This window comes from Chinchilla lanigera, unplaced genomic scaffold (assembly GCF_000276665.1).
Source record: "Chinchilla lanigera isolate Chin_1 unplaced genomic scaffold, ChiLan1.0 scaffold00060, whole genome shotgun sequence".
NCBI lineage: Eukaryota > Metazoa > Chordata > Mammalia > Rodentia > Chinchillidae > Chinchilla > Chinchilla lanigera.
The window spans coordinates 7,724,800-7,786,567 of record NW_004955461.1 but is presented as its reverse complement, the minus strand read 5'-3'; the positions used below and the strand labels follow the sequence as shown (position 1 = coordinate 7,786,567).

At 49.5% G+C, this 61,768-nt stretch overlaps 1 protein-coding gene and 1 long non-coding RNA gene across 4 annotated transcripts; one reads left to right on the top strand and one right to left on the bottom strand.

The window, feature by feature from the left end:
* Positions 1–6,208: 6,208 nt before the first annotated feature.
* On the bottom strand, positions 6,209–38,169 carry Wisp1 (WNT1 inducible signaling pathway protein 1). Of its 3 annotated transcripts, XM_005398024.2 has the most exons (6): positions 38,129–38,169; positions 37,107–37,297; positions 21,894–22,173; positions 15,193–15,453; positions 11,824–12,017; positions 6,209–9,584 (listed from the first exon to the last, which is right to left on the bottom strand). In XM_005398024.2, exons 2-6 carry the CDS (start codon positions 37,173–37,175, stop codon positions 9,285–9,287), a joined length of 1,104 nt encoding a protein of 367 aa, XP_005398081.1. In that variant the 5' UTR covers positions 37,176–37,297; positions 38,129–38,169; the 3' UTR covers positions 6,209–9,284. The 3 variants fall into 3 exon arrangements, with proteins under 3 accessions (XP_005398081.1, XP_005398082.1, XP_013376803.1); XM_005398025.2 differs by lacking the exon at positions 38,129–38,169 and having other exon boundaries at positions 11,824–12,014; positions 37,107–37,380; XM_013521349.1 differs by lacking the exons at positions 15,193–15,453; positions 38,129–38,169 and having other exon boundaries at positions 37,107–37,380.
* LOC102015086 lies at positions 29,184–36,311 on the top strand. The gene is made up of 4 exons (XR_001236574.1): positions 29,184–29,291; positions 30,412–30,467; positions 31,189–31,283; positions 36,029–36,311. It is a non-coding gene; the product is annotated as an uncharacterized LOC102015086 (long non-coding RNA).
* Positions 38,170–61,768: the final 23,599 nt, after the last annotated feature.

Below are 61,768 nucleotides of genomic sequence, written 5' to 3'. Positions count from 1 at the left end.
GGTACTTTTATATAATGGAATATTACTCAGCTGTAAAGAAAGATAAACTCGAAGCTTTTATAGGTAAATGGTCACAACTAGAGACCATACTCATTAGTGAAATAAATCAAACATACATGTGCAAGCACTGCATTGTTTCACTAGTGTAAAACCTGAAAGAGTTAATTTAAACCACTGGAATTCTTTGTTTTAAAGCAGCAGCAGCCGCTAGCAATACAACTATCTGCCACATGGACCACCAAATTTGCTAAGTAGCCACATTTAAAAACATAGAAAAAGTGAAATTAATTTTAATAATGCATTCCATTTAACCCAGGATATCCAAAATAATGCCGTTTCTAGAAAATGTATCAGACATTTGACCTTTCTTTCTTTTTCTTTCTTTCTTTCTTTCTTTCTTTCTTTCTTTCTTTCTTTCTTTCTTTCTTTCTTTCTTTCTTCTTCTTTCTTTCTTTCTCTCTTTCTTTCTTTCTCCCCTCCCCCTCCTTCTCCCTCTCCCCTTCCTCCTGTTCCTCCTTCTCCTCCTTTACTCTTCCTCCTCCTTCTTCTTCTTCTCTGTTTTTTAGGGACCTCTTGCTATATAGTGCAGGCTGACCTTGAACTCATTTATGCAGTCCAGGCTGGCCATAGTGATGCTCTTGCCTCAGCCCCCTGAGTGCTGGGATTACAGGTGTGCCCCCCGCCCCTGGCTAACATTCCTACATTCCCTTTTTAAGAAATCCAGTGTGTATTTCATCTTCATAGCACATCATAAGTCCAACCAGCCATATGTCAAGTGCCCAATACCTTGATCAGCACAGTGACAAGAGAATAAAGCCTTTCAATATGAAATTAGAGGGCAATATCTTTTTAAAATTTTATTACAGGAAGATATGAGTGACCACGGCTGTTCTCTTGCCCAGTGACAACCACCGTAGTGTTTGCTTTCAGCTGTACATTTGAAAAATGCGAACAGACTTTAATGTAACTTCCCATTTTATTTTAACTTTTTATTTAAAACCCACTTACGATTTAGGGAGCGATTGCCATGCTAATAACAGAGTCGCGCTATGCCCTGCTGTTTTTCCCTGTTCTCCACATCTTCTGTACAGGGGGCATTTGTCACAGCTCCAGGGACAGCAGTGCAGCTTGCCTGTTGACTGTGCTTCAGATTTTCTTGGGATTTCACTTGTTCTCCCTGAATATCCTTTTGCCGTCCAGGATCCCTTGCAGGAGATCCCAGCAAACCTAGTTCCATGTCTCCATGCTTTCTCAGACTGTTGCATTTTCTCAGATTTCCCTTGCTTCTGGGCTATATTGAGAAGCAATGCCAGGCATTTCAGAGAAGGTTCCTCAGTGAAGGATCAGGTAGGGTTCTTCTCATGGTTCAGCTGGCAAGAGACCCACAGAGGCAAAGCCCTTGTTACGTCTATGGAAGGACATAGTGTTAGCATGATCTATTGCAGGTGAGATTAACCTTGATCATCTCCCGTGTGGTATTTGCTAGTCACTTCACTTTTCCAGCATGTCACTGTCACCACACTCAACACCCCCCATTAGGTAAAGTAAGTTGGTTTTGTTCACCCCTCCTGCCGAGCTGCTTAGCTGTGTGATAAGGTGTAAACACTTCCAAGGTTTGCATCATAGGATAGAGGGTGGATTTGTCACAATCCATGGGCCCTTCCTTCCAGGAAGTAAGTTTGGAATACTCTAGGGTATTGACCCTGCATAGAAGGGTGAGGAGGTGTCCCATACAGAGGTGCCCCGAGGGTGAATGAGCTGTGCATGTGTGAGGAGCCTGCCGTGTAGACCCAAGAGGGTGTCCTGGTATGCTGTGCAGGGCAGGAAGTGAGGCCAGTGAGATGGTCTTGGGGAAGGGCTGGCCCCCCGTAGTACTGGCTCCTGTTTCAGCTGAGTCCGAGTGGGAAGGTACCCTTTTTTGGGCCTCTTTGGTAAGTAGGAGAAGGCTTCTTGCCCCTTTCAAAAGAGTTTTAAATGATTAAGATAAAATCCATAAAATTATCATAAAAAACCAAATCAGTCACATTGCAGTGTAATTACCCAGATGTTAAAATTGTGTGAGGCAGTCGCACATTCTTCCTTGGTAATAAGTTAAATAGAAGGTTGAGGCAGTCCCAACGGGACCGGTATTTCCAAGTAATGGTGAGCGTGATTTGAGACAGTCGCCTCTGCTGTGAGGAGACCCAGGCTGCGATCACAGCTGCCAATGTTGTTGGGGTTTGTTTCCCGTGTTCACAGAGACATGAATGCCAAATTGCAATTGGAGGTTAGTGAAAACAAAGATGCGTTTTTGCCTCATTGGAGGGCAGGGCCATCAGAGTCTGTGCATGGATCCCTGGAGGATGTGAAGAGCCCCCCCTGAGAAGCCCCGCTTCACAGGTTGGGCAGGAGGCACATTGGTTCACAGATAGAAGTGCCCTTCTTCCCTGCTTTGGGTCCCATAGAGGTCCCAATAATCTACCATAGAGGGCAGTGGGCTGTCTTAATCTGCCTTGCAGAATGGGGTGGCACGGAGACCTTTGGATCTGCTAGGTCAGCCTTGGAAATCCAGGAACAGCTTGGGTGCTTGCCAGATTGGATGTTACTGGGGGCTGGGTGCCCAGAGGCTGTTTTCCCAGCTGAGGATCTACTTCTGCTCTAGGTGCTTGCTTTAGTTTTGCATCCCAGACCTTGCCTTTTACTAGCAGTTGGGAGACGAAGCATGCAGTAGGCTCAGCCACAAGTAGGGTCTGAAGAGATATCCAGTCTCCTGTGGCTACTTCCTCATAGCTTCTTCTCAGACACGGCTCACCATGAGTCACTGCATTGGTTCCTAGGTGGAAGTCCATCTGCTCATGTGTTTTTCCTGGACTTCTTAAGCTGCATGGTATCCCCTGTGAACCCATGAGCTGAAGCCCTGGGTTAGAAATGGGGATAGGAAGGGATCAAAGGAAATAGATCAGCATCCTTTCTTGGATCAGATTTCTCTGCACCTCTGAATCATAAAATGTTGTCCCTAACCAATGCACTATCCGACTTTTCAATTCTTGAACCCCAAACCAATCAAAGCTTTGTGTCTTTTGAGGAATGGAATCTTACTGGTCCAGTTTGGCTCAGCTGTCCAATCAGCAATGACTGTATTCAAGTCCTGCCACCCAAACCCCTGTCCTCAGCAGCAGAGGCTCCGAGAACTTGGTGCAGTTGTGGCAGTGGAGTTGATGTGTCCCTCATACACAAACAAATGTCCTTCCAGCTAGGCTGTCTATTGCAGAGCATCACTTCCTCATCCTGGCTCTGAGAAGCATTTCCTGAATGCCCTCTCCTTCCCAGCAGGCAAGAGGAGAAATGATACCTGCAGTGTGCCCAGTCATTTCTAAATTGAATCATATCCCTCACTCCCTGTTAAAAACATTCACTGAGCACACTCATGACTCCTGCCACAACCAGGGGAGAGCTTGGTGAGCTCCCCAGACTAAGATGTGGATGCCCACAAGGTGTTAGCGGCCTGGGATATATCTGTTCCTCCACTGAACAATCTACTCAGATACAGTCACCCTGCTTTTATGATGATTTTCATCTAGTTTTTAGTCTTTCCTCCTTCTTGGCTGGTGGGTTGATACTGCATCAGTGTTGTCCATAACACTTCTTGCAGCTTCCTCTCCCTTTTTATGGAATAGGCTGATAAATCCACATTGTGGGTGTTGTGTAAAAACCAAGAGTAATAAGGCTTAGAGTGGAGATTTAGAGATATTCTGTACAGACTGTTCAGGACAGCATGTGGGTAATATGTCTGCTTTCTCTTCTTCTTACAAATCTCTTTCACTCAGCTCTACATTTAATGAGAACCAGATTCAGATAGAAGTTGGATTCTGACAACAGAAGAAGACTCTACATTCTTGTTTTGTGATGGGAGACAAGGAGAAATACTGACATCTTCACTACATACTTTTTAAAGAGATAGAGTCTCACTATGTTGCCCAGGGTGACCTCAAACCCCTCAGCTCAAAAAATCCTCTTGCCTCAACTTCCTGAGTAGCTGGGACTACAGTTGTGTGCCACTGCATCCAGCAACCACTCTGTACTTTTTATAATAAAATGCGCTGACCATTTCCCCCAAACATCATCCTCCCCAAACTTCAAACACCTGCTATCCTTGGAAATTTCTGAGAATCTACACATTTGTCGTAATCAGAGACACCCACATCAGTCCATGATCCAACTTGCAGTTTTGAAAACAATTACACTTCAGGATGGAAGTTTTCTTGGAAACAGTTCATGAGACAAATTTTGTTACTGGAATCAAGTCTCCCCCGACTTTTATTGTGATATCGTCATGTGTTTTGGGGATAGGAGATGTAGGATCTGGTCCAAAGGGATCAAAAGAGTCATTCATTGCATCTGTCCCAGCCATCTGCACATCTGCTCACATAGCTGAGCACGTGCTCTGTGCTGGGCTGAGTGTGGGGGACACAAAGAAGAGTAGCACGCTCTTTCTGCTTTAAAGAAGCTGGGCTGTAAAGAAAGTAACAGAATAAAGCAAAAACACAAACATATCTACAATCTCCCCTCAAAGTCTCATGTGTTTAGAGGTGGGGCTTTTGGAAGGTACAATGGACTCAACTTACAAATTCACTTCTAAGTGTTGGTTGTAACTCAAATTGTCAATTGAAGGCTCAAGCTCCTCTGTGGACAACCTTCAAGGTCTCTCTCCTATACACAGGCAGACTGCAGTGTCCTATGAGTCCCACCTCTGAACACAGGAGACTTTGAGGAGAGATTCTAGAAATAAACCATACCAGTTACTTTAAAAATGTTTGTATAGGTTAAATGAGAAATCCTGGGCCAAAGTTTCTCTAAGGACACTGAGATCTGCCTGTGTACAGGAGAGAGACACTGGCCCAGGATTTCTCCATTAACCCTATACAGGAAAGGATGTTGTAATGTTCTTTCCAGAACCCTTTAGGCATTAAATCTGTATCTGAGACCATCTGGAAGCACAAACAGCTCGCATTTGGGTCATAATTCAAGACTTTGGTCATAAATTAGAACTAAGCTTCCAGTCATAACCCAAGTTGTTCATACGTCAGACCAGTTGTAACTCAAGGGTCCACTGTAATTGAATTGTGGGAACACTAAACTCATCAGTGGATTGATCTATTGATGAGCTCATGGCTGAATGTGCTATTAAGAGGTGGGGCTTGATTGAAAGATATGTCACTGTGGGTGCCATTGATAGATGTATCTCTTTCCCCAGCTCCCCTCTTCTCTCTCTGCTTCCTAACTATGAGGTGAGGAGCCTTCCTCTGCCAGGCCTTTCCACCATATTTCTGCCTTGGAGCCAGATTACCATGGACTGAACCCCCTGAACAAGGAACCAAATGAAACCTCCGCTCCTTTAAGTCATAGGGATTGGGATTGTGTCCCAGCAATGGGAAAGTTGGCTAATACAGTGAATAAGTGGGTTATGATAAAATAAAAGAGCATTCAACAGAATGTTGTTGATACTTTATATCTACTAAAGGCCAAATAAGTTAAATGTGTAGATACATACATTGATGCAAATTTTTATTATAGCCTGATTGATTAACCCAAGTTTATGATGAGACAGACTCAGCTAGTAAAACTATTGAGGGTAAGATTATTGAGGGTTTTGTATGCTTTGAGTTCTATTTTAAAATTTTTGTACACAATGTACATCTTGCCAAGAGGTAGATATGATCATTTTGTGCGTTTCATGTTGATGATTTAGTAATAAGGTATATTCAAACACCTTGGAGCCCACTGTCAAGCCTCTTTCCTTGTATAGTGGAATTCCCTCCCACTTCCCTGTGCTCTTTGGCTCCTTAGGCAGCTGGGAAAAGAGCCTGCCATACATCCACCCCTGCTTCCTCAGCCACAGAATGTGTCAGGAACTATATTGTGCATCATGGGTCCTGACCCCAAGGTACACTAGACTTGAAAACATTGAATAAATGAATGACTGGATGAATGGTAAACATTGCCTCTTGTATTGAGGAGGTGTCACTGAGCCTGGATACATTGGCAGCTCTGATCACCCTTAGATTCTAGAATTTATATTCCTAAATTCACTTCCAAACTATTAAAACTACTTTTCTCTATATAAAATATCTGAAGCCCATTTCCCCCCTCAAAGCATTGATTGAACGTGTTCAGCGTCCCATCATTCCCTCATAACAACTGAATACACAAGAAAATCCACCTAATCCACTAATTTACACTGCTATGATTTATTGCTTTAAAGAGAAAAGCTGTAAACAAAGAATTTGAGCAATAAAAATCCACGCTGAACAATATGTTCTATGCTACACAAATCATGAGAAAAATGAGGAATACTATAAAACATGACAGATTTCCCAAGAGCTATTTTCCCACTAGTGAGAAATTCTAAGGCATTTCTTCATATGGATCATTTGGTCACTTACAAAAATGGCAGTAGGAATATTTAAATATTAAGTCACATTTTGAAAATAGATATATACATACATATACATACACACATATATGGGTATTTATGGTAGTACCTACTTAATTATATGACCATACATGATTCCCACCTATGCTGGGCTATCATTGCTGTTACTTTACATCACAAGTCCTTAAAAAGCAGTGAAGTCATTCAATATAAGGATCCCAGGATGCATTGCTTCTCCATAATCCTTAAGTATGCATAGGATCATATCAGTGAGAGTGTGGACGATCATACCATTTGCATCTACTTTCTTTAATCACTCTCTGAATCACCTTCGAAACTGAAATTGCAGCTATTGTCAATGAAACATTCCCTGTAAATCTTCCTGAGACTCAGTGGCAGGATAACTAGGTTTAGTCCCAGGAGAGATAGCTCAGGTGTCAGATGGGTTTGCCATCCTGATCTGCTGTTCTCCGGCTGGTAAGACTTTATGCAAATTACTTAACTCTATGAGACACAGCTATCTTATATCAAAGGGCAGTGTTAGTAACGCCACATCTCCTGGGTTCACTGTGAAGGTGAAATGAGATATGGGAGCAAAGCACCTAGCAGCAGGCCTGGCATATGCCAATGGCTCCTCCAACCCTTGTCATAGGGTTTAGCAGGAATCAGTGGTTTGTTGAGTTCAGGTCTCCCTCTCTCACAGCTAAGCACACCAGAGAAATTTGCTGAAGATGTGGCCACGAGCTTTTTTTCCCCTGAAGGTTAAATAACCCATAGTGGGCCTCTCCTTCATCTCAGAACAGGATCCCAAGGGACCAGAGAAGGGACCTCTTTGGTCTTTTTGAAACCTTGCCACTGGAAGTCTCAGAGGAGTCATCCAGGTTCTCCCTGGGGGCCACCCCAAGAGCAAGGTAGAATAAATTAAGCTTGGGTTTGAGTCCCAAATTCCCAGTCCCTTTGAATCTCAAAGTTTCCATATATAAAGTGGAAAAGAAATGTGTAGTCAACATTGCTGGGATAAGTGATGAAATAATGTAAAACAGCATAGTGGTTGGCACCAGGGAAAGACTCAATAAATGGAACAAGTTTCAATGTAATTATTCTTACATCATTGCACCATAATTCTATTAGAAAGAGCTTATTTAAAGAAGGGAATAAGTATCCTTCCACATGACTTAAACTCATTGGTCAAAGCTGTTCTCTTTGGACCTGCGTGGGCCAGGTCTATTTCTCAAAACCAACAGAAACTGAGTGAGACTGGCAATCCCATCCCCCTGTTCCAACATAACCCCCAACTCCTCCAACCAGATTTCCTAGGATTTAGGAAGCCATGCTCAGCTTCCCAATTGGAGCATAAATTCACTTAGAACCTGACTCTTAGATTTCTCCTGAATCTCATATAGCGTACTGTTCTCTAGCCTTATAGGTGGTAGGTATTTCTATTCCAAGAAATTCCAACGTGACACAACAGATATGATTGGTGGAATAAGTTGTTTCATTACATGAGAATTTCTCTACATACACAAATATACATTTCTTTAAAATATTGTTGCTCCTGTGGTGCTTAATATAAGATTTTCATTGATAAAATTAGATTTTTACACGACTGCAAGAAGAGAGCTTCTAAATAACAGTGGAAACATATATACAACTTATTCATCAAATACATATTGAGCACCGCGGTAAGCCTTGTACTGTGCCAGGCCTTTGGGAGGTCACAGTAAGGAGGGCAAATTCCTGATCCTTTTTCCTGTGGAAGAAACCATATGCATGCTGCATGTAATTCCTTCATGAATAACTGCACATTAGCCCAGTGTGCAGCGTCAGGTAAACAGAATCACTTATAAATGCACAACATAAGCTCATTCTTATTTGAAGAAGAGGATGATCTTAGGGAATGCATAGATTTTTGTGCCTCCTACTTTTGGGGATATCTTTAAGGACCTAAATAATCAGGAAATCAGACATTTCTTTGGGGAAAAAAGCTCCAAAGCAAAAAGATGAGAACATGAGGTTGCTTTTTTCACTGTTTGGCTATTCTAGCACATTGGAAAGATGTAGAAACAGGAAAAGTATGGCTTATGAGGTCAGTCCAAATTGGACTTGAATTCCAGTTGCCTCATTTACTAGATGGGTGACTCTGGTCAGGTTTCTCTTGCCTTTCTGAGTTTCCATTTCACATTTGTAAGAATAGAAATGATAATGAGAACTCATCAACATTATCAAGATTCAATAAGCAAGTATACAGAAGACACAGAGAACAAAGTCTAGCACAGAGAAGATACTGAATCAAAGAATATGACAGTAATATATTCTAGTAAGGAAATAAATAAGAGTTGCATTTCCATTTATAACAACCTTCTGTTTCTTTTAGATTCAATTCTTTTTTGGCTTTTAATCCCTATTAAATGTATTTCCATTTCTAAGTAACTGATCAGCTTCTGTCCTCAGACAAGAAAACGGAGTTTAATCCACAGACCCATCCTTCTGTACAGACCTAAGGGCTCCTCGAGTTGGCCACTACAGAGAAAATCTGTGATACTGGGTTATCTAGCTGGTTCCATTCCTTGGGACCTGGGCAAGCCAGGCTGAATCAGGCTGGAGTCTTGTTTAGAACAGCTAGAAACAGGCATTTTCTTTGGTGTGATACACAACACCACCCAAGAGGGGATCCATTGTTTGGGCCTGAGCAGCACCATCATGTGTCATCTGGGTGGTGGAAGACAGGAAGTGAGGTTGAAGGTCCAGACTGGAGTTTTTGAAAGTGGGTAAGAACTAACAAAGGAAGGCTCAATTGTGACGTTATTTGCCTCAGAATGCTGGCGGCTTTACAAGCATTTAGCCAGGTCCCAATCTCATGACTTCTGCCTGACTAGTTGGCGATTTCTGAGATGTCAGGATAGGGTTCCAAGTCAGCAAAGATATCATTAGGATTCCTACAGGTCAGGTTGCAGAAGCAAGCATTAATCCACAGGACCTTGCGGGAGAAGCCAGGCCCCTCGGGACACTGGAAGGAGACATCGATGGTCTTGGACTTGTAGGGGATGCAGCACCTATTGTCCACGCAGGCTCCACAGTACTTGGGTCGGTAGGAGCGGGTGCTGACACAGCCTGCAAGAGTGAAGTTCATGGGCACCTCTGGTTGGAACACAGCCAGACACTTCTTCCCTTCCTGCAGGAAATGAAAGGAGCTCTCAGTTAGGATGTTCCGGGAAACAACCATTGTTTTCTCCCCAGGCCTTCTCACTCATGGTGCACTTTGTCTTACTCTTAGATTTATAGCATCTTTGGGCAAGAAAGAACATTAACAAATAACAGCAAGACTCAATCATGTTAGATAGCAGTAAAATGAGGATCATGAAACAATTGCTTTGCTAAGGCTGGATCTCACAGCCTGCAATCTCCCTTATCTCCGGAATTTTTGCCTTGCCTGTGCCCATTTGTCACAGTTTTGCCAATGTGGGGAACCTTAGCAGCTCTTTCAGGAGATCAAGCTCCCCAGCTAGCCAGTGGCAGGGCTGGCATGAGGACTACACAGTCAGGGACAGGCTTTTCTCAAGCTCGCCCCCTCTGCCTCTCCCAGATCTCCTTGTACACTGACCAGGCAGCCTATTCAACTTCACTGGCATGGTTGAAAGGTGACTCTGTCCTCCTACGGGGCTGTGGACCACTTGGGGATCTTTTAGCCTCCCTATAGTATATAAAGTGTGATTGAAAAATATGGTGACTGTTTAAATTTTCAAAAAACATATTATAGTAAAAGGTACATTGCCATTAATTCTTATCAAAGAACTCCCACAGGCTTAGCACACACTTATCCTATCATTCTTCCTAATTTCTAAAGCAGTTCTGAAAGTCCTCTGTAAAAAGTGCCTTTAGTTCTCCTGTTGTTCTTGTCTTGATGGCCTCAGTTGATCTAAAACGTTGACATTTGGGCTCATTTTGACTTTGAGAAAGAGCTAGAAGTTGCAAGGTGCCAGGTCCAGGGAATAAAATGGATGAGGACACCACCATGTTTTTATGAGCCTGCCTTTCCTTGGATGGCACCTGGTAGCAGCATGCACTGTATATTTTTTTAATTATACCTTACAAAGACATTTATGAAACAGAACTTCCAGAATGGCTTCAGAAGGGGGCAAGAATGACGGGATAAGTGTGTTTGAGATGAGGGGGAGTATTTTGAGAAGGGTTAATGTAATGCGTTTTTTTATTGCAATAATTATTAAAATTTAAACATGCACCGTATATTTTGATCACTCCTTGAATATCATGCCTAGTGCATTTTAGGCACTTACCAAATGAGTGGAAATAATGGTTCTTGGAACCAGCTCTGTACCAGAAATAGCAGACCTGGGGTAAAGCAGATCCAGGCATGAAGCATATATATTCAGGACACATAATCATGGAAACAAAATCAGATGCTGCCATTTCCCTAACTGCTGGTATCTTTCCATTCATGCTCCCAATTCAGACTGTCTACTGAGCATGTGCTGGGCATGGAGCACTGAGCATACACAGGCCAGCACAGCAGGGGAAATAGTCAGAGAGGAAGAAAGAGGAAGCAAAGAGAAGAAAAAGAAGGGAAAACAGGAGGGATGCATCCAGGGGACCAACAAGAGATGACCGGGGATGCTGTTTCCAGGACAAGGACAGAGGTTGGATATTTAAAAAGGACAGCAGGAAGCCGGGCTGCCTTGTCTGCTGGGAAACTCCCTTCAGCACCCTTAAGAAACCACCTGGGCTCTGAAAATGAAGCCAGAGTCGAGCTTTGCTTAGTTTTGCTGTTTTTGCTGACTCCTGGCTAAGGCACGAGTGAGGGGCACTGAATTAAGCAAGCGAGATCCAGGTCTGACTGAGCACCAGAACACAGCCTCTGGGATCCCATGTGTCCCTGATGCTTTATTTTTGTTATCTGAGACTCTCAAAGCTGGAAGAGACTTTAGAAATGAAACATTGTAACAATGGGGGCTGAGGCCTGGCAATGGGAAGCCAGTCATGTATCTACAGTGGCAGAGGGCACCCGACTCCACCTGTCAGAAGCTCAGTTTGGTGTACCTCGGGATACCCCACGTAGCTGTCCTAAGGGCAGGGGCCAAAAGGTGTGGACTGGCTTGGCTGGGAGGACAGGAGTCAGTGAAGGTCGTTCAGAGTCACCAGAGAAGAGCAGTTTGGACGGGTCCCCAGCTCTCTCTGGAGTGGCCTTGATTCTAATAGCATGGTGACCACAAAGCCTTTCATTGAGTGAAATCCACAATGCACCAGGCCAATGATCAAATTACACAGAGAACCTCAGGTGGCTTAATTTTCCCGCTGCACATGTGGCCCCATGCAGAAGTTCAAGAGCTAGCCTCAAAGCCTGCTTGTTTGCTTGTCAGGTCTCAGGCACTCACCTCTGTCCACCCTGGACCTACCTTGATGTGAGGGCGGATGTCCACATCACAGGGCCGCAGGTTGCACAGGCGGCTTTCCTGCTCAGGCCAGCACTGGGCATTGGTGTTGGAGATCCGAGTGGAGATGCCTAGGCCACAGGTAGTGGAGCAGGGGCTCCAAGGGCTGGTGTAGGGTAAGCAGTTCCCGTGCCAGGGTTCCATGTCATTTACAGCTGCTGTACAAAGACACCAGAGTCCCTGTGAGTCTCCAGTCACCACTCACCCCTGACCCTAACCATCACCATAGGAAGGCAGCTGGGTCTTCGCTAACCTTGGAGAGAGAGAGAGCAGCCAGAGACAGAGAGACAGAAAGAGGAACTGCACTGTTCCTTCTCATAAAGGACAAACTGGCTTCTAACCAACACAGACAGCTAGGGACAGAGGGACACATTCTAAGGTCCTTATATTTTTCTGGTCAAGAGAGAAAGCACAGCACATAGAAGAAAAATCATCTTTAGAGACATGTGGACCCAAGTTCAAGTTCAAATCCTTCTCTCCTCCATCCCAAGGAGTGTGATTTTTGGATGCCTCACTCTAGGTCTGTCACCTGGTTAGAAGCATAGCATCTGCCTGAGGCTGGTGGGACCACAGAGTTGGGACTGGATAGTTTTTGTACCAAAACAGGGGCTGCACATGAGAGGTTAGAGAGATGCTGTCTCTGGCCTGCAGAGGTGAAGTTGATTTGGGGAAGTTAGAAGGTGAGGACCCACATTCTGGCACCGAACACTTCACTGTGGTGATACTGAGGGGATGGTGGATCAGGGGACTCCAGGCTTCCATGTCCAACTCCCTGATTCAACTCTCAGCATGGCTGCTTCCAAGCTGTGTAAGTGTGGGAGCTCAATCACACCTCTGTGATCCAAGCCCTTTCTCTGCCAAGAGACTGGCAAAACATGGCCCTCCAGGGCTGGGATCCAAAAAGACTCTCCCTGCCTTTTCACGAGCTCTGAGTCCATGTGAAGAGGAGCAGTACTCTTAGGTAGTTCTGTGGATACCCGAATGCCCAGCATCTGAAACAAGTGACCATTCAGCTGCTATCTGAGAAGTGGACGTTACTGTGCTAGAGACAGACTGAGGCAGATAAGGGCTGACCAGGCAGAGGACTGCATTCAGAAGGAGAAAACACCATCTGGCCACAGGCACAGGACATGAACAAGGAGAAGGAAGGGGCAGGTGGGCAGGGAAGGGATGGAAAGAGATGGAAGGGCAGGGATAAGAGAGGAAAGGAGGAAAGGGTGAGAAGGGGAACAGGGGAAAGAACGAGGAAGGAAAGAGACACAAGAGAGAAGCAGCTAAGTAGGCTCAGGGGAGACAGAGAAGGGAAGTCTGTCCTGTCCTTAACGAGGAAACACACAGACGTGCAGGGCACACTGTGAACAGATGCAGGGATGCAGGGATGAGCAGTGAGAGAGGGAGAGGCTCTTCAGACAGGAGAGCCCAGAGGCACCCAGGATGGGGACGGCGGGGCAGGGCTGAGCTAGGCTGTAGCATCTCGGAGACGGGTGCCCAGGCGTGGAGAGGGATTTGTCTGGAGGATGAAAGGCTTTGGTTTCTGGGTCGCCTCTGAAGCTGCGCGCTGCAGGGACTCCACTTGTGCTAGGTCAGAATGGGGTCACTGGGCCACACACAATGCGCAGACAGCCTCTGCCTCCCCCTCCCCCACCCGGTGACCCTCCTGTGGCCCTGCGGAGGGGGCTGTGATGGGACAGCTGCTCTGCCACCCTGGGCCTGCTGGGAATCAGCTTTCCCCGCCACCTCTTTCCGTCCACAGGAGAATGCTTCTCCACCAGGGCACTTCTGCTCCCGGCACATTCGCCAGTGTCTGGCGCTATTTGGGGTTGTTACACCTTGGAAAGGTCACACCTTGAGGTGGGGTGCTACTGACTGTATGAGTGGGGGCCAGGGTGCTACTAACATCCTTCAGGGTACATCCAGCTGCTGCCACAAAGTCTCAGGTCTTGAGAACTACCAGTGCTAGAGAAATTTGGCTTTGCATAGTCCCTTAATGATCCCACGCACTTCAGAGGGCTTTTAAAATTAGCAATACATGTTGAACTCCCAAACTTTATGCTATTTTTGTGCTACTTGGTACCTACTTGCCTGATAGGAGCTTCCCTCTATAGCAGTGTCCCTGTCCCTGTATTCCAAAGCATCAGCTGCTCCCTATTTTTCCTGACCTTCCTCTCTGTCTCCCCATCATCTCTTCTCCATCTGGGCAGCCATGCCCAAGATCTACCTCAGGCCCCTTCTCGCTCACTATGCGATTCCTAGGCCATCCTACCCTGCCATCAGCAGCTCCAAGAAGGGGATCCCAGAGCTCTCTCCCTGCTTCTCTCTCCACCAATGCTATACCCACTGGATACTCCTCTGTGTGCACCAGGCCTCAAGCTCAACTCTGTCCTGCCATGTAGTTCTCCTTAGCAGGCTCCTCTTACCTTTTCTCCTTGGGAATCATGTGCCACAGCAGGCATCCCCACTCCTGCTTCTATTTCATCCTCTGCATGGGGTGGATACCAACACCTGCAGTCTCACTCCAGCAACGTCTCCTGCATCTTTCCCTTTGTCACCATCTCTACTCTCACTGCCCTAGCTCAGACCCTCATTAGCCCATCCATCAATCAAGCCATTCTTCAATCTACCCACCTTCCATCCATTATCTGTCCATCCATCCATCCACCCATGCAGTTATCTAGCCACCACCCACCTAACCATCCACCCACTAATTTTTCATTCCATCCATCCACCAGTCCATCTACCCATCGGTCCATCCATCTATCTGTTCATCCATCGATTCACTTGCACAAATGACAAACATTAATTGGGTACCTGCACCTAGGTACACTTACCTAACTGTGGCCTGCACTGGGCTAGGCTCTAGTAGGGAGTGAAAAAAGCAAACAAATCTGTCTTTGCCTTTCCTTTTCTGTAAACAGGATTACCTGGGTGGAGCCCAGGTATACCTGCCCACCTATCTTTCACAGCAGGGGAAACCTGGATTAAGCCGTCTTCTCCCTCTCTATGTTGCTTCTGCTTCTCTTGCCTCCCTCTCTAGGAATCTTCCTCCATTCCACCCCCAAACTCTGAAATGGATAATAGTAGAGTGTGGTTGTGGTCTTTGTTCTTTACAAAGTACTTCCTTCTTTTACGCTGGGAGGATTTTATAAAACAGACAGAAGATGGGGAAATTTCCATTTTACAGATGGGAAATGGGCATCCAAGGAGGTGTGACTTTCCCATGCCTGTCCATCTAGTGAGCAGTGGACCGGGTACTGGGCCTCAGGGTCCAAGTTATGCACAGGGGTCATAGTTCCCAGCATTCTGCAATGCTCCAGATTCTGAGCCTGAACCTACCCAGGGCTGTGGTGTCACCCAGCACGGTTTGTCGAGGTCTCCAGGCATCATCTTCACACACCCACTGCTCACAGCACTGGCCTGGCACTCTTACACGTCGGGGCTGGCGGCACCAGAGACGTGGAGGGCGTGCACGGAGGCACAGAGGTGTGCATCCCACCGCGCCGCCAATGCACGTGCAGTTGTACCTGCAGCTGGGCTGGAAAGACTCGCCATTGCTGTAGCGCACTCCATTCAAGACGCAGCCCACACCGACCACCTCTGCAAACACAGGCAGTGCCCATCATTTGGTCAGGCAGCTAAGAAAGGAGAACACCCAGGATAGGGACCCAAGAAGCTTGCTCCCTGGAATGTCCTTGGCACAAAGCCTGATCCTAACACATGCACTCCCAGAGGAATCACGTTTCAAGGGGAACAGGCAAATAAACAAGCCAGAACATCAAAACCCATGTGGCCTTCTCTCAGGGCTTAGTGACCTAGTATATCAGTGCTGGTGATGCAACAGCTCCACCTTTGGAGAGCATGTGGTGGGAGTGGCACACAAAAAGCATCCAAAGGGATTACACAAAGTGTCAGTGGTGTCAGTCGCTAGTAACAGTGACTAGGAAAAGTAGAGCAGGGAAGTGCAGCTGGAAATGGGGGATGGAAACAGGAGGCATCACTGACATGAGGATGCTTCCTTCCCAAAGACCAAGAAAGAGGAAGCAAGCCAGCCAGGTGCTGGGGAAGGGTATCAATCACAGGTGTGAAGATTGCAGGTGGAGGCGGGAGAGGCAGGGGAGAAAAGAGAAGAAAGAGGTGATATAGACGTGGCTTCCTCTAGGCTCAGGGGAAGGTACAAAGCCTAGAACCTTACTAGGCACAAAGCAGGTGCTCAGTAAGTAGTAGTTTGAAAGCAGTGCTTCACAAGAATACTCTTGGTGCTACAGAGGATAGATGGGAGAGGAGCAAGGGGCAGCATCTGGAGGCCACCATAGTATCCAAGCTGGCTGGGAACAGGGAGGGACCCATAGCCATGGATAGAGGTGTTGGGGACTGGGCTGTGTAAGTGTAAAGTTGCTGAGCACAGTGCTCTGAAGACAAGATAAAACCACAGCTGAGGCAGCTGAGGCAGCTGAGCACAGGAGAACACAGGCTCTCACTCCCTGTTCCAAAGCAATAAAATAATATACTGCCAACCTTCAAGATAAGACAGCCCTCCTAATTGGCAAGATTTACTGTCTGCAGAATGTCCTTGTTCTGACTTCTCAAGGTCCTGCTCAGCTTCCCACCTTTACCTCAGCTTTTTCCTTCACTTTCCCTCATTCTCCCACCCTGTACTTGTTTAAAATCCAATAAATAAATACTGGCTGTCCAGAGAAGTCTTTGTTTTAGCTCCAAGAAAGTGCTGACCTTCCTGGACTCCCACAAAATGTATTTGCATTATCTTTTTTTAATCCTTTTCTTTCAGCACCTCTCTAAGATCTGGAGCTTTATCAGCTCCCAATACAGAGGCTTCTGGGTGCATTTAGCAAGAAAGCTGCCAGGCCTTGCAGTGGAGCATGCAGGGGTGAAGGACTCCTGGCTCTGTTAGAAGGGGAGCAATTCTCTGTCACCCTCAGAGGAGCAGAGTTTGGGTTAGGCAGACAAAAGAGTCCATCATTAGCTGTGAGACAGCTGGCTGATATCCACCAAGTGGCCATGTGGGAGTGGCCGTCTAAGCATGGAGTCTCTGGGAGAGTTTGGAGGGTTGCTGGGACCACATGGAACTCTTGATGCCATGTGGTACCTTAACAACAGCATCTGGAGGCACAGAGTCCCTGGGCAGCAAGGTGCCCACCAGAGGAGTGACAATTTAGAATCTGGAATCTAGCTATAGTTCTGTCTTGTCCCCTAGATTTGCCCAGAAAGGTGATTTCTAACTTTCACCCTAGAATCTGCAGGAGCGAAGGTTGTGCCTACTGCATCTCAGAGGCTCCTCTGCATCATTCTTATTGCTTTACTTATCTCATTCCAGACACAAATGTGTTATCCTCTTCATATGCAAAACTGAGGCTCAGCAAGGTGAAATCAAGTGTCCAATGTAACCACAGTGGGCAGCAGACAGTCAGTGGCATGCACCTTGCTGTGGCTATTGTTCATCCTGGAGTGAGGCTACCCCAGGAGCAGATGCAGAAAGGCAGGTCCCAGTGCATACTGACCACCTGGCCTCGTGCCAGGCACCACCTGGTCCATGAGCTCTCACAGGTACCCCGGTGACTTCATCAGGAGAGTTTTATTGTCTTCATTTGGCACACAGGAAAGATCTGAGAGGTTAAGTGATTCATTTGCTCAAGGTCATGACACCAGTAAACGACAGCTGGGACTCCAGCCCAGGGGAGCTGACTCCGCAGCTCCTTTCCTTCCACTATGCATCAGAGGGCAGGGTGGGGGTGAGAGCAAAAGGAAAGAAAGAATTAGGAAGCAAGAGTGAATCACAATGCAGTATGTTTGGAATCATCCCTGACTACAACCTCTTACTAGAGGAGGATGTGTGAGTTTGTGTGTGTGCACACGTGTATGAATGTGTGTTGGTTTATGGGGCAGGAGAAGGAGGGCACAGCCTTGGCTCTGCCCCAGTGTGAGGACACAGGAGGGAAATGGTGTTGGGGACTTGGGACTGGTGACTCAGGATCCTCAGTAGAACTAGCTCAGGAGCTTTTGAAATCGCTGATGCCTGAGCCATGCCCTAGAATATGAGGGTGTTTTCTATTCTCAGTTTTTGTATTTTTCAAATACTGGGGAGGTATCTCCCCAGATGAATCCAGTTTGCAGCTAAGGCTGAGAACCACTGTGTCTAGATGTGGTGGTCTTCTTGACATCTTGGGTAGGGACACAGGGTTGGGGGGTGGTTGCTGCTGGTTGTAGAGAGTCTGCCCTGGATAAGCCAGAGGGCAATAAGATATGTGATGGCCCCACCAGCAGGCTCAGGGTCCCTCTCATTTCCTTTTTTCCTGCCTAAATAAAGGACCAGTTCATGGTGAGGCAGTGAAGCAGCTACTTCCTGCCCATCTGCCTTGCATGTGCAGGTGTGCTAGCTTTCCTCTCGCTGGGGGCTTCCAGGAACTCAAGCTACCTTACCATTCCCTGAGGGCTTTACTCCCTTCAGCTACATCCATGGACAGCCTGTGGGATAGGGCACTGGACAGGCCCTTCTGTAACGCCACCCTGGACTTGGCATTCATCTATGTTCTCTATAGGAATGACTCCACACGCTGATGGATGGATACACATGGGCTGGGGGAGGCTCGATCTTTATTGAGTGCCTACTGTGCACAGGCATTTGGAATCCTAATGACCTAGAAAGGACAGAATATTGTCACACTGTCCTTGATGAGGAAACTGACACTTAAATGGTTGAGTATCTTGTTTTAAGTCATAGTACTGGTTGGCATCAGGAAGGAATTCTAACTCGGGTTGCCTAGAAAACTATGCCTGGATTTACTAGTCCCTGATGTCAGATTGGGGGACTGGGTCTGGACCCAGATTTGTCTTCCCTCTGAGGCTGACCATGGAGAGGGCTGAGATGACTTCTGCAAAGGAAAATTAAAACAAAGAAAATTGTAACCCAGGGCAGTGAGCATATTTTCTGTTTTGTTTCCTTGTTTAGTTGCACTCCCTTGTTTATTGCTTGGTGTCACATGACAGTGGGTTAAGCAGACTCTGTGAGGGACGTGCACACAGTCACGTAGCCAGCAAGCGGCAGAGCCAGGATTTAAAGCCCAAGTCTGTGTGCCTGTAAATGTCACCGTCCTTCAACCAAACCACTGTGCCTCAGATCTGACCCGACTGCATTAAATCTAGTGTTTGTGCTGCAGAAATAGCCAAGCGCCTAAGAGCTTGCTCTCTGTCCTTTGGATGTATTTAGTTTGGCCCACAGATTGTTTTGTAAAACTGTTTCAAATTTATTGCCAACATTTACAAACCATGCACAAGTCTGGCTTGCTGGGTTCTCTTGGAAACTGCGGGTACTAGACAGGAGCAAGCTCACCGTTCTTGGCCACAGAGGCTGGTCCCCAGCAGGGTGGCTTCTGATAGCCTGAGCTTGTAAGTGTCAGCCTGCCACCATGCCTTGTATCTTATCTGAGGTATATTGTCAGAGTTGCAATTTCTCATCCTTATTTCCTGCCTTGTCCTGGCCCAATTACATGCAAATGTTCAAAGACAGATTTAGCTTGTCCTAGGCGCTGCCCATTAGCTGAATAGTCATTCACAGAAAGGTTGTGTGTTAGGGGGACTATGCTGTCTCTTTGATCTCTGGCTCAGAAGTATCTCTATACTTTCACAGGTTCCCTATACTTTCAGACCCTGACCTCTCTTCTTTCTTGCACCAGGGCCTCACAAACTCTGATGCTATATCAGCATTTTTAGGAAAGGTTTCAGTAGAACACAGTTGAATTGTGTGTGTGCATGCACGTGTACAGTATGCATCTGGTGTGTGAGGGTGTGTGTCAAAGTGAGTAAGAATGTACCTGGACAAAAAAGTTTAGTGTTCAAATAAGTGAAATGAGAAAGTCTCGTGATAGGCTCTTTTGGAGCTTGGCAGTGGGTAGATGTGGACACACTGAGCCTCTGAGAAGTTCTGTAACACCTGCTTAACTTTAGTCCACCACAAATTCTATGATCAGGGAGCCATTGGCAGATATGAGACCTCATATGAGCTCATATAGGAGATTCTTGAGACCACAGTGTTTGTTTGTGTGTTTTTCTTAATAAATGTAAATAAATAGAGGCTCATGGTGGGTGAAGAGCTAATAAGCTGTAATGGATGAAGGCAAAACCTGAGTTGCAAAGACACAAGGATGAGAAGATGGGCAAGTGGTTTTCCAAGCCTCTGGTAGAGATGGCAAGTAAGAAAGGCAGTCTCTGGCTCCATGAGAGAACATCTCTAAAGGTGTAATACCTAGTATGTGATGAGATCTTGTATAGATTTAGAGACATAAGCACAGTGAACTGAATTACCATTCAAATGACCTTGAAGAGCAGTTGTCAAATGGGAAAGGAATTATGAGATGGTCTCACATAATGGGAGGGGCTTCTAGCACTGGGAGTGGGGTTGGGCCAGGTGGTCCTACTTGGGCTATGAGAAAGGGTCAGCAACTGACAGTGTGTCTTAGCAGTTGGTGTAGAACTGCTGCATGCATGAGAATCCCCTGGGAACCTCACTGAAGGTGTGGGTTACCAGCTCTGCTTCCAGAGGACATGATGCAGAAAGTCTGGGCCAGGACCTGGGAATGACATTTTGAATCAGCACAGCAGATGATTCTGCACAGGTAATGCTGCAAATTGTCTTTGCACACATTATTTTGTAATAATAGTCTAGTAATTAGTCTATGTAAATAATTGGTCTAAGTAAAAAGGAGAAAAATCGGAAGGATGGGTGAAGCAGGGTGAATACATGTGAAGTCAAGGACACATGACTTGGTCTGAAAGTTGAAGGATGAACCAATGATAAAAGAGAAGAGAATGCTAGAAATTAGTCCTGATGCTCAGACAGGATTGTCTGACTTGGAATTATATTCAGAACCCTCATCAGCAACCTACTTCAGGAAATACATGCTAGCTGAGGATAAGAGACTGTACTGTGTGAATATGTAATGGAGTGTATATGAAAACCCAGTTAGGGGGAATTCTCAATTCAGCACTAGGTAAGAAGGGAATTCTTGATTTTTATGAGTTTGTGGAACTTTTCAGAAGTCAGGCTGCTGTATCATGATGCCTGATTATCTCTCTTTACCATGCTGTAATTTTGGCAATGCTTGGATGATTTGAACTAAGAAAGTACATGTCCAGATAGAAGCAGAGGCCAGAAGGTATTAAAAAGGAGATCTCTCATAACAAAAAAGAGAACAGAATGGTCAGGATGAAGTACTTGAAGAACAAAAAGAGTCCTTCACTCCAAACCCAAAGATACTGTGAAGATAAAGAGCAAAGAAAAAGAAAGCCAATTATAAACTCCAAGGAAAACAAAAAGCATCATAAAAAAAGAAATTGAAACAAATACACTATTTTATACTGCAGTGAATAATATTCACATAGTCACAATATTATAAATACTGATAATTGCAAAACCAAAAATTATGGTGATGACATTTAGAAGATAAAGGAGGTGTTAATAGATTGTCCAAAATTGATATACCAAACCAATTAATATATAGCAGAAGATATGCATAATTTGGTGCTAACTGTACAAATAAAGGACTAAAAAGTGAAAAAATGATTTTAGTAATTAAAAGAACATGATTAGTAGGATGGGATAGCTATAGGTTGCTGGTTTTCATTATTTCAAGGCTACTGGATTTAAAATATTTACATTTATAATACTATTAAAATATTGGAAGTTCTGTAGTGACCCTGTGTCACCTGGGAGGCTGGGGGCATCCATTCAAGGGTTCTACCTGCTAAAAGACTGAAGCCAGACTTAAATCTTTCCTAGTAGAAGCTCCTTCCTCAGGGAATTAGACCTCCAGGACCAAGAAGCAAATAAAAACTGAGGTTCTGGAGCCAGAGGAAGAACATAGGCATCCCTCTCTCCCTAGAAAGCCCCAGCCTGGGACCTGGGATAGGATTTACTCCCTGCCACACTGTGGCCTGACCAGGGGAAGGGCTGCAGGGGTGTAAGGGAGGGGACCTTGGGCAGAGTTGGGCATGGGACTGGTCAGAAGGTAGAGGCTCTCACTTACGTGCACACACTCCTATTGCGTACCTCGGGCGGTCCCTGCTGTAGTCACAGTAGAGGCCCCGGTGGGGGTCGCAGATGGCCGCCTCTGTGCAGTTGTCCCCCAGCTGCTGGGCACATATCTTACAGCATTCACAGCCATCTGTGATTAGGCTGACTCCCAGCGGGCAGAGGGGTGGCGATGGCGGGCATTCACATGGCCACTTGCAGAATTCAAGACGCGAGGCCGTGTCCTCCAGTGGCACTGGAGTGACACCCATGGTCTCGGGGGCTGGAGAGAGAGCCTGGAGGGGAAAGAAGAGGTGAAGAGAGGCTGCTGAGACAGGGAGTTCAGAGCCTGGAGGATCCTAGGTTCACTTTCCTTTTGGTGTTCAAAAGGTTTCATTAAGTTTTCTACCACGGATTCAATAGCCAAACATCTCTTTTCTTTGCAGTAAAACCAATAGGACAGAGGAGCCCAAAGCTCAGAGAAGTTAAGGAAACTGCCGAAGGCTTTCTTCTGGCTCAGTGCTGGGGTCCAAGCTCAACCTCAGCCATGCTTTCCTCCTTCCCTCCCTGCTCATCCCCACAGCTCCATGGCAGGTGAGGTGACTTTGGGTGGCTGGGAGCCTGCTGAGTCCACTGCTCTTGCTCCTTGGCTCCTGCTTTGTTCTGCAGACCCATTCTCTTTCCTCCACTGAGTCCTCCAGACCCGGTCCAACTAGATGGCTCCTTAGCAATCTGGGCTCAGTCAGCTGACCTCCTATGGTCTTTGCTCTGCCTCCCAGCATCAGGAAAGGGCTGGGGAAGGGAGCTGGGTGCTGTTGCCAGCCCTGCATTGAGGAGCTTTCATTCTGCATGAGGGGAACAGATCTCCCCACTTTTCCCACCCAAGCCACTCCTCCTCAACACCCCCTTTTTCATCCCTCAGTCAACAGGTTCATCTTTATTCTGGAAAATTTGCCAGCTGGGAAGGGAAACTGAGGCCCAAATAACTTCCTGGCCCCAAAGAAACAGCAGATGGGGCGCCCATCTGAAGCCACCTGGATGTTGGGGGTCCAGTTACTTTCCTGCCCCTTTGGTTGCCTCTCTGGACCCTATCCAGGCTTCCCACTCTGCACTGGAAGAGACCACATCCAGAGGAGGGAGAGAATCTCCCAAAGACACAGAGAACAAAGGTACATCTGGATTTCACACAAGCTGCTATGATTTAGATCTAGCATGCCCCTCCAAAGTCTCCTGTGTTCAGAGGAGGGGCTTTTGAGAGGCCAGTGGGTCATGAAGACACAATACTCAACAGTAGATTGATCCATTGCTAAGTTTATAGCTAACCCTGATTTCAGGAGGTGGGACCCAGATGGAGGTAGTACACTGGGGGAGTGGCCTCCCTTCTCTGCTTTCTCCATGGTTGGGATGAGCAGCTATATTCCACTATGCACTTTCATCTTGAGGTTTCTGCCTTACAGCCAACCAGCCATGGACCGAATCACCCAAAAATGTGAGCCAAATTAAACTTTTCCTCCTTTAAGTTGGGATTATTGGGTATTTTGTCTCAGAGTCAGGAGTCAGGGAAGTGAGAAACTGACTTGCCCTCCTACTCCCAGGCCATGGAGCATCTGTCTGGGACTTTTCAATGCGATGCGTGAATTTTGAGGTGAGCAAAGGGGAAGCCAGGGTTTCTGTGGGGTTTGGGATAGAACCAGAGGGGCCCAGCTGTGTATGAAATATAAATCTGTATTTCACTCTTGCACCAGGGGTCGAGGCCGAGATATTCAGACAGATGTGTCCTCTCACGCAGAAGAGAGGACTCAGAGAGGCTGACAGACACATCCAGTTTGTGTCCGGGTCTAGATACAAATGAATCTATCATTCTCACTTTGACACCCTTTGTATGTGGCTCCTCTGAGGTCTTCCATTCACTAAACAAATGATATCTGTGCTAGCTCACAGCCTCTCTTCAGTTTTATGCATTTGAAGAAATACTTACAAATTCTCTGGGGAGCTCATGGCTTATGGGAGAGCCGGGTTTATGGGAAAGACATCCTTCCTATGAAGCAACAGCAAAATCCTGGAAAGACAGCAAAGCTGGGGGACCACTGGCTGAAAAGACAGGCATTGGACATGATTTGTTCCCTACAGCGGGAGATACTGAGTACCTGGCAAAGTGCTGGGCATCCCAGAGCAGGCCTGCGAGCTCTCTGAACACCACACAGGAACTGCTGTGCCCGCTGGAACAGAGTACACCCTGGCACGTGTGGCAGGGAGCCCAGAGGTCAGCTGCTGTGTGATCTGATCCCTGGACCTGGCCTGGCACATCATAAGCACAGTGCACGTTGATGCAAAGGATGAAGGACCCTAGAAAGCCAAATCAGCAGATGTTGACTAGGCTTTGGTCACCTCCAGCTTGATTTTGCATCCACTCCCTTCCTTCCTTGAGGTCTTGGCTTTGCGTTTCCCTGAGGCTGAGATGCCCTTCCTGCCTCATCCACTGCGGCCCCTTCTTTGTGAGCCCCATGCTGACCACTGACCAGCTGCCAGCCTGGCTTTCCTTCCACATTCTCTGCACACAAAGCCACCAAGCCTACATGTGCACGTGTGTGGTGCGTGTGTGTGTGTGGGCATGTGTGTGCGGAGGTTAATGTCCATGTGAGCCCTGGGACAGACCTTCCCTGCTCTCAGGTTCCCACCCAGCCCCTGGCATAGTGCCTGTCCTCACTGGGAACACAGGTGGAGCAGACCCCAGGTTGGCTAAGGAGACAAGGACCGCAGCATCTCCAGGGAAAAGGACCTCAGGGCAGGGGATAGAGCTCTATGCTGCTGCTGGGCTCCCTGTCTTCCTGACACTTTCAGGCTGCGACTCCAGAATCTGGGGAGCCTCACAAGCACCACAGGCCATCTCTGATAGGTCCTCGGGCTGTCAGGAAGTGCTCTTGGCGGAGGAAATGAAGAAGCACCCTCCCCCAGAGCTTTCTTGCCTGCTCCTGGTATGTTGGGTGGACATGCTGCCTGCCTGCCAGGAGTGTCTGGTCAGGGGCAGGGCCAGGACTGACTTCTCTCTGTGCCTGAAACACAGTGGAAAGGGGGCCAGGGATGGCTGGCTGAAAAGGGCTTTGCCATCAGTCCCTTGATATTTAGGAGGCCACTACCCTGGCTCTCTCCTCTCAGCGCTAAGTTTGGGGGTCAAGGAAAGAAGGTGGATCCTTTTCCTGTGCCATGGAACAAGCTTCCTGACCTTCCGGAGCCCCAGCACTCCTATTTGCGACGTGAGTTCTGCAACGCCCCCTTCAGGAATGTAAGGGTGAAGGGAAGATGGTGCCGAAGTGCCAGGGCTGGCATAAGACAGATGCTCCCAGCGTGTCTCCTCCTACCCCGGCCTGGCTGTGCAGCTCCCTGACCCCAGTGCCCAGCCCAGGGCTGGTGGCACAGATGCTGCAGTATGCTGCAAGCTGGCAGGTACGCAGTGCGCCTCCACGGTCCCTGTCCAACCCCTTGTGTCCACAGCAAGGTAAAGGTCCCCAGGAAGAAGCACCCTTTCCAAGTGCCAGCCTGGCGGAACGCAGCTGGAGGTGGGAAGCCACAAGAGGGTCTCCCTAGGAGGAAGGAAGTCATGGAGGGATTGTCAGTAGTTGGGCGGGAGAAGGGTGGGCTCTGGGCATCTGCATGGGTTTGAGGCCAGTCCGTGCTGTGTGCGCCATCTAGCGGTGGCAAGGCTCCCAAACAGTTGGGGAGATGCCCCTGGACTAAAGCCACAAAGTAGGGAAACCTCTGGACCCCAGGCCTGAGGCTTCCTGGGTTTGGAATGTGTCCTTCTGATCAGTGTTGAGATGACAGCATTCATTCACTCATTCATTCAGTCACCCACTAATTCATTTAATCACTTATTCCTTTGTTAGTTCTTCTAGTCTCCATTCCATCTGTTCATACAGCATTCCTCCAGTCACCTTTTACTACTTGCTAGGTTGTGCTGCAGAGGCCGAGGACAGTGGAGGACCAAAGGCACCTTCCATGGAAGACAGAAGGGATAGCAATGGGCAGGCTTCCATGGGCTTCCCAGGGTGGTGGTGTGATGTGTGGATCCAGAGCTGTGAGGGAGGAGGGAGGGACCCACAGTGGAAGGCCTGGCAGGTGCAAAGTCACTAAGACAGCACCTTGTGCACTGCCCAGCATGTGAGGAGAAGTGTGTAAGACCTGGTGTAAAGCCCATGGCAGAAATGGGAGCAAGTGGAGGCTGCTCGGGCCCCATGGGACAGCACAGATGAAAGGGGGCCTAGCACACTCCATCTGGGGCTCGGGCCTGCTAGAGGGCTTTGCTCAAGGATTTGAGGAAGGCAGGAATTGTGTGGGCAGATCTTCACTTTAGAAAGGCCTTGTTAGGTCCAGTATATCCCTGGCCATGCTCATATGACTCTGGGACCCCTCTCCACGCCTCAGGTCTCTCCTCTGTCAAATGGCACCCTACTATAGCTTATCTCCAAGAGGAAGTGAGCTAACCATGGCTGTGGCACCTCCAGCTCAGTCCTGCAAGCCATTACTCTGCTGGTCACTTGAGACTAGCCTGGTGCTGATCTCAGCTACTCTGGCTGACTTTACTATGTCTTCCCCACAGTACTCCCATTTTACACATCAGGAAATTGACTTGCTCACTGCCATCCAGAAAGCAGCAGAATTTGACTTTGAATTCAGATCAGTTTTGATTCATGTTTCCCACATTACTGTGTGTGAAGGAGAACTTTCTAATGGAAGACACTGGCTGGAAGGAAATGAGGACACCAACAGGGAAGGGCACCGAGAAGCAACTGGACGATTGTTTGGGCAGGCTGTTACAGAGGGGATCAGGCATCACAAAGCACAAGACGGGTGTTCATAAGCATCTATTGATAGAATGAGTTACGCACATATCCTCAAGGAAGCTGTGGACGCTGAGGGCAGGAACCACATGTCACCCACCTGTTTCCTGCCTGCACAAACTCACAGGTTATGACAATCACTGCAGCCAGTATTTACTGAGCGCTCATAATCTTTAGAGAACTTTGTACGCACGGTAATCTAGTATCATCACCGCAGCACATCACAAGGCAGCCTGCTACTGTTCCCCAGAGCAGTGAGGAGATGGAGGCTCCGAGAGGTTAAGTGACTTGGAGAAGGCCATGCAAGCAGTCAGGGGTGGAACCAAGGTCTGCCTTACCCAGAACTCTGAGCCACTAGCTCATCTGCCCCTATGATCACTGCATAGAGAAGACGCCTCAGCTGGTGTCTCTGGTGCCCAAACAGCCATGTGACTCTTGGGATGCCTGTCCTCAAAATGTAGACAGCTAGGCTGCTCCTGTTGAGTAATAAGTAACACACTGAGCACAGATTGGCCACAACTGGCCAGCGGTGAGATACTGGTGAGATGCAGAACTTGGAGGAGTCTCTTTGTAGACAAACAGTAGAAGAGGGATCCACAGGGCTTACAGGCTTCTTGGGACCTCCCAACTGGTCTTTTCCTTTTGGGGCTGGGGCTCGCTCCTGAGCCCTTGGGACCCTCCTCCCAGGCTCTTGTTTTTATGGGGGCCCAGCTCTGCCTTAGCCCTGTCCCTTCTCCAGAGAACCTCGACTGCCATCCCCAGCACCATGAGCTTGGGGGACCATATCCCACTGGTCTCTGCCAATATGTTGCCAATCTGGCATTGTTAGTCTTAAAAGAGAATGAAGGGGAAAAATCACACAGCAAGAGGAACGTTGTCTAGGGACAGTCAGTAAAAGAAAAACAAAATGCATTGTCCTTCCAAATTGGAGTTGTTCACATAAAAGTTGTTTTATGATGTGCTTCTGGAACCAGACCTCCGCCTATGCCGCTGGTTATGGTGCAGACAAGAAGGACGTGGCCCCTCCAAGATGCTTCCCTGGGGTTGGTCAAGCTGGTCCTGCCCAGTTCCGATGGCTGCTGGCTCTGGATACAGCCAGCCTTGCCCCCTCCCCCTCGGGGCTGACCCCTCCCAGCTCAGTGGATCCCAGCGTGAATCAAACCTCAGAAGAAGTCATCCAGCTTTCCTGCTCTGGAGCTCTAACCACAGTGACACCCGGCCACTTTGCCCTGGAGCCTGGCTCGTGTGGCTCAGGAGGGGCCTGAGCTTTGGGATTTTGCCAGATGGTTCTGAATGCAGCAATGCGTGACTGCCCTTGACTGAATGCAGGGGCCCGGAGCCCGCTTTGAATGTTTAATTTCACTCCTGCCAGGTGGGGCTCAGAGCCTGCCCTTGGCGATTCTTAGGGGAGTAGAAGTTGCTGCCTTAAAACACCAGGCAGCAGGGAAGGACAAGGGTGGGACTCTGGGTCACCCTCCTGTTTTAACTTTTGACTCTTACAAGAGGCATGATTGAAAATTAGGATGAATGTTTAAATTTTTAAAAATGTATTCCCTTAAAAGACACATTGCCATTCCTCCAGCTTCAAAATATTTCCCCTCAGTTCACACACATTCTTGCCACTTTCTGGAAGTCCTCTTTCATGGGTGTCTTTAGTCCTGCTGTTGTGGCTGTCTCAATGCCCTGAAGGGATTCAAAACATTTACTTTTCGTGGTCATTTTGATGCTGGAGAAGAGCCAACAGTTTTATAGTCCGGATCTGGAGAATAAGGTACATGAGGACCCACCAGAATGTTTTCCTGAACCTGTCTTCCCACGGGCTGGCACTCGGCAGCAGCGTTCACTGCACTTCCGATCATATCTTCCAAAGACACTCACAAAAGAAGACTTCCAGAACTGTGTCAGAAAGCGGCAAGAATGGCGGGATAACGGTGTCCAAAGTTTTGACGGGGATTAATACCAATGTGTGTTTTTACTGTAATAAATTCTTAATCTACATTCACTACATTCTTCAACCACACCTTGTACAACCCACATTCATGTGGATGACTCTCCCCCAAAACTGCCCCCCAGGACAGCCACGTGGGGCTGTGGGGTGCACATCACTTTGCGGCTCCTCTGCAGCACCTTGCTCAGTAAGTGGGTCTTGTACAGTTCATGACTCTGCCCTGGAGGCTTGGCTAAAATGCTTGGAGAGCAGAAGAAGAAGGAGCTGCACATGATGACTCCTGAGGTTCATGCACTTCACCCTCTGGACCAAGCATTCTCAGCAGGCAGGGTTAATTAAAGTCAGGAATTGCCCCCTGGGCCTTACTTATTCACATAAATGATGAAAATTCAGCTCCCACCAAAAATTCCCCCTGCGTTTGTAAGATGTCTAAAAGTGAGCGGCAATGGCGGAAGCACGCACAGCCGTACTGTGACGTCAGTGGAGCCGCATAGTTAGAGTGCTTGCAAGGGGCCTGGGAGCAGGGAGTGGGGTCCTGGCCAGGTGGGACGCCCCTCAGTGAGATAGACCGTCTCTCTGCTGCGTGCAAGTGGGTGAGACTCACGGTTGAGCAGGGCACAGGATGAGGGTAAGGGGAGTGTCATGGGCAGTGAGGGACCTGAGTGACAGTCACCACCCTCACACTCCCAGTCCTGTGTCCTGGGCTGTGCTCGCCCTCTCTGAGCTCTTGTCTTCCTTGGTAAAATGATGGCAGCGGTGGCTGCAAACTCCAGCAGTTTTATCACACAGTTACTAGCTACTAGAAACGCCCCCATTTCATAGATGAGGAAACAGGCTCAGAGCTTAAGTGACCTCCTCTAGGAGCTGCATCTGGAAAGTGGCACATCATCCCGCAGTGTCCTCTGAGCTTCGCTGTAGTCTGTCCATCATTTGCTCGTGATCCTTCATGCATTCCTCCACTTGCCTGTCACACATACACTAGGCTTCTCTAGGCATGGGGTGCTCAGGTGGACAGGAAGGCGTCCTCCCTGCAGGAGGGTTGTCATAGAGGGAGCTGAGCCCAAGTTGCCAAGGCAAGGAGAAGCAGACAGCAGGCGTGTGGGGCTGTCTGCGAGGGACTGTCCTTTCCTGCCTCATGGGACGAGAGCCCTGCGAATGAGCAGAGGGCTGGGCTGCCTCCGGCGGGAGGCTATACTTCAAGATTCCGCCAGGGGGCAGGGTTGAGGCAGGAATGGCCAGAACTGATTCCACACATTGTATGGAGGGGTTTTTTAAAGGGTGCCCCGCCTAAAAGTACTTTCTGTTCAGATACTGATCGGGCCTGGGCTCAGGGCTGGGGAATCACCCCTCTGCCCACAGCTTTGTTCTCACATTTTTGGATCCAGTGACTATGTCTGCTGCAGAGCAAAGACCCCTGTCTTCCCAGTGCCTGCCTGCTGATCGTGTACCCCAGGCCTCACTGGGGCTTCCCTTCCCAGCCACCTTTCTGAAGGGTATCTGGGCCAGGCTGGGGGCTCCCCATCTTACCAGCATCATCCTGACCTTCTACATCCCTGGCCGGGTATGACAGGAACCATGGGGTATGGGTGGGGCAACCCTGAAGCTATAGCCCACACAAACCAGAGTGGGTGAAGATTCCACCAGGGAGCTCAGAGGCCTATCAGAGACTCTGCAGGGATAAGAGGCGCTGGGTGCCAGCCCCACGGCGAGATCCGTGGTCTCAACTGTGTCCCCTTTTCCTGAACCAGGACAGGTCCCCACTGCCCTTCTGGCTCTGACAACTGGTCAGCAGGCAGGGCTTCAGGTGAGGTCTTTCACTTCCTGGATCACCCCCCACACCTTCCCTCTTCTAAGGTGTGTGTGTGGGGTCCCTGGCTGCATCAGACTGGAGCAGGTGAGGAAAGTGCCTGCATGCAGATGCAGGGGTGGTTTGAAGTGTGGATGGCCTGGGTGTAAGACTATGCCTCAGTTTCCTCCTCTGTAGAATGGGCATGGTAAAGCCCACTCCATCACAGGGCCCTCCTGAGGATTACTCTGAAGGTCACTCTGAGCCTAGAGCCTGGGCAGTCAAGTGGGGCAGGGGATGTACACCTGTGTGTGTGTGCGTGTGTGTGAGTGTGTGGTTAGGACAAATGTAAATACAAAGGGAGGAACCTTTTGGAGACCCCAAGGGGAGGAAGCATGCTGGGTGCCCTCCATCACAGGGCCCTCCTGAGGATTAAAGGAGACCTGAGGTCAAGCTGAGCAACACTGTAGGTGCTCAACAGATGGCTTTGGGACAATGTCAGAGCTGAAGTTTGTGAGCGCCAAGCCCGGGTCACTCTGAGCCTAGGGCCTGGGCCGTCAAGTGGGGCAGGGGATGTACACCTGTGTGTGTGTGCATGTGTGTGAGTGTGTGGTTAGGACAGATGTAAATACAAAAGGAGGAACCTTTTGGAGACCCCAAGGGGAGGGAGCCCCACAAGGAACACCCAGGACATGGAACACATGTTTTGGGGTACAAAAGCCAACACCGCCCTTACCAGAGAGGCAGCAGTATGGCCCGCTCCCTGTGAGAATGACCTCCCAGACAACGGATGACTGAGTGGACATCAGGACTCTGACTTGGCTCCAGGTGGCGGTAAGCCAAGAGGGCAGGGCCGACCTCCTCAATTTCAAGATGAGCAGATGAGCAGAGACAGGGCGTGGCTTGCCTGGGGTCATACAGCAAGGAGCCCTCTCCTCTGGTCTTTCAGCTCTTCTGCCCAGGATTAGAGTCCCTGTTCTCTTAGACTCCTCCTCCACCCGGGGCTCCTCACAGCATGTGTTCCTTCTCTCCACTCCAGCCCCCTTCTCCTCCTGTGGGCCTGGACTCTCTCCTCTCCCCTTCCCCACCCTCATCAAGGTATGGCACATCCACAGTGCAGGTAGGAGCCTGGATTGTCCATAGCTTGCAGACCTAGTGGGCAGACCCAACCTCATCACATGCCTGGGGGACGTCCATTGTTCACATCTGAGAGTCCAGTTCTGGATTCTCTGTCCCTTTCTGGCTTCCTCCTCCGTCTTGTTTCATGGACAGAAGGGGGCGGAGGAAGAGGGATTTGGCAGTTGATGTGAGGATGGTGGCACTGGAAGAGAGGATAGAATCTGCCCATTCTGCACGTGTTTGAAATCTAGTCCATGTAGGGACTATCAGAAATGAGTTAGCATATTGGTGCCTGAGCTTCTTCCCAAGATTTGGGTCCTCTGAGTCTTCTGGATGCTTCTCTCTGCTAGTATGAAAATCTGTCTCAACACACAAACCTCGTCCAAGGAGGAACAGAGCTGGCATCTCACTGCCAGACCTCGGGGTGAAAAGGAGTGGCTGGGCAAGTGGCAGGGATACTGGGCCCATGGAACCAGAGTGAAGACCATGAAGGCCATAGTCAGGGGTCCTGACTCCAGCCTGAGTGACACAGACTCACCTACAGGAACTTTCACTATCAATGTCATCATCATCATCACCATTGCCATCACCCTTGCTATCATCATTGTCACATCACCATTATCACTATCATTATTATTGTCATCATAATCACCACCACAACTATAATTGCCATCACCATCTCCATCATCACCACCATCATCATCACCACCATTGCCACCACCACTACCGTATCCACCACCACCACCACCATCACTACCGTCATCACCATCACCATCTCCACCGTCACCACCATCATTATCACCACCATTGCCATCACCATCACCACCTCCACCATCACCACTAAAGTCATCACCATCACCATTGCCATTACCACCTCTACCATCGCCATCACCACCACCATCACCACTACAGTCATCACCATCACCATTGCCATCACCACCATTATCACCATCACCATTTCCACCATCACCACCATCACCACCCAACATTATCATCATCACCATCTCCACCATCACCATCATCACCATGACCATCTCCACTATGATCACTACCACCACCATTGCCATCACCATTTCCACCATCACCATCATCATCACCACCACCACCACTACTACCTCCACCATCACCATCTCCACCCTTACCATTACCACAACCAAGACCTTCATCACCACCATCCCCACCAGCACTGCCATCACCATCACCATCACCATCACCATCACCATCACTATTAGTACCTCTCTCCTGTACAATACCCAAGAGCATTCACCAACTGCCCTTTGAGGTGCTGAGGAGCTGGGCAGGCTGTGGAGATGCCCAGCACAGAGCCCAGAACATCAGCCAAGGAGACTGCCCCTCTTCCCCTCCCTACACCCTCAGTGTCCATCATGGATCTTTAGTGCCCCACTTGTGTGCACACGACACCAGTCTGTAGCTGGTGCCTCCACTAGGTGGGGACTTTGTGCCCATTGTGGCACTAGGAGTCTGCTCTCTTAGGTGTGACAGGGGCTTTGTGTGCTTTGTCTCTACCTCCTCTCCACCTCTCCCAACACCTCCAGCCTGGTATGTTTCTAACGCCCTTGGACACACTGCACTCAGTGTGCCCACCAAGGGTCCCCAGCAAGTGGGCAGAGGAGCTGGGATCAGATCTCTCCACATTCCCCCTTTCTCCTAATGTCACTCCTCTGTATCCCCTGCCTAGCTCACCATCATCTAGTAAGATGCAGTGCTAACCACGGTCAGTACTTTACATTTGCTAGTAGCCCTGTTAAAAGTAGATGGAAACAGGTGAAGGTTAGCTCAACAACACATTTGTTCAGCCCAATGTCTATTCCCAAAGTTATCATTTCAATATGGAGCCACTCTAAAACATTAGCAAGACTGTTGCCATCTTGGGGCCCTAGTCTGGCTCTGGAATGTGTGTGTGTAACTCCACAGAGCCCTTTGGCAGGGACTGGCCACACTGCAAGTACCCACTGGCTTCTGCAGCCATGACTGCAGTCTGAGCAATGCTGGTCAGAACCCAGCGCTGTGGTACTCAAGTGTGTTGATATATGGCTGAGAACATGATGCCCAGGGCAGAGAACGTACTGGAGTCATGCTGGCTGCTATTACCTCTCCACCCAGGCTCAGGCACTCTGCAGAACGCTGAGCAAGTGGACAAGTACGTCCAAGCCCTGCCCCAAGACACTGCAGTGACCTTCTCTGACCTGTGTGCCTCTGAGGCTATAGCTCGCATTCTTCCTCCCTTGCCTGGGGCAAGACCCTCTCTAAGACCTCCAGCCATGTGCGGGTTTGCCCAGCCATCAGGTGGCATTTTGCATCCCAAGGAGGAGGATGGGGTGACCCACTCCTGTGCCCCTCTCCCTGTCATACACGTGTGCAGGGGAGGGACCTCTCAGCCCTGCACTCCTGCTTGTACCTTGTACAAGCTGCCTCATCTGTGGACCTGCAGAGACCCTTCAGACCCCTCCAACCTACAGTCTGTTCCCCAGCACCCGCATGCCAGGGATGGGCTCCAGAGAGGGGGTAGAAGACGGTCCTGTGCTCACGCCCAGCAGCAGGGTGGGGTGGAGTTGTTGGCCCCCTGAACAGTGCTAATACTGAGTCGTGGAGAACCTGTCACAGCCAATGGCAGAGCCTGTATCTGTGTCAGAGCCTCTCTGTTCTGCTTGACTCTGCTCTGTCCCTTCTCATCCCCCATGTGTGGGTGGACATCACCAGTCTCACCAGCTCTGGTGTACTGGGGACCACAAACTGTAAATTGACATAGTATCTGTTCTAGGCTCTCCTTACCCTGCCTGCCTTGTGGGCCAGTTTTGGAATATGGAAATACCGCTTCTTCTAGGTCAATGAGATTAGCATCTAGGTGTAGGGATGGATCTTAGCTTGTTTCTCTTCTGATGTCAAACTTACCCATTCCACCACAGCCCCTATACTGTTCCAGGAAGAGCATCCTACATCCTCCCTACACTGGCTAATAAAATGGTGCCTAGCTGGGGATTCTGGGTCTTTTGTTCGTAGACAGCAACCAGTCATCCAGATCCCTGCTATGCTCTCCTCTACTGTGTCTCTTGCTCTTTCTTTCTTTTCCCGCTGTGCACTGTGATCCAGGCAGGAGATTGGAACTCACTGCAGGGGCCTCCAATAACTGCCACCATGGGAAGGGTCTGTGATACTGGTGGAGCAGGGACTGTGTGTGACCCATATGAAGTGCTCAGACCCAGGAAGCAAGAGTTTGCACTGCAGAGGGCTGGACCTGAGCTCAAATGCCAACCCTGAGGATGGCTAGCAAGTCACTTTGCTTCTCTGAGCTCTGAGTTTTGCATCTCCAATGCAGATAGTGGCATCTCCTTAATGACACTGTCATAGAAATTTAATAATTGTCAGTCCACGCTGGAGGCACGCAGGCAGGGCACTTGGTGCCTGACGCTGCTCACCAATTGTACCCTTTTCTCCCAACAAATCTTCAAACAGTAAAGAGATTAAAAATAAGTCATATCTATAGTACACGTTTTTCATAGGTTAAATTCCCAAACACACATGTCACAGCGTCTGCTGTCACTACCCGTCCCCACTGGGGCCCATCGTTCCCTGGTGGGTGCCTCTTTCCCTCCTTGCCAGCCCCTTTGTGACACTGTGTGCATCTGGCGAGGAAGTTTCCTCAGAGTGCTCTTGGTGATTCTCACATCCTTGCCTTCCATATGGATGTTTAGAATCAGTTTTTCCATTGACATCCCCCTGGGGCCCTGGTCGGCTCGCGTTCCTTCTGTGTGTTAATGTGTGGTGTTCTGCAAGGAGTCCGCTAGAAAGAGAGGCTCTGGTTTCTGTGCAAAGCCTGGGTCTTCACCATTTGGGGCATTGTGTTCCCAGATGGGGGCTCTAAGGAGGCTGGGACTCACTTGCCTAGCCTTTGTCGTGGGAGCCCGGGAGCCTGTGACAAGGATGGGCAGGTAGTCTGTTGATGGAGTAGAGCGACCTGCTTTGCTAGCAGCCTCCCCTCCAGCCACTACGTTGGTCCCTCTGGACTCTCGGCTCCTCTGCCTTTGCTATGGGCCTCCCCTGGCAGAGCCTCAGCTCTGCCCCCTGGTTGTCCCCAGCACTGTCTGCTCTGGGGAGGTGACCAGGTACTAGCACGCTTGCATCCATTGCAAATTTCTCCTTTTCTGCTCTTGGCTCCGACTCCAGCAACCTGAGATGCTCACCTCTCCCCCATGCACGCCTAGCCCTCCCATACACTGTGACCTGCGGGCCTGTCCCCAAGGAAAAGCACTGATGTCCCAGAGTGTGAGACAGAGGCTGCTCCAGGATGGCCACTAATTGCTAACCTAAGATGGGCATGTTTACCATCAAAGACCCGAGTGTGACCCTGTTGCTTGCTCCCCATGAGACTTGGGCAGAGCTCTCCTTGCTCCGGACTCCATTTCTTCCCTCTGTGAATGTGGCCAATGTCTCTTCTATAGGGTGGTTGAGCACTGGCTTTCAGCAGGCCCCACAGAAGGGCAGGAGGACCGAGCAGAACAGGACACTCTCCGTGTGATGCAGCCATGAGAGCACCCAGATGTTTGTCTTCCAACCCACCGAGGGCAGCTCTCGGCCTCAGATGCACAGTAATTAGACCCACACTCTCTGAGCCCAAGGGGCAAATAGTGTGGCCAAGCCTCAGTTTCCCCATCCATGAGTGGGCACACTGATCCCCGAGGAAGCCGTGGGCGGGAGGCAGAAACAATGGCCCTTTTGCCGTCACTCACTGGCTCTGACAGCAGACTCAGTGCCCGGTCTGGGGTGGGGTCTTGCGTTCAGCAGCTGCCCAGTTCCCACCGCTGCCTGCTCCTCCAGCCTCACCTGTGCCCTGTACCCATGCCACTTGCAGGCTGGGTTTGTGCTGCCACGTGTCCTGCTCCCTGACTCTCCCTGGGCAGAGCAGACCTTTGTCCCTCCCCTGCTGCGCCCTTGGACACAGGTGGGAGAGACTCCTGCGGCTTCTCTGGGAAGTTCCGTCTAAGCACACTACAGCCTTCTGACTTTAGAATGGGACCTGAGTGAGCTTCCACCACCAACTGCAGCCCTTGGGCGGCAGCGGGTGAGAGGTGTTTGCTCAAAGGAGCAGTTTTGGTGAAAGCTGGCACTCTCTTTTCCAACTTTCCTTGGCATTGCCTGTAGTATCTCCAGGGAAACAAGTCTCAGAGTTTTCAACTTAGAGCTTCTAGGAGCCCCCCAAAACGACCACACTTGGTGTTGCTCTGAAAGGGTGCGTGACCAAGCCAAGGTCACACAGCTAGTGTGGCAAAGCTGATGCCCCCTTCTGTCTAGCAGCCCTTCTCTTTGACTTTTTGGAAAGGGGAGGAATGCAGGACCTGCTTGGTTTGTCCCCAAGGAAACCCTTCTTCCTCCCCGCCGGGCTGACTGACCCTGGCAGCCCTGCTATTGCCTTGGTCCACAAGCGGGCACCATTTCCACCCTTCTCATCCTGTTCCTGGCTCCAAGGCAGGGCAGAGGGAAGGGAGCGCCGGGCTCTGGGCCCCTCCAGCTGGGACTCACCATGGCCAGGACGCTGCCCGCGGAGGCTGCTGTCACTGCTGCCAGCGCCCAGGGGAGGAACCACCGCATGCCTGGGAGTCGGTGGCACAGGCATCCACTGAGGAGAGCAGAGGATCCGGCTGCCTCTCCGGGGAGCTGGGCCCAGACTAGCCCGGCCCATCGGGAGCCACAGATATTCCTCCTCCGCAGCCCTGAGGGGTTTTGTTAAAGGAGATCTGACGTCAGAGGGAAGGACAAACCCTGCATTTTGCTGTGAAAAAACTTTTCCTGCCTCCCTCTCTTTTTTTCCCTTTCTTCCCTGGTCCCCACCTCCAGCTTGGCCACAACCCCGTGCTGACAGTTCTTAAAGGGAAAGCTACAAGGCTAAGGTTTCACATGGGCTGAGATTAGGCCGAGACAGTTCAGGAAGGTGCGGAAGGGACAGGCAGGGCTTGCGGGGGCTGCAGACACACAGGAGGGCAGAGCTCAGGCTGTCAGAGGGTCCCCCAGGACACGTGCACCCTCCTGTGCCCGGGCTGCTCCCACCTCAGAGCCTTGCTCCCCTCTCCTGGCTGCAGGGAGAGGAAGGGTTTCCAGCTTTGGGGCCCCTGAGAAATGAGAGGAATTCACATAAGAACGCGGCCTGGGAGCAGATGTCACCACCCTCATACTGCAGCCCTGGGAAGAGTCCCCTGCCCTGCTACCTGAAGCAGAGTCCCTGTGCTGTGGCTCTGGGCACTTGTCATCCCTGAGGACCTCCTGCTTGAGGGGAAAAGAGGCAGGTGGGTGAGGAACCTTCTCCTGGGTCAGCCCAGCCCCAGGTCTCCTCTGGACCCCGCCCCAACCTCCTGACACAACAGCCTCCCTCCACCCTCTCCTGTTCACAAGTCTCAGAGCCACCAGCTCCACCAGAACCAGCATCACGACAGTCACCCTCACTTCCTGGGCCCAACGTTCAAAGCCTGCCTGCAGCTCTGCATGTAGAATCCAACCCGGTCTACTTCCTGTGGCCACGTCCCTCCACGCACACTTCTCTCACTCACCCCTCACTGACAGTGTGCTGCTGTGACAGCTGACCTTCTCACACCCCTGAGCCTGCTAGGGCTCCCTTTCATGGTAACTTATCAACAAGGGGATGTACAACACTTGTGGCTTTATGATCAGCACAGCCGTGATCCAACAAATGGTGATTCTGATGATTTTTCCGTTTGGTAACCTGGAGTGGGTCTCCAATCCAATCCTAGCCAACGATACATAAAGGGAAATTTATCAGCAGTGCCTGTAAAGGATTTTCTTCCTCAAGTAAGGAAAAAACAACTCTATTCATCTTATTCCTTTCTGTAAAAGTGATGGCTGGACATGCAACAGCCATTCTGGTGTGTGTGGCACAAGCTTGAGACTAAAACACGAATACACTAAGGGTGTCAAAGCAGAAGAAAAAAAAAAAAAGATCCAGATGCTTGTTACTTTGTGTTAGTGAACCCCAATCTGGAACTATCACTTCCAGACTTATTACAGAGTGTAATCTAATTACTTATTAAGCCATACATAGAAAGTTATATTTTTTTGTTCTTTGAAGTCAAATTCATATTAATCTATATACAAGGATTTACTGAAATAGTACAGGTGAAGTGGAAGGCAATGGTGTTGGGGCCACAAAGACCCTGGAATGAAGTCAGTCTTCAATTTCTTCTCATGAACCAATTTAATGCTCATAAAAACAAATTCTCATTGGCCACCACTGTCCACAAGGTGACAGGAATTACCCAAGTGCTCCGGGCCAATCCAGGCTCAACAGCCTTCTGACAAACACCAAGCATAGCCAGGTTCTGTGCCAGGAAGGATCTCAGCACTGAGGATAACTGTGTCATATCCCAGCTGTGGTGAATGCAGGACAGGGCTTAAGAACGCTGGCTGATTTCAAGGCGCTGGTTCCTGGCTGAAACTAGGGGGCCTGAACTCCACAAGGCACTTGGGAGGTCAGGACCAGTCATTTCCAGACCAACCGGAGCTTCCACTGTCTCCTGGTATCCCTTCCACTGTCTCCCGGTATCCTGCCACATGAGCCTGCCAGGGTGGAACTAGAGAACCTGGTTGTACAATTCAGAAAATGTAATTGTTATGAGCCACCGGGAAGGATACCCCAAAGCATCCAAGTTCTGGGGGTGTCCACCTGCTGGGGAATGCACAGCTGTCCCCAGCCCCCATGAGCAGCACTTCAGTGAGGCTTGGGAGGTGACCTGGGACCAGGCAGCAGGCCAGGTGAGGAAGCAGAAGGCCTGCAGTGTCAGTCAGTGCTGCCTCTTGAGGACCTTGGGTGGACAGCAATGTGCTGCACCTCTACCCTTCCATCTAATATGACTGCTAAGGTTTGTGTCTAAATGTCCCCCCAAAGCCTAATGTAGTCATGGGGTGGGCTTCTAGAGTTTATGATTGATTCATGGCCCAATGCTGGCTTTATGGGTGTGAGAGCTACATTTGCCCTAGGCTGGGTAGCCTGCATACAATATAAGGGAGGGAAAGAGGCTCCTCTCTTGCTCTTCCCTTTTTGCTCTTGCTGCTTTTGCTGTTCTCCGCTGCCATAAACTATCGCCCTCTGCCATGTACCACTCTGCCTTGGAGCCAGCCAAGTATGGACTGAAACCTCCACAAACTTAGCTAAATAAACCTTTCCTTCCTTCATTTTGGGCATCAGGTATTTTTTGACAGAAAAGTAACCAAGACAGGGACATTGGTGACCATGCTACGGGGCTTGAGGGGCCTGAGTGTGTGTTGACCTTCTGATAAGAAGAGTCAGAGTGAGCGACATTTGAGCTGGGCAAATACAGATCCTACCCCTGGAGGGAGACCAGAGCGTTGGTCGCGTTCCTGGTGACACTTCCTATCTCAGTTCACTTGGCAGCCAATCTCCCATCACACACCATCATCCCCTTCCACAGGTGAGGAAACTGAGGCATGGAGAGATCTTTTGTGCCTGGGAAAGCTGACATTACAACTCAGACCTGCAAGTCATCTTCCCCAAGTAGAACTTCTTCTCCTGTGTGTCATACAATAAATTAATACTCAGAAGAATGAGGTAGCACAGTGGGTGGAGATACAGAAGATGTTAGAATGCACTCTTCATTATGACCAGGAAATGCCAAGGATGGACTGGCCTTATAAAGAGGGGACATATATCTGGTGCACAGTGCTGAGGCTCCAGGGCATGGCACCTGCATGGGCCATCTCTGGTAAGGGACCCAAAGGCTGTGTCCTATCATGGTGGGGCATGTATGATCAGAAGGAAGAACATCACCTCTCTGGAGGAAAGAGAGCCTAGGGTCCCACAGTCTCTTCAGAAGACACAGTTCCAACAGACTTAAGACCTTCCCAGTAGGCCCCAGCTTATGACAGTCCCTCTATCTCTCCTCCAGCAATCCCAAACAGCCACACATGGGCCCAGTGGGGAGTCATTCTTTGATTTAAGGCTCAACTATGTCACGTTAGTTGATCTATGTCACGTTAGTTGATATCATTCCTGTGTGGCAGATGGCCCAGTGCTGCCCTCAGAGGCCTGACCCTCCCTGCTGTTTGAGTTAGGAGAACTCACATAACCTCTCTGTTCTGGTTTTCTCATGTATAATGTGGGGCAAGAGAGGTACTTTCTGAGCAGCTCCTGGCACCTCCGCTTTGGGGGGATTTAGTAAACACTCAGCACAGAGCTGAAGCTCAGGAACCTCCTACCCCCAACCCATCTGAATGTCCCTTCCACTTGCCCCCCCCCCCCCGGAGCACCGCAGAGGAGGGCAGCATCTGGCCTAAGTAAAGTCTGTGCCTTACCCTGAATCTGCCACACATCAGCACCTCAGGTGGGCAGAAGGACAGCATCCTGTCTCGGACTCCTCCTTCTTGTTTCCTATCTTAGGTCTGGCAGCATTTCCAGGGCTGGGGCAGCTGTCTCCCAGACCTCCCCAGCAGTGGCAATAAATTCCAAAGAGGGGCTGGCAGGGGGCAGGCTGTGCTTAAGCCAAACAGGAGGCCCTTGAGCACAGCCAGCTGCAGGGAAGATTCCAGCCTCTGTCTGGGGACCAGGTGCTGAGGCTCTGAGCCTGCCATCTGTATCAGATCTTCTCATAGCCTATTTGTTTGTCATTTATTTGTCCCATGAACATGCTCAGAGCCCACACTGTGCGGGGCAGGCAGCACCGTGCCAGGTCCTGGAGAGTTCAGAGGCACACAGCACATGTCTGTCTCCTGGTGGTAGCCACCTCTGGGTGCTCCAGGGGGGCCTGACCTCATCTGGGATTCCAGGGAGAATAAAGGAGCCACCAGAGAAGAGTCCTGGCTCCAGGCCTACCTAGAGGTCCAAGTGGCTGCCCCTCATGTCCCCTCAAGGTTAGACCTGGGAGCTGGGATCACTGGGAAGCCCTTGCTGGCTGCTCTTGGGCTATGGCTGATGTGGGCAGGAGCTCACCTCTAGCCAAGGGTGGTGGCCCAGGGCTGCCCTCTTCTCACCTGGGAAGGTGAAGGAGAAAAGCTAGGTGTGACAGTGCGGTATGATGTGTCCCCCAAAGGCTCACAGGGGGGTTCTTGGTTGTTGATGGGCTTCTGGGAAGCACTAGGATCATGAGGGCTGGACCTTCATGGGTGCATTAAGCCAGCGATGAGATTAGAATTTGACAGGATTGTTGGGAGGTGATGGAAACGAGAGGTGAGGTCTAACTAAAGAGACTTTACCATGGGGTGCGACCTCGTGGACTAAAGCTGGGCCCCAGCCCCTTCCCTTGAGCTCTTCACACAGGGCTCTTCCCTGTGTGCCCAGCCGGGGTCACTGTATCAGTCAGTGCTCACTAGAGACGCAGATCTGATGTAAGATTTATGAGATTGGTAAGATAGATTTACAGTGGCCGCCCACAGAGTCAGGTGGGAAAGAGTTCAAAAGAGCTGTCTGTGAGGTGGAGATCTGAAGGATCCAGTCGAAGGCCCAGAGCTCCCTGCAGTATCCTGTGTGAGTCTGTGTCAGGAGGTGGAAGGATCTGTGATGGAAGGCTGAAGTTCCTCCAAAGAAACAGAAGTGAGCCTGCAAGCCTTCTTTCTTCTTTCCCTTTTTATTCCACTCAGGCTCTAAGGCTACTGGTTGGTGCCACCACACCCAGGGTGGGTCTTCCATCTTCAGTAAGTGGGGTCAATCAAACCCAGAAGTATGCTAAGCCAGTTAGTTGGGCATTTCTTACTCAAGGTGACACAACAGTTAACTATCACAGTCACCTTGTGCCCCTTGCCAACTCTTGGGCTAGGTCTCCTCCCCTCAGAGTGGCTATGGGGTGTGACAGTCCCCCAGGTCCTCCATTTTGTCTCCTGAGTAAAAGCCACTTTGCAAGCCTCATTGAAAGTGCTTCTGTTGGTTTGCCTGACAAAATAGGTCAGGCACATGTACAGATAAGGAGAGAGAGAAGGAAGTCCACCCAGGTCAGACTCACCTTGTCCTAGATGTTCCCTGGCAGCTGGGTTTCTCCTACACAGCAGGCCAGCTCAGCTCACCTGAACTTAGGAGCCAAGCATGAAGGCATTCTAAGTTCTCCTCCCAGGACCCCTTTCTGCCCTGGGCTTGCAGCAGCCCTGGGACCCATGACTTGGAGCATGGTGGAGTCTCTGACATTCTCCTTGCCTCCCACCCTCAAGGTAGGAAGGGTCACTTGCCATCCCAGGAGTCACAGTCACCACTTCTCTTCACTCGCCTGTGAGAGAGTTCCCTGGGAACTAAAGCACCCAGCTCATGCTGTCCTGCATGTGGTGCTTGGCTTCCCACTGCAATGGTGACAGTGTCCCTGCAGTGGCTGCAGCAGCTGGAGTTCAGGATTTCAGACCACAATGTTCCTGACATCCAGGTTTGACTTCAGATTCCAGAATCAGGTCTCTACCATTTCCTATACTGTTGGGGGACCCTGTGAGGACCTGGGTGCAGCATTTAGCTCTCTTGGCCCCAGGTCTGTGTTCCAGCCACATAGATCCTCAGCAAAATGACAGGCAGGGCTTCCATGGGCCACCAGGACCTTTCCATCTCTATGGCCCTGTGGTCTGGCCTTGCATCTTGCATGCAGTAAGTGCTCAACAGATGTTCATTATAAGACTAAAGCTCTTCCACACTTTCCAGTAGCAGGAGGACAGCATTCTCTTTCTCTTGGGGCTTTTGTGATATGGAGTGAAAGCGAATGTATCCCTCAGTGTCTACAGTTCCCAGTGGCTAGAGCCAACCCAAATTCTCCTATGTGCTGAGTCCCAGCAAATCCTCCCCATGGTTCATGTAGCAACACAGGGCCCCAGCATGAGGTGGGAGTTTGCACCCTCCCGGGTACAAAAACGTGGGTTCCTAGAGGTGAGTAACTTCCTGGGCTCAGGTGGGTAGGAGCCAGGAAACAGAGCCCTACCCAGGTGGCCACCATGATGCTATGTGCCCCCATGGGTGACCACAGACAGCCCAGGCCCCAGGCTATTCACAGAAGGAGGAGGATGTGGCCCCTGGTGCTCATATACCTAGAGGATAAGCTGGGCGCATGCAGTACCTGGATGGGGTTGGTCTGAAGTGGGGCATGGCACCAAGGGAGCCTCCCAGGCTGAGGATAGAGGTGGCTGCTGCATTCTGCTGGGTAAAGAGTATGGTGTCCTGCTGGTCCTCAGCACTGAGGTTTCCCAGGCACTTATACAAGGGATGGTGCAGAATTGCCCAGTGGTCAGCAGGTTCAGTTCCAGGAGTCCCTAGGCTGAGCTGGGCCAGGGACAAGATGTCTGCACTTGGGCGTGGTAGCCTCTGAGCAGCAGTGCTGAGATGGGGCATCTCTGAAGGTCTCCTGCCTGGGATTTGCCTGGAAGTTTTTAAGGCACACACATCCCGGGGTCACACCCTAGCATTTCTTGGTCAGTGAGTCTATGCAGGGATGGCAGATTCATTTTCCAACCCTCACTTCCTGGTGAATCTGCAGGCAGCTTCCTTGGAGTTGAGTTCGAATGGGGTCGATAAAGAAACACACAGATGCCAGTCCAAGCAGATCCTGCAGCCTGCTGGGGCCTCATGGCACAGCTGACGTGTTCTGTACCCTCTCATCTGTGAATGGGGTGGGACATGGCCTACATGGGCTGTGAGGAGGAAATGAGGCCTCTAGTGAGCTTCCCAGGTGGCACAAACTCAGCATTAGCTTGGACACTTAAAGCAATGAGAGAATATGTTCTCTCTCAGTTCTGAAGGAGGAAGTCAGAAACCAGAAACAGGTTTTGGTGAATAGCGCACCTCCGAAGGCTCCTAGAAGACCCCTGCCTGCCTCATCCTGCTCCTGGTGGCTCCAGGTGCTCCTGGGCTTCTAGCTGCCTTGGTCCCAGTTTCTATCCTCCAATGACCTTCCCTTCCATCTGTCTGCCTGCACTGCTATGGGATTTAGAGCCTACCTGGATAATCAAGGACCTCATGGACTTTCATCTCAAGAACTTTAATTAATTAATTACAACTGTGAAGACACTTTTCCCAAGTAAAGTCATGTTCACAGGTTTGAAACACCCTGTGATTTGTAGCTGTATCATTTTGGGGCCCACATTCCACCCGCTCTGGTTGTGCATATGACAGCTCTTCATGTAATCCTGGCCACACCTGTTCTCAGTTCCTATCAATCTCCTCCACCCTTTCATGTTTCTCTGTTGCTAAATTTTATTATTCTCATTTTAAAATAAATGTACCATTTGACCACCTCTTTGTCCACTCCTGCCACACAGTACTGTAACCTGGACTTCTCAGGGGCAGGTTCACCCCAAGGAAAGTGGCTGCTCTGAGAAGAGCCCCAGCTGTCTGCAGGCTACATTTGTCACAGACATGAGAGGAGCTAAAGTAGTGAAGGTCTGGAATGGGTCAGTGCATGGCCAGAGGAAGGGTCACTCTCTTTTCATCCAGAAGCTCTGCTACAGGTGGACAAGTAGGAGCTCTCAGGGAACTTGAGAACTCAAATGCTCTGGTCACTAAAGCAGAACAATAAGAGGAACTTGTGAGGAAGTCTAGGAAGCAGCTTTTCTTGGTGATGGCACTGCCTTTTGTGAGTCACCTATTCTGAGCTCACAATCACTGCATTTGATCATGCTGACCTTCCAAGAGGATTACTTCATGTTTATGTCCATCCGTAAAATGTCCTGCAGGTATCTTGGTATGGTGGCACACTCCTACAAAACTAGCACTCTGCAAGATGACTGCAAGTGTGAGTCCAGCCTGGGCCACTTAGAAAGACCTCATTTCAAAATAGAAGATGAAAAAGGCTCACCATATAGGATAGTGCAAAGGCCCTGGGCTCAACTCCCGTATCACCAAAAAATAAACAAGGAAAAACCTCCTGCAAGTTTGCTCTAGGAAAAGTCTATCTGGAGCCACAGAAAGAAAGGGATTCTGGGTACTGAAATTCCTCACCTCTGCTAAGTTGACTCACAGGATCCAGCTCACCTCTGGGACTCAATTAATTGCCATATTGTGTGTTTCCACTGGCCCCCTACTTAACTCTCCAGTTCCTGGTAATTTTCTGTGTGCCTGTGTTGCTCACTCAGCCAGGGGCTCTGTTGGGTCACTTCCTCACATGGGATTGTCCTTATTTTCCTGTCTCTTGACCCTTGTAAACTGTGGAGATAAAGACTAACCCAGTGGTTGTCATAAATCATATCTCACATTTTACTTCAAAAGCTCTGCATGCCAATCTGTTCTAAGTTCCTTTCATATGACTAGCTGTTTACTCTTAGGACAAACTTATGACATGGACTCTGTGGTCATCATCCTTGTGTCGTGAGTGAGAGATCACCCTATCCAGCACAGGGCTCATGCTTGGATGTGGTCTGGGAGGCCAGCCCAAGTCTAGGTCCCATGACTATGCTATGATTGGGTGCCACAGGAAGAGAGTGACAGATGAGAGTGAGACCAAGAGAAGAGAGGAACATCTTGAGACTTGATTAAACATCCCAGATTGGGCAGGCAGCTCAGAACCGCCCAGAGGTGAGTCTCCAATATCACCTTAATGAAGAAGCTCTGGTAGAAAATCTTCCTAATCCACATCACACCCTGGAAGAAAACATCACAAGACCTGTGGAGGGTAGCATCAGCTCCTGACTGAGTAACTCCAGTCCTAAATCTGCCCTTTCTATATATCTTTATGTACACCTATACCTATTTATATCTATTTATATTGACATCTGTCTCTTCTTCTGGTTCATTTCCTTCCTCTAGGGGGAAAAATATTGTAGACCCATGACATTCTGCAATATACCCAGCTCTTCCAAGCCCTGGATGGGGACTGGTGGCTTCTCTAATACATGTTATGTTTGTCAGCTTTTTGTCACTGTGACAAAATACCTTAGAAAAACTACTTAAACAGGAAGAGTTTTATTTGGCTCATGGCTTCAGAAGTTTCAGTCCATGGTTGGCTGGCTCCAAGGCAGAAACATCATGGTAAAAAGGTGTCCGTCATGGAGGAAAGCTGACCAACCCACTGCAGCTCAGCCAGGAAGCAGAAAATGAGAAAAGAGTGACAGCGTGTGAGTGGGAACTAGATCTACCCTTCCTGACCTACTTCTTCCAGGTCAGTCCCACCTGTTGCTAGTCCATTCCACCCTGAATTTGTCAGTGGGTTCCTGAGCCCAAGAAAGGGACATGTGGGAAGATCCTCTTTCAGGTATCACTTGCATTAAGGAGAAGGAGAGGGAAGCCTGGGCATCCTGTGTAAAGCATGAGAAAAGTGAATGTTGGAGGATGCCTACCATGGAGTCCTGCAGGTGATGAAAACCCACAGGCACCAAGAAGGGAGCTTAACTGAGAGCTGAAAAAAAGGAGTGAAATGGGACAGGACCTCTTGCTACCACTCATGAGCATTAGAGTCAGAGGCACAGCCCCAATCCTGGTACATGTACGTATTCCTGCGCACATACTGGAGATGCTGCCTAGAGCTGTGAGAGAGAAGATTGAGTAGCACTAAAATGAACCAAGAGAGGAACTGCACATGGACAATGAGCTATAGAAAGGAATGTTCAGGTAACTCAGTTTTCTGCACCCCAAGGCCACATACACATCTCAGAGAAATTGGCAAAGAGGAGCAATAGGAGAGAATGAGAAAATGAAGATGAGAAAAAGGAGAAGAAAGAAGAGGAAGAGAAAGAAGGAGTAGAGAGGAAAGGAGAAGGAAGAAGAGGAGATGGAGGGAAAAGGCAGGGAGGAGGAAGCGTTTCACAAAATCCTGCATGGGTTGCTCATACTGCCTTATAGCTAAAACCCCCAACTGGACACAATCTGCCCTTCAACTGATGAAGGTTTAAGCCAGTTAGTGCAGCCAGGCTGTGGAATGGAATAGTATTCAGAAATAAAGATGAACAAATTAGAACTGGTCACAGGAAGAAAAGGGAGAGGAACCAAGTTGAGGGGAATTTCCCCCATCCCGCATATTTTTTAATTCATTACTGTCTTTGTTTCAGTTCTCTCTTTGCTGAGACAAAATACCTGATGCCCAAAATTAAGGAAGAAAGGGTTTATTTAGCTTATAGTTTGTGGAGGTTTCAGTCCATACTTGGCTGGCTTCAAGGCAGAGTGGCACATGGCAGAAGGCAAGAGTTCATGGTGGCAGAGAACAACCAAAACAACAAGAGCAAAGGGGAGGAGCAGCAGCAAGCAGCATCTTTCCCTCCTTTACATATGCAAACTATGCACCCCAGGGGCAGGTGTAGCACTTACATCCATAATTCTAACGCTGAACCATTAATCAATTATAAACTCTAGAAGCCCACCCCATGACTACATGAAGCTTTGGGTGGATATCCAGGCACAAACCATGGCCATTACTCATTCTATTTTCATAATCTTTGCTGGAATATGAGGTATCAGGATGCACATTTTATAGCCAAAGAAATGGGACCAGAGAGATATAAAATCTCAGTGAGATTACAGGGTGTGGTCATTTTCTGGGCCTGCTTAGCTGAGTGCCATGGACTTCCTTACACCACTTATTGTCTCTCACAGCCTGGAGTCTGTAGGACTGTGATTGATTTGTTGGCAGGGTTGGTTTCTGCTGAGATGTCTTTCAGCCTTGCAGGCGGACACCTTCTCCCTGTGTCTTCACATACCTTCCCTCCATGTGTGTCCACATCCTACTCTCTTCATAGTGACACCAGTCATATTGGATTGAGGCCAACTCCCGGATCTCGTTTTAGCCCTGTGACCACTTTAAAGTTCCCACCTTTAAATCTGCTACATTCTGAGGTTCTGTGGGTTAGGATTTTAGTGCAGAGATCTTAGAAAGACACAATTCAGACCATAAGAAAATGGTTGGTAATCAATAGAGGTGGGGCTTGGATCCAAACTTGTCACCCTTTATCCTTTCCAGCCCTTTGTCCTCTTAATAATGAAGGCTGAGTGGCACTGCCAGAATTTTTCTGGGCACAGGGTTGTTATTCTGGGCACTTTCTGGGCCATGAAGCTGTAAACCACGACCAGAGCCCTCAGTGGCCTGGCCCGTGTAGGAAGCCACACAGCTGTTCTGAGCACCCACAGCCATAACTGACCAAAGCCAGGGCCCTCGCAAACCTGCATAATCTGAGCTTCTCTGGGGTGCCGGGCTGGGCCTGGCCAAGCTGCCTTAAATAAATCATCAGAACACATTCTCCAGGAATGGGCAAGTGGGTGTGGGGAGAGGCAAGCCCAGACTCAGCTTGACTTAGCCTAGGGGAGTGTGTGCCCTGTTTTAGGGAAATCAGAGCAACTACTGCATCTGTGGCCACTCCACAGAGGGTAAGAAGCTTGTCAGAGTGGACAACGGATAGGTTTTTCTGCAGGAGGGCTCTGAGAAGTCCCTCAGCCTTCAGCAGCCAGATAGCTCTGAGCTGGCAAGGGACCCTGCATTCTGCACCCTTGGGAGGTTCTAACAGTCAAACACATCCCTGGCTCAGAGCCTTCTGACAAAATCAGCTGTGGTTTTTGGACAAGACGGTGATTTCCTCCTGGTGTCTCTGTAAAGCTAGACTACTCTCTGGGGACAGAACCCTGCAGTGCCAGATGGTGTCACAGCTCTTCCCAGCTGTGTCCAGCTTCCTTGACACAGAGGGAGACACTGATGTCATAGTGGTGAAGTAGTGTGACAGCTTCCTGTTCTCTGCACTGCCCACTGTAACCCAGACTCTGGCTCACATCCATCTACTCTCTCACGGGTAGGGTGAGTCAGTTTCACTCAGTGTCTGCCGACTCAGCTGTGAACCTGGCCACTGCTGGCACAGGGATTGCAAAGCTGGACGATGGGAAGCCTGGTTCCAGCCTCTGAAGGACCACTGGGGGTGTTGCAGCAGCTCCTCACACAAGCCCTCACTGGGAAGACTACATTTTCTGTTGTCAAGAACAGAAAGCCTAGAGAGGCCGTGAAAGGCAGAGGAGTAAACTGAGGATGTACAGGGGCTCAGTCCCTGGGTGAAGGTCAGAGGAAACTGGAGCTTCAGGCAGAGGAAAGAGTGCAATTACACATTTTCAATACAACTTAGCCTTTATTAAGCTCTCTGTTTGAAATGTGGGTCATTTAAAACACCTTCCACACATTTAATGCCTGATCTTCACCAAGAAACAAAGCACTACTTTCCTTGTTTTTGCTCCACTTTATATGTAAGAAAATGGAGGTGCAGGGAGATGACATCCTATGCTTCACATTCCCTGGCTAGTAAGTGACAGAGAGGACACTTACACTCAATTACGCTTAGATACACTTACACTCACATTCACTCACTTGTACTCACTGCTTAATTCCACCCCAAGCCAGCTCTTCACAACTCTGTACAAGGGGACTTTGGGTAGCTGTTTGGGCAATACCTGCTGTGTGCCTGCTCCTGGAAGGAGCTGGGATTTGGGGGGTCCCACCATCACCATTATGGCTCCTAAACATGTTAAAATATAACAAATCATCAAGGAAAATCATATCCAACATGTCTGCAGTTGAGACAAGCCTAAGAATTTATGGTAATACCAGGAAGCTTGGGTTGTGCCTGAGGATGGGGCCAGAGATAAATGTGTTTTAGTTACTTTCTTGTTGCTGGGACAAAACAAACAACACCCTCAAATTAAAGAAGGAGAGGTTTATTTAGGCTATCAGTTGTAGAGATTTCAGTCCATGATGAGCTGGTTCCAAGGAAGCATGTCATAGGAGAAATAGTTCACATCATGCCAGGCAGAAGCAGCAAGGGATCAAGAGAGGAGGAGGGATATATACCCTTCCAGGCCACTCCCACAGTGACTCACCTCTTTCTACCATGCTATACCCCCCAATATCACATCCAACTATACACCTATCACTGGACTAATCCAGTGATGAATAACACACATCCATGGTGCAGTCACCTCCCCCAGGTCCCACCTATGAGCACGATGCTTTTAGGGGGGATATCTAGATATAAAGCATAACTGTGAGCTTAAAGGTAGAGGAAGCTGAGATGCATGGGGTGGAATTTATTTAGGTGGACAAAGGGGAGGTAACCATTGAGGAGGAAGAAAGAGCTGGTGGCCTGTGTCAGGAGAGAACTCTACATACTTGTGGGACTGTAAGCATGGCAGGGGCAGGAGACTCTGAGGGGCCATGTTCCCTAAACATGTGTCACCCTGTGAACAGTACCATACCCTTGAGAGCTGTGGGAGCCACTGAAAAGGTGTCAACAGGAGAAATCTTCTAGAATGTTTCATATGGATCCTATGGAGAAGAACCATGGCTGGGAGAAGATGGGCAGCTTGGAGTCCAGTTAGGAGTCTGTTCCTGGGTAGGGTTTAGAAATGGCCTGACAATGACTGGGGCTCAGGAAGCAGGAGAGAAGCAGTGAGGCAGAGGTTCCGTTCTGCTGGGGGCAGGGGTGTAGATGGTTTCTGAGGAGAGGGACATTGGAGAGATGGGAGCAGGATACATGGATGAAGGAATGGGTAGATGGCTGGTGGACAGGGCTGGGAGAATGGACTGAAGTGGGGAGGCAGGCCTGAGGCCTCTGGCACATCCATCCTCCCTGAGTAATAGCAGAAGGGACAACCGATGAAGAGGAAATTCAGCTGGAGGGCTGCTGAGTTGACTGGCCACAGAACTGAGTATTTAGGAACTGCAGGGTTATCTCCCTCTGCTATTCCAAGAAAAATGGGCTGAGTGGAGGGAGAGCAAAAAGGAATAGCTCATTCATTCCAGCAGTGTGCTAGGCATTGGAGACAAAGCCAGCAGCTGTCCATGTCCTCACCCAATGCAGGGGTGGAGGAATGATGGAGGACAGGGAGCCATCACTGGTGTCAAAGACAGAGATGCAGAGCAGATGAAGTCTCTGTTCCCCGTGCCTGCTGATATGAATCCTCTGTGGCTTCCCTACACCCAGGGGAAGTAAAGTCTCCCTCTGCACGAAGTCACGCCCAGCCTCCAACCAGAGTTCTCTCACTCTTACTCCCACGGGCCAAATGGGAGTTATAGCCTTATACATAGAGTATGTTTGTCCTGTATGTGGATGTCCTGTCAAGTCTCTCAAAAGATCCTGCCCTACCAGGGCGCAGAGGTGAGGCTCTGCTCATCTGTGTGTGCCATGACCTCAGTGCCTGGCCCTTGTGCACTTAGGGTTTACAGAAAGGCCAGGAGGACTAGAAAGAGGAAAAGAGGAAGCAGGTGGGAAAAAGAAGAGGAAGACAAAGCACCAATGACAAAAATAAGTACAAAGGTGAATGAATCTGGACAGTTAACATATGGAAGGACGGGTGGAGAGGTGGGTGATTGGGTTGACAGATACATGAACGGATGAATAAGGATTGTATGGATGGGTCACTGAACGAAGAGAGAGCAATGTGGGAAAACTGAAGATCTATTTTGAGAGTTTGCAAACTGTAGACATAGCAGGGCCCTGTGGTTTATGCTCGCATGGTCTCAGAGGACAAAAGGTCACCCAGGTGGTTGATGGAGGAACTGGTCCTAAATCTTCAAAGACCCAACTCTTGACTCTGAATTAAGCATTTACCACATGGGCACATGGAGTCCTCTGTACCTTGGCCCCTGAAGTGTTCCTTCATGGAATCCAGCCAGAGCTAGTGAGCCTTCCCTGGGGTCTAAGACGCTTGGCAATATCTTGCCAAGGTGTGGGATAATCCTGACCTCCTTGGGCCTTAGTGTCGTGTTCTATGAAATGCAAGGTCAGACTTACTGAGGGACCTTCTGCTGCTGACTCTCCTCGACTGCCCGGCAAGCCCAGCCCTTCCCTTGGCAGAGGGTATTCAGGGCCAACAGTTCACCTGCCTCTGGCAGCCCTGGCTGTGGGAGGGGAGTCACCTGGTCCTTTGTCTTTGCAGACTCCAGGGCTCTTTAGCTCTGCGTGGGCAGCTCCAGCCCAGTCTACAGTGTCCCCAGCCTGCACTCTCCAGGCACAATGCTGCCTGTCTTCTCTCTTTCAGATCTGGGTTAGATAAACCTTCTGCTTTCTCATTTATCTCTTATTTCCTAGGAGTTTCAGCAAACTCTGCCTAAGAGAGAGCTGGCGGGCCAGTGGAGACCTGGAGTGTGTCCACACACAGCTCTGCATGACCTTCTGCAGGGAAGGTCACCACCCACCAGCTTGTTCTGCGTCTTCTTGGTGTCAGGTGGGCTCAGCTCACCCTGAACTCTCTGACTTGGAGCAAAGACCTCACGGGTGAAGCTCAACTTGGATCCACACCTGCTGGTGTTTTTGTTCTTTGTAGATGTTTTGTTTTATTTAGATTTTGGCCCTGGAGATTGAGCCCAGGGCTTTTGCACTGAGCTACATTTCCAACCTTTTTGACTTTTTATTTTGAGACAGAATCCTGCAATGTCACTAAGTCACACAGCCTGGGTTTCAACTTGCAATTCTCCTGCATCAGCTTCCCAGACTGCTGAGGTTACAGCTGTGTACAACCATCCCTGGCTCTGGTGGTATCACCAAAAACATGTTTAACCTTCCTGTTTCTTCATCTGAAAATGAAAATATCAAATAATGACTAGAAAGGGCTTTTGTGAAAATTAAAATAGAATATTATGATGAGTCTGGGCAAATGTCTGGCACTGGAGATGGGCTATTTTAAAAACCAGTTTGTGGGGCTGGGGATTTAGCTCAGTGGCAAAAGCGCCTGCCTGGCAAGCGCAAGGTCGTGAGTTCGGTTCCCGGTACTGGAGAAAAACCAAAAAAAAAAAAAAAAACACAACCCAGTTTGTGTATGTGCAGATGTGTATGTGCAGATATGTATGTTGCTATTTAAAATATCTGCTTACCAAGCATACTTTTAAAGAAGGAAATCAAGTCTCAAGGATGAGTGATCACTTAGGAAATCACCCAGTCTCAAGGATGAGTGATTTTTAGTATTTTTATATACTTGTGAATATTTTACATGTGTATTTAGAAATGGAAGTCCTGCTGTTCTGTTTACTTTTAATTACTGTTATGACCTAGCCTAACGGTCTGTGCCTTTGGTACAAGGGTCTGGCTGAAGTGGCTGTGTGATATCTTGTGCCTGGACTCCCTGGGATTTGAGAGAGCAACGCACTACCACTGCCCATGAGCTCCTTTCCCAGGGTTGCCCTGCAGTACAGGCCCAGGATGCGAAGCTAGGCCTATCTCCCACAGCCCAGGATGAGTTCATTACCCACAAGGCCTTCCTAAGGGCTGAGACATCCACTGTGCACCAACCTCTCTGAAGTTTCTCAACCCCACATTTGTTGTCCTTTTGCTTCTCATAGCTTCTCCCTGGGCCTCTCTCCCAAAACCTAGTAGCCAGTTACCACCCACAGTCCGCTAAAGAGATGCAGATGTGTCCTTTTTAGGTTCTGCCTCCCTGCCCCCATCACCTGTCTGGATAGGAGGGGGGAAAGAAGGGGGTTCAAGGGGAGTAGGGTAGGGAGAGATGCCACACAAAGATGGGCGAGAACGATGGTTGTTTATTGAGAATCTGTTCCACACAGTCCCTCTGGGTTTGGCCCAGCACATCAAAGTGCCACAGTAAAAACCCCTCTGCAAATGCTCCAGGCTGCTGCTGCTGCTGCTTCTGTTTTTCTAAGTGAAAGAAACCAGCACCATGTGTTTCTGGTTCTGTTTACCCCACAGTTAAGAAAACATTGCTAGGAATTAGGGGGAACTCAGGCCCTACACGCTGGGTGCCTAGCAGCCCCTCCCCCTGCTGTGTGTGGACTTGGCCTGCAGTGGCCCTTGAGGGGCTGAGCAGGGCTGGCTTTGCAAATGGTGGCCCCTGGCCTTGCATTTTCATGGCTCTTTTGCTTCCTCTGCAGCTCCCCTTCTCAGATCCCCTCTCCCAGCTGTCATGGGATTGGTCCACAATAGAAATATGATTATTTCTTTCTGTTTCTTAAAAGCTATCAAAGTAGTTCTGCTCCCAGGATCAGAACAAAGCCCTTAACAGGGTGCCTGGACCCTCTGGTGTGTCCTCTGCTGCCCCGCTCCTCTCACCTTCCCCACTCTGTGCCTCAGCTCCCCACCCTGGGCCCCTCAGGTGCCATTCTCTCCTGTCCCCTGGACCTTGCACATCCTGTCCTCTTGGCCTGGATGATGCATCCCTGAGCCTATCTTCTATGGTAGATGAGTAGCGGTTCCCCAAATTCATGTCCCCCATAACCACCCAGTGTGCCCTTGCTTGGAAATAGAATACTTGCTGATGTAATTCATTAAGGATTTCCAGGGAGAAGCATCTTGGATTGGGGTTGGGCCCTAAATGAATGCTGATGTCTGTATGAAAGGACACAGAGAGGCAAGGAGAGGAGGCTACGGGAAGATGGAGGGGATGGGAGGGTGCAGCTGACGCCAGGAATGCCAAGGGCTGGGGGCAACCATCTCTGCCAGAGAAAGGCAAGGGAAAAGTTCTCCCTCAGAGCCTCCTGAGGAAGCTGAGAGACAATAGGAGCTCTGTGGAGCTCACCCAGGTCCCCCTGAGGAGGAAGTACATGTGAAGGCCAGAGAGCCCCGGGAGTTCAGTGCTTGATTTCCCTCCACCTGAGGGGAGCATCAGGAGTCAGCAACACCTTGTGCTACCACACTTGATCCTCTCCAGCTGCCACCTCCCCTGGCCACCACTGTTTCTTATTCTGTATCCTGCATGTTGTCTAAATATGGACTCAGATGTGTGACTCAGTTTTTTACACACACACACACACACACACACACACACACACCCCTTGTGGGGGACATAATTTAGTATAAAGGCTTAAGAATATAAAAAAGAAATGTGGTCACAGTAAGACAAGAGTAACATAGAGTGCTAGGTATGTCCAAGCTCAACAAGCTCCCAGTTCTTCTGCCATGTCCTAGGCCCCTCACCTCTCTTTTCTACTTGCCTCTCAACCACAAATCCATCTCTATCTTCAGTGCTTCCTGCTTCCTTGTCTCTTACTCAATTTTGCCCTTAAGATTCCAATATCAACAAAATGTGGTATATATACACAACGGACTACTACTCAGTCATCAAGAAGGTGAAATTTGAGTCATTTGTAGGAAAAGGGATGCATCCTGAGACAATAATGCTAAGTGAAATAAATCAGACACACAAGCATAAACACTGGATGGTTTCTCGGTATGAGAAACCCAAAGTATAAGTAAAAGAGAATACAAAGTAGGAAGCTAAATCCTCTGCAAAGGGGAAGAGGAAGTAGAGATAGAAGGAGGAGGAGGGCAGGGAGAAGTAAAAAAAAAGTGAAGATGTGTTCTGCACATGTACCAGCTCCCCACAATGAATGTAGTCACTATGCACAGCAAACATGTACTAAGAAAAGAGACTCCATTATCAACCTTAAGGTGCTGATCAAGTTATTTCCTAAACCAACATCTCTGCTAATGTCATCCACTTAGGTGGGGTCAGACCATCACATCAAAAACAGCTAATCTCTTCTCTTTCTCGTTGCTCTTTGTTTGGTTCAGATTCCTGACTGTTACCCAATTCAAACTTATCTTATATGATTATAATTATCCTTCTCCCTACTCGAATGTAAGCTTGAGATGGCAGTGACTTTGATGTCTTCCCTATCAAATCAGGGCCTCCATAGACAATTGATGCAAGGATGAATGAACGGATAAATGAACGAAGAGAATGTGGTGCTGGGCATTAACATCTCCATGAAGTTTATTCTGCTGCATGATAACTTCTCAGGAGCGGCCACCATCTGATTGCAGAAGGTCAGTTGAGCAAGATGAGGGTGGGTTCAGAAGCTTGGGTGGGCCCAGGCAGGAGGGGTCTCCCCATCCCATTGTGTGGGTTTCCCCTCCTCCTCTCCTGCTTCTGCCCACTTTCAGCTCAACTATGGGCAGGGCTGAGGTCTGGCCGATATCGCTTCTGAGCAAACATCCTTAGGGCGTTTGCATCTTTCCAGCAAGGTCTGTGTCTGCAGCGTGGAAGGGGCGGCTCTCTCATGGCTCACCACGTGCTGCAGCACCCTGAAGTGAGTGTGCTGTGTCCCCCTGCTCCCCACCACAAGCCCACTCACTGCCATGTGCAAAGCTCTGGGGTGCTGGGCGCCAGCCTGCCTTGGAGCTGGGAAAGGTTTGCGGTTGGGAAAGGCACCCTGGCCAGCCCTGGAGCTCAGGCTGAAATCCCTGAACCTCATGTTCTTCAGTTGTTGGTTTTGATTTGCAGCCAGCAGAAACTCTGGAAGGACGGCCAGGCATTCCAGGAATGTCGTGCATCCCAGCCTCCGCCTCCTTCATCCGCATGGCCCAGAAGAGGAGCTGGGAGCTCCTGGGCACTGTCTGGTCCATTCGTTCATTCCACAGATGAGGAAACTGAGGCCAAGACCAAGTTAATGAAGAAAGGGGTCGTGGATGTTCACCTCCACCAGCCCAGGGTGAATTGTGAGGTGAGAGGGTATGGAAATCACCCATCAGACAGACATGGCCCTGATCCTGCTTGGATACTTTTAATGCGTGTGACTCCCTGGGGTTCTGTCAGAGCCTCCAGGTGTCAGTCTTTTCTTCTATACAATGGGATGGAAGCATCATCTATATAGCAGCTGTTGGGAAATTTAAATGAGAGAGCCAACAGCGTTCAAAACACAGCTGACTCTTCCAATTCTAGTGACCTCCATATTCTTACTCCCTGGATGAAAGGCTGCTGCTATTCCCATTTTGCTCAGAGAGGTTAAGAAGGCTGGGCAAACCACACAGCTAATACAGGGGAATTTCTGAGTATGTGGTGGCTGTTTATTAAATACTAGGTACTGTTAACCATCAACAGTGAATTCCAAGGGGCTGCTATGTGCTGGACATGTCTCTTCACATTGGGGATTTAACAGTGCCAAAGACAGGCTCAGTCTCTCCTCAGGGAGCAGAGTCAGAAAATAAATATCCACCTGAATAAAGGGCTGGTCCCGGTGAGTGCCCTGATGAGGAAAACATCAGCTGATGTGGTGGTGGAGTGAGTTGAAGCACCAGGTTCTCTAGCCAAGTTCCAGGAAGACCACATAGAGCAAAGGGCACTTGATTGGTTACCTGAGTTGTCACATCCGGGCAAAGGGACCTCCGTGCAGCTGAAGAAGTCCTGGGGGTGATGGCTGTGATGAACAGGAAGTGGGTGTGAGGAGCAGCAGCACGGGTGTGGGTGTGCAGGGTGACATAAGGCAGGAGTGGGGGCCTCAGTGGCTATGCGGGGGTCTTGGGCTCCAAGCCAGGTGTAGGGGGACTCTCTGCAGAGCTCTAAGAACAGGAGGGGCACAGTCAACTGATGCTTCAGCATGAAGCCCTGACTGCTGTGTGAGAGATGGGGGTGCAATGAGGAACCAGCACTTTCATGGAGGGTCCCTAGTGCTGTGGGTGCTGTGGGTGTGAGGTGGAGGCTTAGGGTGCATTGTGGAAGCGGAGGTGGCTTGCATGTGGGCTGTGAAGGATGAGAAAAGTCACTGGTGAGTCTGTGGATTGGAGCCTTAGTGAATGGAGGAAAAGAAAGCTGAGGGTCAGGGAGCTGTGGGAAGCACTACTCAGTTTGAGATGGTAACAGAATCCTGAGAAGATGTTACTTACATGCAGAGAAGTCTGGTCTAGAAACATTTGAAAATCCTCAGGTTTTGGAAGGTGTTTGTAGCTATGAGACTGGATGAGATCAGCCAGGAAGAGAGTGATGATGGGGGAGAGCAGAGAGCCAAGTTCATTCTGTAATAAACACCCTGTCAGTGACTCTCTGTGAGCCACCCAACCTGGTCTCAGCCCTCTGTGGTCCCTCTTTCACACCAGCTCTGTAGTTGGCTTTGGCCAGGGGGCTTTGGAAAGCAGAATATAGGTGGAGGCTTCTACAGTATGAACTCTGAGGCCCACCCTCTTGCAGCCCAGCTGCCATGCTGGGAGGAAGACCAAGCAGCCACCTGGCAGAGCATGGAAGCCCCATTGGCAGCCAGCATCGGCTGCTGGCTTGTGATTGAGTCCATTTTGAAGTTCTCTTGCATTCTGAATTTCCTACTGCAGCCCAGGGAAAGTTTCAGCTATGATTTATTCTTCTTAGGTCTGTATAAATCAGCAACATACAATGCTCCAGGTTTGGGGGCAAGATCAAGAGCCCTGCACTCTGTTTGGACAGGTGGATATCCAGTGGAAACTGATATTATGTGTGGTCATTTTGACTCATGGTTGGTCAGCTGAGCTCTTAATGTCCCTGTTGGGAAAAGTACAGTAGACAAAGAGTTCATGATCTTAGAAACCACAGGGAACTGGGCATTTGGCACACACCTGTGATCCCAGTGCTTGGGAGGTGGAGACAGGAGAATTGCCAAGAGCTCAAGGCCAGCCTGGGCTACATAGAGAGATGGTGCTTCAAAAAACAAACAAATAAAAAGATCCCACAGGGACTCGGGTTAATAACACTAACTTGCCTCTGTGGCAAGTCTGATGGCCAAGTCAGGGAATCTAGAAGTGAGTGAGCAAGATGTGGTTATATAGGTGCCCATAGTCTGATGGGGAAGACAGAAAAAGTAAGCCAACAGGAATGATCCAAATGCTCTGGGCTTTCCCCAGCTGGCCCTGTGGTTCTGCCCATGGCCTGTCACAGCTCCACAGTGAGACAGTAACACTGTCCACTTCTGGCTCCCTCTGTGGAGACACAGCTATGACATCTGCTCCTTGGAGTCCTTGCTCCTCCCCATCCCTCATCCTGTCTTTACAGCTCCCTCTGTGTCCTTCACCGGTACTCCTCTGAGTTCCTTCTGAAGATGTCTGCCCTCTTCCTCTAGGGTGTTCTGATGTTCCCTCTCTCATCACTTTCTCCCTCGATGACTCATCCAGTCTCATGGCTTCAGTGCCTTCCAAAAGCTGATATGCCCATCTGCACTGTTCACTCAGTAGCCTTTCTTCCTGCCTCTTTGGTGTTTGGCACTACAGTAGGTGGTGGAAACTTGAAGCCCGAGCAGGTGTGACCCCTTCCTGTAGTCATCACAGACTGGCTGGACAGTAGCTACTGATATCCAAGAGCTGCGCATTCTGTGCACAGTGTAGGACCCATCGCAGTGGATGGCAGAGGAGGGTGTCTCAATCACAGGAGGGCCAGGGAGCAAGGAGGCAGAAGGAGTCAGGGACGGATGAGAAGGTGAAGCTGGATGAATCAGGCATGTGGCAGAGGCACAGCCAGTGGATGCAGCACCGAGGCACCTGATTACCCTTCACTGAGATTGAGGGGTCAGGGGTGGGGAGGCTGGGGGAATGGAGACAGGGAGGCAGGCAGTGGCCATGCCATGGAGGCCCCTGGATTGTTAAGGAATGGTGAATTTTATCTTAAGGGAGTTAGAAAACTCTGTCAGCATTTTCTGGTGGAGGCTAAGACTCAGACTTGCAATCTAGGAGAACTAGGCAGCCGTGGAGTTGCAAGGATGCCGTGAGGGTTATTAAGGTCATGAAGCCCTAGGTAAAGAGGGACATAGGCAGGCATTGGTAAGATGGTGAGCTAAGGCAGTGACAGAGGACAGGGAGAGGAGGGAACAGCCACAACCAGCACTTCTGGGGCAGGGTCCGTAAAACTGGAAAGTGACGAGGCTTGGCTGTGGGGATGAGGAGCGACCCTGGAGGACTGTCCAGCTTTCGCTTCTGGTTGGAGCTGTTTGATGAATGATGTTATCAAGAACAGAAATTAGGAAGATTGCGTGAGCGTCAGCTTTGGAGGAAAAACAACACCAAGAATGTTCTGGGCTCAGTGAGTGAGCAGATTGTAAGACAGTCAAAGGGGAAGGAGTCAGCAGATGGCTCGTGACACACGGGGAGGAGTCTGCTTCCGGGGCAGGCAAGGTGGGAGGGGAGTGGTCGCTCTGCAGCCAGGCCCTCCCACAGAAAGATGCACACACTCGTTTCTCTACCTATCCCCACTCTGGAGCTCCCTGACAGGCCACATCTACCACACCAGTCCCTCTGGCACCCACACGCCCTGGGTCTGGGGCTCTCCAGACAGAATGACTCAGCCCCAGCTCTGGTACACAGCACAGACATCTGTGACTAACATTAGCCAGAGCTGTAACATGTGAGAAAGAACCTTGTAAATGCCCGAGGACCTCATTGGAACTCCAGGACCTAAGTGCCACTGTGTCCCAGCAGAGGTGGAGAGAAAGCGGGGGAGAGGGGGGAGCGGGGGGAGCGGGGGGGGGGAGGGAGGAGGCAGAATCACGCGTGGGTCCTGGCACAGGCAGCTGGAGGAGATGTGGTTTCCCAGCCAGCTTAGTGAAATCCTGCAAGCCAGGCAACGGTTTGGGACCAGTGACATTACTTCTGTGGCCAAAGATAACTCAGGGAACCCAGCACCATGGAGGAAATTCTTCCAAGCTGTTTATTTTAAAAATCCTCAGGATCCGGGTGTTTTGCTTGGGAGGACCTAAGGTAGGTTTTCGAACTTTCTGTGGGGCTCTTCTCTGCTTCGGTGACCTCATATGTTCCAGCGGCCTCAGTGCTACTGAGCATGTGCACCTCCCACCCAGCCTCCTCAGAGTCCTGGATTCAGCATCCAGTGCCATGTCATCTCAGGGACATCTCAGGGACAGCATGTTCTAATCGAGCTCCCACCGTCCTTCCGTGTTGGTTGTAAATGCCAGGGCAATGGGGACGTTTCTTCATCTTCGGATCTAATCTCTCAGCAAATCCCCTTGACTTTCCCTCCTCAGTGGACCTTGAGTTTTCCTCGTCCTCTCCTTCCCATTGCCACTTCCCTGGTCCCAGGCCCCTCACTCCCTACTGGAAGAAAGCAGGAGCCACTACCCAAGTGGTGCGCTCCGTGCCTCCCCGCCTCCAACGCACACTGCTTCGTGGAGCCTTGGCTGTCTTTCCCAGCAGAGCGCCACCTTTGCAACTCCCACATTCAAACCACACCAATGGCTTCACTTTGCCCAGAGAATGAGCCCCTGCCCTTAACAATGGCCTGGCTCCTGCCTGCCTTTCCTCCCTTGTGAGACCCACCTCGCCCTCCTCACTAGGTCCAGCCACAGGGATCACAGAAGTCCTCCAACAAGTCCAAGCCCCACAGTGCAGATCCCTGACCTGAGACCCCAGGCCTGCACCACCTTTCCCAGTGCTGATTGGTGGCCCCCTTGCCACATCCAGATCTCTACAAGACCTCCTGATCTCCTGTCTGCCTGATACCCTGGCCCTTTGTGCTTTAGGGCAGTTCTCTTCTGAATGCAGTGATGATCATTCACTTTCTTTTTTTTTTTTTTTTTTTTTTTTTTTTTTTTTTTTTTTTTTTTTTTTCT

Coding starts and splice junctions, on each gene's coding strand:
- Wisp1 (XM_005398024.2), bottom strand. CDS start 37,175: ATGCGGTGGTTCCTCCCCTGGGCGCTGGCAGCAGTGACAGCAGCCTCC. Junction 22,174..37,106: donor CGGGCAGCGTCCTGGCCATG/GTGAGTCCCAGC, acceptor TTTCCCCTCCAG/GCTCTCTCTCCAGCCCCCGA. Junction 9,585..11,823: donor ACATCCGCCCTCACATCAAG/GTAGGTCCAGGG, acceptor CATTTCCTGCAG/GAAGGGAAGAAGTGTCTGGC.